This window comes from Malaclemys terrapin, chromosome 14, assembly GCF_027887155.1.
Source record: "Malaclemys terrapin pileata isolate rMalTer1 chromosome 14, rMalTer1.hap1, whole genome shotgun sequence".
Lineage (NCBI taxonomy): Eukaryota > Metazoa > Chordata > Testudines > Emydidae > Malaclemys > Malaclemys terrapin.
The window spans coordinates 31,961,462-32,022,409 of NC_071518.1; the positions used below are offsets into that span (position 1 = coordinate 31,961,462).

Genomic DNA, 60,948 nt, shown 5'->3' on the forward strand with positions numbered 1-60,948 from the left:
ATTCTTTGGACCAGAAAAACTGGTGTGATCCAGATCTCCCACAGGCTTAAAATCAGAAAACAATTCAGTTTGGATCAGTGGAGTTAAGCCAATGTAAAACTGGTGCACGGGAGACTAGACTCAGGCCCACTAACTGGAAAACATGCAAGTACTGTAAGGCTGATCAAGTTCCCTTTGGAAGCAGTTTAGCCATTTATTTGCCCTGTATTAATAATAGTCAAGTATGAAAGAAATTAACAGCTCATAAAAATCACAGGAAGGACAATAAAAATGTTGAAAGACAAAACACTGGAATTTAATCTTTTTATAGACACATTCTCATCGGACATTTAAATGCTGCCTTTATTCAACTGTTCCTGTTAACAACTAACACAAGGCATTTGAAGAAATGCAGGCGGTGCCACTAGTTCACATTTTCCTTCTAATGGATGTTTTTTTTTAACTCAATACCACTGAAGGCTGTTAGGCTTTAACCAGCTACTCCCCTTTGGGATTCCCATAGCTTCCCCCTCTACTGGCTTTCAAAGGTCATAGTTCTATCACAAAGTCTGCCTCATAGAACTAAGACCTATAATGATGCAGGTCTTGCTCAGGCTGCCTTATTGGTCTAGTTAAAAGAAAACATGCTGACTGTTACCGCTAATTATGCAGAAAAGAAAGTCACTAAATTAAGAGACCAATTTTTCAATTTCATTCACAAATTGGGTAATTGCATAGAATCATAGAAATGATAACCTATTCCAGTCTCTTCTAGTCCTACTAGTTCAGTCCCCTGCACTGAGGCAGGACTACATATGTTCAAACAGGGAGTCTCCTGTTCGTATACAGTTGCTTGCACAATATTTGTACTTCTGCACACAAATTGGACATGCAATTGCACATGCCTAATTTTAAAAGTCACTCACATTGCATGAAATGTAAGGACTCAGAATAACTGATAATCAGATAGGAAGACCCCATAGAAATTTATTTTATTTAAGTTTAATTTTTAAAAAAATCCATGCAGATCTCTAAATGCCCTGATAATAGCTAGCTTTGCCATAACCAGGAGCGTTAATACAAATACATTAAGTCTGTCAGGCAAGCAGCCTTAAATAATCAAACTGATATAACAATTTACTTAAACCAGCTGATAAAAAAAAATAAAAAAAAGTGGAAAAAACTCCAGAAAAGCCTCTCACCCCAAGATAATGCCCAGGAACCCTGTTAAAACTAAACATTGAGAAGTGTCTTAATAGCTGGTTGAATTACTATGTGAAAAGTTGGGAATATAAAGCAGGAACACTTTGTAACTCTCTCCAAGATTTATTGCTATCTTGAATACCTACTCTTGCTAATTTCTTTTTTCCAGGGAAGTTATTTTTTATACTGTATGAAATAAGCTAGAATTTACTATCTGGATATAGGTAAAAATGGCAACTACAGGTGGTTGAATGTTGTTCAAAAATAGTTTAATAAATACACTTTCCATCAGCTACTGAATAAATGATTGGCAAATAAAATTTTCCCATTTCTGTGGCTAGTAAATAAGCTATTCCTGAATTTGCCAACATTCAGTAATTTCCCCCCACTATTCAATCACTTGTAAAAGCTGGCCTTCACTGTTAAAGACCACGTCTGCCTTATTTTGACTTATTATCCAATTTTCCTTAGCTCTGTTAAATTGTAAAGTGTTTAACTTGCTAGCTTTTGTAAGTTTACGGGTTTGAGTATGTTTGTTTGTTTGAGGGAGAAATATGAAATAGGTTTCTCTGTGTAGTGCGGAGAATTTATCAACAATAAATGACTGTACATTAAGTGAGACACAACCAGCCAATTAATAAAAACCACCCATACCAAAACACCCTTAAAATAATCTGAAATTTTTAAAATCAAAATCGCAAATCCTAGCCCAAGCAGAGTTTTTGCCCCATCAAAGGGAAGTGCCAGAGACTCTGTGTCGCCCACTGGGTCTTCACCATTGCTATTGATTTTATGTGGAAGGTGCTCAGAGACTGTAGTAATTGAGCAGCAGTATAAATAGATAAGAAGTTTTTTAAATTAAGAATTTCTGGTTAAACGGGAGTTTTATTTTGAGTTAAATTATATTCAAAGAAGAAAATGAGTGGGAACAAATTAAATGGCCTTCAAACAAACACGTTCCCCAGCACAAACAGAGCAATGGAACCTTAATGCTACAATATTTGCTTAAGCTTGGTTATACCATAGCTATAAATAAATATCATTGATTAGCAAGTCAGATTGCAGTCTTTAAGTTACTCACCAACTTCCACTCCATCTTCTGGATGAGAGTGGTAGCAGTTGAAGCATTCTCAGCTTTGACGAAACAGAACATTGCTGCAAACATTTGAGTCTCAGTCAGAGCAAGGGCACATATTGTCATTTGTCCTGAGAAGGGCTGAACTGTTGCAGGTGTGACGTGTTTAGAACTTTTGTTAACATTCATTCCTGAACGACTGTGGTGGCGTTCAAAATCTGTTGCTATTTAAGGATCCAGCATGTAAAGTAAGTTTGTGCTCATGAGAGAAGAGGCAAAGACTCCTGCTGATTTAATTCGCTATGGATTGGAGTTCTAAGTAATCTTGGCTTCATTGTCTTTAGCAAGTGACCTCATTGTTGTATGCCTCAGTTTCACCATCTGTAAAAGGAGGATTGTATTGCTGATATCTTGCACAGGATTCTTGAGATGATTATTTAGTGTGCTTTCATAGCATTTGCCACCCAAATATTAAAATATAAGCGCTAAGCAAACATGTGCAAATTTCTTTTAGAACAAGCAGACTTTTCACCTGTATGTGAACTCTGTAAAGAAAAGAGTAGAATCTAATGACTACAGGCTTCCAGTCTTTCCCCTTTCACAAAGAGCATGACAACAGGGACCTCTTTGCTTTAAGAAAAGCACATTCTCATCTCTGAATCTAGCCTAATTAAAAGTCATTTGCATTCAGCCTATATGCTAGTGGTCAGAGGGAATCACTTTCCCCATCAAAGATTGTTCACTTTAAATCCTTTGCTATTTCAACCACTATGCATTTGATTTTAATTAACGTTCTGTCATGAATTATAAAAGACCAGATCTCCACAGTCATTAATTAAAGCCCCTTGGTGTCTGCATACTAACATTATAATGACGAGTGAGATGGACAGTGCCTATCAGCAAGCGGCTCTGCAGCGACAGCAAAGCAAGCAGAACTATTATTCTGACATGCTCGGGACTGCGCTTTCCAATTGTTACCGAAAAGACATCTCCCAAGAATACAAACACACCCACAATGGGGAATAGTGACACTCTGGAATGGCACATGGCGGGAAGTACCAGGCACATCTTCAGACTAAATAAATAGGTCACTCAGTGATCTACTCCTCAGGGTGAACCTAAGAAATTAGAAAAAGCAAAGTAACAAAGGCCCACATTATGTGATTGCGTATCTGATCCTCAGAGCACTTATTGCTAAGTCTAATGCTTACTCCTGTGAGTAGCCATCATCTTAATAGAAGTACAATTGCAATGTGGCTTGCTGGCTAAGGGCTAGATTCTTCCATGCTTACTCACATTTAGGCTTGGCAGAATTAGATTTATTTTTAATCATTTCAACAGGCAATAGCAATGTTTATTTCTAAGCATTTTTTTCTATTTTTATCAATTTAAATGCTCACACTTATGCAAAATTATGGGTCTTACGCATTTTTAAATTTTCTTTATTTAAATTTTCACAGTTGTGGGATATTTTGGAAGGGGTCCAACAATGGGGAGGTCAGACAATACTCGTTTCACAATGCTAGACATTGAGATTCAAAAAGTTAAACTTTATAACCATTAACACACACATTGTAACATCCCATGTCAAAATGCACAAAGTAAATATCTTTAAACCAAATGCCAATAAGTTCTCAAGCAGCATTTTTCTTACTTTGCCTATCTGTAGCTTTCATCAGGACTTTTTCATCAGTTTGTGTGTGTATGGTGAAATCAACATTTACTGATAAAAAACAACAACTAATATTTCCAAGCCTACTCCATTGAGTAGTACCTTACTCTGTAAGTAGCCCCATTAACATCAAGGGGATTACTCACAAAAAAAGACACATCTCAACATCAATAAAGATGGTAGAATCTTCCCCTAATACTATTTATGACCATGCTGTGTTACCCAGGCTTAGGAAAATCTAGTAACATCAGGACTACATTCTTCTGTCAGGCCATATGAGGTGCTGTATTTCTTTTCAAGGCAATTGAATTTGTCTTAACATAGAATTTGATTTTAAAGACAGCTGCGATCAGCCAGTAGCTTCTTTCTTTGCCTAGGTTAAGAACCAGGACTACTTCACCAAGTGTTGCTTAACATGAGTAAAGGACACAGAATCTGGACTTCAGGTTTCTAGACATTGTTTTCTTATGTTGAAGCCAAGGAGGCGTTGTGCACTAGTCAGCAGTAATCTCAATGGTAAGGGTTTGTCTGATCAGATCTTTAAAAGTAATAGAGCTAGATCACAGAGGAAAATGGTAGTATAAATTGCAGGTGCTAATTCCCATGATAAACTTATCTGAATATAAACAGTACAAATTATTCACATTTTCTTTTTATTTGGGTTCCCATTGAACACCAGTTCAGGGCTCGATCAGTAATCCAGGGACACAGCAAATCCAGAACACAAAAGAATAAAAAAATAAGCTTGTCCCATTTACTAGACAAGGTTTGCCCCCACCCTGTATTAACTGAGTGCTCCGAATTAAATACTTTATCCTGCCACTTTTTCTGGGAGAAGTCTGAGAGATTCCTGACCACTTTCAGGGAATGGAAGTGTTTCCCTCTGTGGGTTATATTGTAAGTGCAGGGTAGCTGTGTGAAAGCTGGCTCCATATTTTTACCTTCGTTCAGGGGTGGCCAACCTGTGGCTCTGGAGCCACATGCGGCTCTTCAGAAGTTAATGTGCGACTCCTTGTATAGGCACCAACTCCGGGACTTTCCAACGTGCCGGGGGAGGGGGGGCTCACTGCTCAACCCCTGGCTCTGCCACCAGCCCTGCCCCCACTCCACCCCTTCCCACCCCCTCCTCTGAGTCTGCCATGCCCTCGCTCCTCCCCCTTCACCCCCAGAGCCTCCTGCACACCACAAAACAGCTGATTGGGAGGAAGGCGCTGGGAGCGGGAGGGGGTCGGGGGAGGGGCTGCTGACATATTACTGTGGCTCTTTGGCAATGTACATTGGTAAATTCTGCCTCCTTCTCAGGCTCAGGTTGCCCACCCCTGCAACTGGAGGTGTGACTGCAGTTCAGGTAGGTATACCTATAAGCTACCTAGCACAGCTAAAAAACCAGTGAAGACAGGGCAGTATGGACCCAGGTATGGGCTAGCAATGAGAATACGTACCCAGGGTGAGCTTGTAAAGCCCATGTTGAAGCCTGTGCTGTCATGTCTTTACTTTCACTGCTATTTTTAGCTCTGCATGCTAGATTTAAGCTCACCTACCTGAACTACATCCACACTTTCCATTGTAGTGTAAACATACCCTTTGTTTCACATAGCAGCTTATCTAGCAACAAAGTCGGGCTGATTTTCTTTAAATACCAGTGCACCTGTATGGTAATAAGGATTCAGTTGCAACCCTGGCTGGATTCTGAGATGATGATGATGATGTACGTATCAATATTCAATCTCACAGTGCTCCACAGTATCTGTTCGATTTATTATTTCTATAATTAATTGTTCTTATAGAAAAATGATTCTTCTGGGTAATTTTCATAGGCTCACCCTTGGGTTGTGTCCCCTTCATTGGGATTTTGGAAAGTTTCCACCTCAAAGACCCCATCATTGAAGAGGCGTTTGCATTTACTGGACTTCTGGGCCATTTGTAAGTAGGGCCTGTCATCTTATGCTAAGTCATCATCGTAGAGACACGATTGCTGTTGCTTCTGTTAATAAATAAATGACCTACTGTGCATAACATCTCAATTATCAACAAAAGCTCCACCCACGCTTTGAGCTCCCCATTGCTTTATCACACTTGTCCATATGATGGCACAGGAACCACATAACCTGTGAAACAGAGACTTAAAGATAACTCCACCCATCAAAAAAATCCCTATGGAAGAGGCATGCCTATGCCACGTAATTGGGTTTTGACCTGATTTTCTACCCATTATGGATTTCTACCTCCTTCCCTGGATTTTACAAACCCTAGCTCAAGACTCTTTTCCATGAGGGATTAACCCTATTTCTATAGCTCTACCTCATGCCACCGTCAGACCTTCCTCCAAGCCCTTTCCCAGTGAGAGGAAGCTCTCTGCTGCCAAAGTGATCTCTTTCAGGTACTTATATCTCCTTAGGCCAGGAGGCAATCAGTTAATCACCTCCCAGCGTGGAGCATCCCTAAGTAGGTTCTCTCTGGCCTGCAGGTGATGGGGATTAAGCCCTGTCACATACCTCCCCTTCCTCTAAACCTTACAGGGCCAAGTTACCATCCATATTTCAGACCATTCTGCATTCTCACAAGCTCCTTCTTTATCTGGTCCACTTCCACAAGCAACTGCTCCTTTTCCTCCTGGGCTCTTCATTTGGTCTCTTTCATAGCATCAAGTTCTCTTCACAACTCCTCTGTGGGGAAGGAGAGGAGGCTTCTCATGTCCTCTCCTCTCAAGGCTGCATTTGTGCCCCACCCACAGCTTCATTCTCCCAAGTTTCACAAAAGGCCTCCACCACAAACTGCTGTTCACTTAGGATTGCCAATAGAGTCTGCCTCACATCACCTGGTTCCCCTTGTGGGCTCTTCACTGTCAGCTCTAGGCATGCCTGGGGCATTTCCATGGGCACTGACACCTCAGGGAGATTTGCATCAGTGACCACAATTATTTTGTTTCACTCTCCTATACCCTTGCCTAGCTGGGTTTGCTGAGCACTTGTAACATTCATTGTCTCCAGTAACAGCTGTGGTGCAACTTGCTTCCTAGGCATTCGTGCCCGTTGCTTCCCTTACATTTCTTCTTTCAGCATGTCCACCTCTTCAAAGGGCAAAACAAATTTATGGGGCCCACCTCGCCACAACAAGCGCAATTAAGCCTTATCTATCTCTCAGCCACTGGCAGAGTTTCTGTGGCTCTTTGCCTGATTCACCCCAGAAACTCAGTCTTTTCCCCCTAGTTCACCCAAAGGAAGCTCTTCTTAGATATTACATCTGTCCATTCCATAACATCTCCTTGGCTGAACCTCCAGTCCTTTGGCTCCCTCCTGTCTACTCGGTGTGATAGCCATTGCTGTCTCTTTCTCAGAGAATCTGTGAGCTTCACTGAGCTGCTTTACAGACACAATCCTCCCCAGAAATGGGTGTATGAAATTCAGTGTCCATATCTATCCTTCTATACACTAAGGAAGAAGGGCAGCCTCACCAAAAAAGTCCTCCTTGTATGCTGATTCTCTGTCTCTTTTCTTCCTTCAGGGTCCATCCCTTCTTTCCCTTTATTCCAGGAGCCATTCAGACAACATTTCTGGTACCACATGTAAATGTATTTCCTGGGGCACCTGCTCTGGTAGCCACTTACCCAGTCTCGAGGCTAAGACCCAGTCAGTCCCTTCTCTGGACTCCCTTGCTCGGTCTACTGAGGCTCAGTCCTCTGGCCAAGTCAGACACCGTTAAGCCCCCTTCTGGGGTTTGGTCCTAAACCAAACCGTCCTTTGCCCCTCCCGGGCTTGGCTTCATACACACATGGTCATTCTCCCCTCCTGGGCTCACCTCCAAACCCAAACAATAAATCTTTTGCCCCTCCTTGGCTGGGCCCCCTTTTTCAGCTTTCTGGCCACCCAAGCTTTAGTCTATCTATTTAGTGATTTCTTATGTGTTCATTGCTGTAATATCTTGGTGAGCAATCTAGACAGAATGCAAATGGATAATAAATCAAATCAGAGGGTGACACCTTGTCATTGCTGAAGTCAAGAGCAAAAATCCCATTGACTTTGATGGGGCCAGGATTTCAGTCAGAATAGAAAAGGCCTTAACCTTTGATTAATTGAATTGCCAAAAATTCATTTCTAATTCAATGACAAGCTGACAAACTGATTCCATGTGTTAACGTCGCTTCTTGTCCTTTGGACCTAAATTCCAGAAACTAAAGGAAAAAAAAAAAAAAAAAACTGCCGTTGCTACCTTAAATGCTGTAAGCCACATCAGGTGACAACCATTGTCTTTTCCCTCTGCTTTCCAATAGTTTAAAAAAGACTGCCTTGTGCGGTAGTCAGAAGCTGTACATTTGGCTATTGGCATATTCGGTACAAAAGCAATGGCCTGAGCCAGTAACAGTGCAGGGAGAAAAGAGTTGCAAATAAGAGGGAAAATGAAGGGACTGAGACGTTAAGGCTTATTATGTGCTGGAAAGGATCAACTCCTTATCTATCACACAGCAAGCAATTCACATACTGTATTTAGATGAGCTCACTTGGCTTCAGTATATACTGGTTTTGCTCCAGTTATTTTTTTAAAACTCACATTAGAGCTGCTGTTGCTAATCATTGTCTCCTGGAGACAGCTCTCCCCGAACAGAAAAACTGTTAGTATTAAGTTTTCCTCTGTTGAATATTCCTGTGTCAGCACTTGTCAGCCGCAATGAACTCGCATTGTTCCTGTTACACTCAGAATAAAGCGGACTTCAGACATATATTAGGCCTCATAGAGATAGCAGCAGTGGGTAGGTAGATGGATCATTTGCAGCTTGGACAGGGGCTGGCAATTCTCTAGTGGCCCTGTCAGTGCTAGATTCTGGCTGCCCTTTCACTGGTGTGCTAGGCAGTGGAAAAAGAGGTGGTGTACAGAGTGTCAACTTCTCTTCTCTGCCTCAGTCAGCATCCATGCCTGGCCTTCTCCTCTGGCTCCTGGACTACCCTGGTCCTTCTGAGCTCCTTCTACCTGGTCAGGGGAAGGAGGAAGAACTGGGGAGCAGGAGCAGAAGAAGTTATAGAACATGATCAACATGCAGCAAAAGGAGCCATGTAGCAGCCCCAGGGAAAGAGCCCAGGAGCAGGGCATTAGAGAATACAGTTGAGCAATGTAAGCATGCCAGGAGCTAGCTAGCAAGGCAGGAGGCAGTTCACTTGTGTCGCTGGACAGGGCTGCTACAGGTTCCTCTGCTGCCAAAGAATTGCTAGTGCTGCTTTTCTAGCCTTCCCGCAATTGTTTGCCTAGCTGTACGAGAGCCTCTGTCCTACTAACCAGCTTACCCTGTGTTCCAGGGCATTCCCTTCTCTTTCCCCTAATGCCTGGCCCACTCTCTGCCTAGGAACATAAACAGCCCTCATCTCTGTTATAAATGAGCATCTCTCAGCTAAACACAATGTAACAATTACAAATAAAGTCTCAAATGTTCCTCCTCTCCCTACAGCTTCTCCTCCTAGCCTCAGTCCAATGTAGGCAGCTTTCCCACTCCAGCCCCTAAAAGAAGAGGGCCTGCCACTGTAGCAGAAGCCTCCAGCACACATATCTACCCAGTTTCCAGCACTGCCTGCCTCGTTGTGGCTTATATTTTACTCCACTCTGAGCTATTTCTTCTGGGAGGAATAGGATCTGCCCCAGGGCCCTGGATCTGAGAAGTGGAGCCACCTGGTGTGGGGGGAGAGGAGCAAAAGAGAAATACAGGATTTACTCTCCCCACTAGCCTAAATATATAATTTACTTAAAAGGATATTACCACTAGTGTTTTATTACTTTGCTTCCCAGGAGCCTCCCATATTTTAAAAATATGGTGAGAGGATAAGAACCACAGAAGGGGGTGGAGGGGAACCCTACTTGCGATTTATAATGAGGCACAATGGGATGAGCTGAGACTGGAGCATCCACCTAAACATCATGTTTCCTTGTTCTTCTCAACATGTTTCACCATATTCGATCATCTCTGGCGTTACCCCACTGATTCCAGTGGTTTTAAGAAGGGGATGGGTTTGGCCCTCTCTACAGAAGAGAAGGGTGATGCCATAAATAACTATTTACTATAAACGCAACCATTTTAATGTTCTGGTTTTTAAAATGTGTGGGCCCATAGAACACCAACTTTTAAATACCACAACACATTCATAGGTTCCAAGGCCAGAAGGGACAATTGTGATCATCGAGTCTGAGCACTTGCTAAGGAAGTTAGATAGGGATTTAAGGAGGCCAGAAAAAAGCAAACAAGTTGGAATTTGGCAAACACTTGTACTGTTGAAAAGCATTGCGATAGGATTTTTAACAACAAAAGTGGCTTTTGTCTTATGGCCCTTCTTACAACATAGAGAGTGCCCTTTCACACCGTTCTGGATCACTACTGATTTCATACTGACTTAGAAGGAAGAATGTCATTCACTGAAACATTAGCATCATCTCCAAATACCCAGTATTCTTCTGTTTATTAAGGTTCCTAATTTAACATAAGTTGCTGAACAGCTCACCAGCTGAAGTGGTGGAATGTATCTGTTCAACTAATGTCAAAGGTCAGAAGCAACATTTCAGAACAAAGTCTGTGACATCTCTCTTGCCATGTTAATTCAAAGAGGGATTATATAAGAGAATTCATTTCAGTGGGAACCTTCAGCAACACCTGTTGTCAGTGCAGTTGGGAAACAATAGGGATTTTTCAAACTGCAGGGATCTCGCATTGCACTCATGAGTTTCTTCATTCCTTTCTGATGCTGTATTAATCAAAATGCAATGAGAATGCCTGAGCACTCACTGTGCTTCAATGAGGGTTATGAAGGCAACTAAAATGTACCAGGAAATATTCCGTTTTAAATGGCTGGCATTACAATACCCTTAGAAAATGAAATACACTAAGCTATATTAAATTACTGTTAAGGATTGCATGAAAGTCAGAAAATCCTTATGCAATAAAGTCTACCATAACACCCGACCTATTGCAAAATGTACCAGTAGATGAAGGCTCTCAGAATCCCGAATCACAGACCCTAAAATTGCCACCTACTTAATTAGGGACAAATTAGCAAATGTATCTTGGAATTTCTTAGTTGTTGTTCTTTTATAACTGCATGAGGCCAGATATAAATAGGACCTGCCATTACAAACAGAAGACAAAAGCTGCTCTCCTCAATTTAGCATAGGGCTGTGGAAAATAGGTCCATATTTTTTGTATTGGTATTTGTGCAGAGTTTAGTGACATGTCCTTGGAGAATGTGGGCATTTCGTTCAAGGAAAAGTTAAACTGGGAGGTGTAGTTCCAAACTGGACCAGTGGAGGGAACTGTTCATTGTAACTCCTGTGTGGCAGACCAACTGCAAGGCACATGGCAATGAAATGAAGAGGGTGTGGAGCAGGGGTTCTCAAACTGGGGGTCAGGACCCCTAAGGGGCTCACAAGTTATTACATGGGGGGGCCGAGAGCTGCCGACCTCCATCCCAAATCCTGCTTTGCCTCCAGCATTTATAATATTGTTAAATATATAAAAAAGTGTTTTTAATTTATAAGGGGGGGGTCACACTCAGAGGCTTGCTATGTGAAAGGGGTCACCAGTAAAAAAGTTTGAGAGCCACTGGTGTGGAGCATGTGGCGAGGAAAGTGGGCCTCTCAGCATGGCTGGGGGACATCTCCTGAATTCGGTAAATTGTTGGACAGTCAGAGAAGCCCTGTTCAAAGCGGAATTAGGGCAAATCAAGATTCAGAAGAGCTCTTTATAGAAAGGGGAGCTCCAGTACCCTCTCTCAGAAATTAGCAGGCTATTCAGGGATCTCCTCCCCTCAGTCCTGCTCCACAAAGACCTCATGGCAACAGCTTCTGGACTGCTCTTCCCCTGGTGATGGTTCAGCACTTCTTCCTATGCTTATGCCTCCAATGGCGGCTCACTCCTGAAGTTTGTTTTTTCCTGAAGAAACTACGCTTCTCATTTCATGACAGTAGCGCTCACTGAGACAGAAACTGCTTCTACTGATTTCACATAGAACCCCATGACCACAGTGCGACACACATGGCAATTTCCTGTGTATCCTTGGGAGACCTTACTGAATTAAGTTTAAGTATCTTTGGGGTCCAGTGTATTAAACGCAAAAGTTATGTATTATTGTGGGCCAGGATTGCACATAACATTTCTAGGGGGGAGCTGTGATGTGAGGCCTGTGAGTTCAAAGGACTATACTGAAGATATGCCAGAGCAGAATGGACTTTGGAGACAATAAGTGTGAAGTGGATTACCTGGGGAATACCCAGGGAGATATTAATGAAAATTCCCCACCCCTGGTTATACAAAAACGTACCTTTTGAAGCTACACACCGAAGAATGGGTCATTGTCTGCTGATCACCTGTTACCAACAGCCAAGATCAAAGGTGTGAGCTGTATAAAGAAACAGCTGCTTTGTCCAGCCTTTGTTCTGGCTCTGAATCTAAGGCCATTATGAACTTGTAACTATGGGGAAACCACGTGGGTTTTAAGGACTGGCATCTTCCAGAGCCTGAGGTTGGAGGTGAGATGACCTCTGCCAAGCTTATTATTGTGTGTGCGGGTTCTTTTATTGTTTTAATATGTTCTCTCTATAATGCTTTCACCTTAAGAATAAATGTGCTTGCTTAGGAAGTGCTATGTGGTGACCTGTATCTGCAGACAATACACTGGGCATAACCTCTGGAGAGAAAACAAAGTGCACAGCTGGAAATATCACAGTGTAAAGCAGGGAACTATGCAGCTGGAAAGCCCCTGTATAGTAAGGAGAGAGAGACGCAAGTCTTGGCCCAAGAGAGGTGGCAGCTGGCCATAGGAAGCCTGAGAGTGGGTGCCATTAGTGGACCACAGAGGGCAAATATAGGTGCAGTTGCCCTGAAACTGTGGCCCCATTATAAGAAGGTTGAGTTCATAGACATGGTAAAAGCCCCTTATTCTTTCTGTTGGCATGCAGTTAGCACAATGGCTTGGCAGTAGAGCAGATACAAAATGTCCAGTATAAAAACTTTTTGTGAACAAATTCCTGTTTTTTCAAACAGCTGCACTTGGCAAAAGCACAAGTTCCAGGACATCCTGCAAAATGGCATTCAGTTGTAATTAGTATGATGCCAATGCAATCTCTGTGGTGCCATTTGGATCACAAGAACACGGGTGAACACTTTGAGGGCTGTTTCACATTTAACAGAACATATTTTGTGGTTTCATGTTGATTAGAGTGCACACGGTATGCATGCAGTATTACCAAACCCAGGCATTCTGCATCATGAGTCAGGCCCCAGAAGTCATGAGATTAAAAAAAAAACCTTGTGATTTTTAAACCAAATTATGGGTTCTTTTAGGTTTTTTTTTATTTCGAGCCTTTAGGGTGTACTTGGGTCACATTTTCAAGTTTTACTCTGCAAACATAAGGCCTAGAAAATTATTTTTATTTTAAATAAAAGCTGAGATTCACACCTAAGCCTATCACTCCAGGAGCTGGGTCTTTAAGAAAATCATTGAATGTCATGAGACTTGTGATAAAACCATGAAAGTTGGCCCCACCGTGCATGAGATAAACATGAAAAGTACCCATGAGTGTGCCCAAGTGAGGTGGCACTGGTACAATTGCACTGATGGATAAAATCCCTAGCATAGATAAGGTCTGGATCTCATAATATCCACATGAGATTGCCACTCGTATCTGCAAAATCAACCGGACTGTAACTGTACTGAGAGAAGGAGAGAATGTACATTGCATACTGAGGGTAAAGCCACATATAGGTTATACAGGTCATCCCAAATGAGTGTGGATAAAAAATTTATATCACATACTATGTGTTCTGTACATGCCAGGGAGGGTGTCCCAATGAGTCTTGTGTGCATAGCTCCATGGTGCATGTCACCTGAGTGTAACAAGACTTCTCTCTCCTGTGTTGGTTCACAGTCTAACTCCAAATGTCACCCCAAATGTTTACTAAAATGCACCGTAATGTATTGAGACACATAGGACTAAAGCATGTTTGGAGCAAGAAAATAGTTTGAACAAAATGATGCAAATACCAAACCTTAAAAAAAAATCCTTAGGCTTTTATTTTTAAAATTTACTAAGCATGTATACGATACCTCATCACCAATTAATCTTGGGTCAGATTTTGCTCCCAGCTGCACTTGGGCAAACCTGGGGCTTGAATGTAATTAAATGAGGGTAGAATTTGGCCTTTTGTCTCTTTCAGTGTAAATCACTATATCTGCCTGTGGCTACCTTAAAATCACAGCAAATCACATCTGGTAACTGCCCTTTTTCTCATGTTTCCACTGGTTTTCAGACTTCCTCTTGTGGTAGCTCGAGACTGCGCATCTGGATGTTTTAAACATACAAAGGAATTGCTAGAGCAAGCAAAAGGGAAAACGGTGCAGAGAGTTAAAGATGTTCCGATAAGCAACTGGTGGGTGGACTGTGCAGCTAAAGTGACCGACAGTCCGTTAGGAGAAATCTCTTTGCAAAGAGGGTAACTCGAGTTCAGGCAAAATGAAGACTCACATTGTTTTTAGCTTTTTTGCCTTCATTTTTAAAGTACTCTTGCTCCAGCTATATTTTTTTCACCAAACTTTAGCTGCACCGTCACCAATCATTAAGTTTCCTGGAGACAACTCTCCCAAAACAGACAAAGAACTAGCAGTGGTAAGTTTTGGTTTTTTGCTTCAGAATTATATTGTTGTTCTCCATAGCAGATGTTTCTTTCTTGTTTCAGCTGAGACTAGGAAATGACTGTAGCCTTTTCTCTCTAGAGTCTCTGGAAGGGAGAGCTTGCTAACAAGGATATCAGCTTTCAGATGTAAAAGCTAGAGCCAAATAATGTTTCCTCTCTTAACATTTTTAAAGCCAGCACTGAGTGTCTTCCCCCCCCCCCCCCTGAAGTCTGAATACATAGGAGAAAAATACTTTCATTAAATTTCTGTGACTTTCACTAAAGTGGTAAAGGGGGGGAGGGGGGAAATAGATAAATTTAAATTCAAAGTAAATAAAATGGAATAGAAAAATATAGGAAAACACTTACATAAACCTGAACTTATTGTTAGCAGTTCACACAGCTTTTCAAAATGTTGTTTTCCATGTTGTTTACTATGCATTGCATAAGCACAGCTTTAAGGGACAATTATAGCTTAAAGCTGGTTTGAGCTTCAAAGAAGATAATGACTAGTTCTAACTTTGCAGTATACTTTTCCTAAGCCAAATTCAATCTGGAACAAAGGAAAGAGTTTGGGATTTCTGAATGTGACATTAGCAACTTATGGATAGGTAGCATTTTATCCTAACCTTATTGTAACCCTGTGGACTTTCTTAAAATGATATAATGGGGAAATCCATTTTAGGGGAGATTGAGATAGATTATCCTTATTTTAGCATATAAATTATAGACATTTCTCTTCTTCAACAGTAAATCCATTTTAAGGAAGATTGAGATAGATTATCCTTATTTTAGCATGTAAATGATAGAAAGTTGGTCCCTCTTTCTTTAGAGTTGATGTGCATCTCAGGGAAACTTGCCAGGCAGAAGGGAGGTGTGGGGACAAGGGGTGGAGAATTTCCAAAAGGGGGTGGAGATGTTAGCAAAAGCAAGCAAACTGACCCAAAATAGCAATTTCCAGTCTTGGCTCTCAGAGGACAAATCACCAAAGGTTTTACTGACCTTGGCAGTATGACAATGGGTCATATATTTCTAACGGTACATCAACTGTTCTTAAATACTCTCTCCATTTTGTTAGACACAATCAGGCTTTTATTGAACAAAGGTAATCATCTCATCTGCATTTCATTCAGCAAACTGATTTATTGTATATATTCCAAGGAAAATCACAGGGTGCTTTAATGTGTAAGTTCTTCTTGGTTTCTCTTGTAGTATTCCTAGATAATACTACATGACTAGGTTTTCCTTGAGCCCTGGATCTGAAACCTTATGGCTCAGAATCAGAACCTAGATCAAAATTTTGCAGCTGGACTCTGTTTCTATGATGGCCTGAATCAAAACCCCAGAGTACCACACTTCCCTCTTGACTTTGAGAGAGGTGAATTTTGCAGCTCAGGCCAAGACATAATTTACATTACTAAATCCCCTTTCAAAAGCCTGTTCTCATAGAAAAGCTGGCTGTGTTCATTTCTCTTCAGCCCTAACTCCATTGTAGGGAAGATTGATATGGGTTATCCTGATTTATATTTTACCTTTATTGTGCCTCTGTTCTTATTGCTCAGCTACCTCCCAAACTATAGTATATGGGAACAGACGCACCCTGCCCCTTCAGACTCCCTATAAACATTTGCCCCGTACACCCTAGTTTTGAGACCGTGGCACATAGTTGAGAGTTAAGGACAGAGGCATGATCAGGATATTTACACGCCAATATGAAAATCCGGATAACCCATCCCAAGTGCTGATATGGGTAGAATGTGGTGTTGAACTATTTCACATGAAGCTAATAGGCCCCATTAACTATGCTCTGGCAGAAGGAACCTCATGGTGGCAGAACGGCATGAAGAATTTGCATAAGATTTGTTTGTTAATTTATATGCTGATACAATGATCTCCAGAACAAAAATGCCACCTCTGACTGGGGTCTCATCAAATCTTATAGCTAAGCAGGGTCAAGCCTGGTCAGTACTTGAATGAAGCACCTTCAGAGGAACCCAAGCTGTTGCACAGTTAGTATATTGCAACCTTCCTTCTGAGTCAACAGTGAACTATTTCCTTGGCACGGTGACACAGGGTGCTGGGTTGGTGGACGTGCCAGCTTTCAGATGAGGTCCAGGCCCTAACCACTTTTAGTCATTAAAAATCCCTTGCTACTTTTTACTGTTGTGGGGATGTTTGCCCTGGTATCTTTTCTAAAAACTCAACTACAATAACTGTATTCTACCTGCCATGTTTTCTGTTGGTTTAGGATGTTCTTCGCTTTTTGAATACAGCACATACCCTGCTTTCCATTCTACAATGTGTGTCAGGGATGGCTGAAATAATCCTTTTATACACACGCTCAGAACGAGCAAAGGGATTTGCAGACAACAGACTTCAACATGGAGTTCCACTGAAGTCAAGGAGTCTGTCTCTGCACAAAAGTGAAGGTTCCCCAAGGATCACTTTGTGAGATCAGGGCCATTAGTTTGTAGCTAGTTTGTCAAGGCATTTGGGATCTTTGGATGAAAGTTATGGTCTAAATAACAATTAGTCATTATTATTATTGTTACAGATGTACCCAACCAATATCCTCAATATGTATCTGAACACCATCAAACTTTGGTAGGGATATCCATTCCCAAATTGGAACATAGTACCTAATCCAAATCCCATAGCTGGTCCAGTCTCTGTTATAAGCCAGACCAATCCCCCAGATCTGAACACCTTGAGCTAGGAAGATTAGGTAGGGCTTTTGAAATCCATCTCTGGATCCAAATTTTGAAGTTAAGGCCAGGCCTCTAATTATAATTTAAATTAACAGCTTTTTTTGTGTACCCACTTCTGTTTGCTTTGCATCCTATAATAGCATGCACTGTATGTTTTAGAAATAGTTTAAAATCTTCTAAAAGCTCCGGGGGGGGGGGGGGGGGGGAGAAGGAGCATACTTTGAAAGGGGAAATGAAAGATCAAGTATTGAAACTCAGAATAGGACCGCTACACAATGTTTTATGTATTATTATTTTATGGCAGCTTCCACAATATGCTATATGCTTTCCAGACATTCAAACAAGGATGGTCTCTGCCCCAAGAAGCTCACAGTGAGACAGACAATTAAATTATGGGTTAGGGTAAGGGAAGCATAAAATAGGGATTTGTGTTTTTGGTTGGTTGGTTAGTTAATTCTATGCATATGCACATTTTGGGGAGGAAAACACATACCTTAAAAGGATAATCATAACAACAATTGCATGCCTAATACTTATGTTAAACAGAGGTATCCAGTTAATCAGCATACAGATGAATGGTAGGACCTCTTAACTGGGATGATTGCTAGGAAACAGACTGAGTATAATGCACATCAGTGATTAGACACAACAGACCACAAAAGGCATACCTCATCCATTTTAAATGGAACACCTAGTGTCTGAACATTATTTCCCGTTGTTAAAAGGAGCAAACCAGTACCTTATATGCCCTTTTGTTCTCTTCATGTTTTTTAACCGTACTAGGGTTGATGAATGCATCAAATTTATAAAAATAGAGTTGTTTCTATAGAACAATGTAAAGGAACACAGTGCGGAGGAAAAATGGGTTAGTGCTGCCCTTTGTGTTTCTTTATAATTCATCACAAAGCCTGAATGTTGTTTCTTAAAGAAAGACTACTTTGTGGCCTGTTTGTTACCATGGACATATCAGGAAGGTCAAGATTAGTCTTTCCTTGTTCTGATAGAGGACTCAGAGGAGGTTTCAGAGATGTAGATTGTGTGCTCCTCATATTTAATTGTATGGGGGGGGAACAGTAAGTGAAGCTTTAGCAGAGACATCTTTTCTTCCAACTGTTTCTCAAGTAAATTTGAGTTAAACAGATTAACAAAAAACAAACCTAAAACCCCAGTCAGTTCTAACAGTCTGAATAAAAAGCACTTTCCCTCTTAATTAATATGGTTCCATTGGTTTCTTCAATCATCCATAGACTCTTCCAGGAAAAAAAAAAAGGATAGACACAACCTGAAACTCTAAAGCATAAAACAAGCAGATGATAAAGATGATAAAGAAACCAATACAAGATGGACCCATCATTTCCTTTGTAGTTCATTTTTAATGCTTTGTGCTCTGCTTTTTATAAAGCAATTCATGAAAAAAAGACGACAATGTATTCCGAAATATTTCTAATAACTGGCACGATTGCTTAATTTAGCAGCATTTTGTGTCCCTGGAGGTCTGTGTCAACTAAGAAGATTATCTGAATGTTGGTTGTTAACATAGTAATTTTAAAAAATCCTTACAAGGTATAGACATAAAAGTTAACGTTCAGTGTCAATAATTGTAGGGATGTCTCTCCTGTTTCAGAGTTTTGAAACCTCTGTTCTCTGTGCATTTTTCCCCCCTTTTTTAAAGCAATACCTGAATACATACTATGGGTGCCCAAAAGACAACTGCAATTTATTCGTGCTGAAAGATACTTTGAAGAAAATGCAGAAATTCTTTGGGCTGCCTGAAACAGGAGATCTGGATCAAAATACTATTGAGACGATGAAGAAGCCCCGCTGTGGTAATCCAGATGTGGCCAATTATAACTTCTTTCCAAGAAAGCCAAAATGGGAAAAAAATCAGATAACATACAGGTAATGCCTTAGCAATATTGTTTTTTTCACAAACCTAGGATGCTTTGAGAATTGAAGTGCTTCAATGTGGCATTTAGAAATGGAGGAATTTTCTAGTGGCCTGAGCTCCAGACTTTGAACCAGGGATCCCCAAATTATAATCCATTTGTGTTTGGACAACCACTGGAAAATGTCTGTGAAGCCCCAAAATTTAAAGTTTAATGAACATTCATCCAAAAGTTGTGCCATAAATTCAAGGAGAGAATTGTTGTTAAAGTGCAGGAGATCTGAGTTTTATTTTGTTCTGCTGCAAACTTCCTCTGTAATTTTGGGCAAATCATTTAATCTCACCTCTGTCTGTACAATAGGGATAATAGTATTCCTGACTGCATCGGATAATTATGGGGATAAACCCAACAGTGTTCAGAAACTATGGCAATGAAGACCATAGAAGCTACTAAAACTATTCACTATTTACTATTCTTTAGTGTCTAATCTTAAAATTTTTCATCCAGTCAGTGACTAATGAGTACTAAAACAGACTAAAAGGATTAAGGAATAATGAGTAGCCAATAGTGGAAGTGAACAGTTTTCAAACAATCTGTAGGCTGAACATTTTTCACCCAAGTGTGAATATTTATGAATGACAACATGCCCTTACATATCCAGACTGGTTCATGAATAACTTGCAAAGGTAGGGGAAAGAGGGAGAAAGGATTAATATTCCTCACAAACAATTTGACCAGCTTTATTTATGACTATGAGGCATTCTGTCTAAGAAGCAGCAAATGTATTTCATAGATTGTGGTTTTAGCAACTAAGGAAAATGTGCCAAAGAATGAAGGTCCAAACCAGCTCCTGTTTAAATCAATGGCCAAACTCCCACTGACTTCAGTTGTACAAGATGATGCTCTTAATGACTGGTGAGGGGATCAGAAATTCTCGCAGATTCCTCCTAGCTGTTTTTCTATTTGTGTTCATCCTTCTTTGGTCAGGGGGTCAGAGCATCCTTCATAGTCTGAGTAGCCCAGAGAACTCTGGAGAACATTGTGGTAGATTTTTAGGCCTTCTTTTGCTGATGTGCTCCAGATGATATCATCCCACTGCAGTAATCCCAGACACAAAGCCGATCCAGTAACCACAAGAAGCCACACAGTGTTGGAAGCTTTTCTTTAGCAGGAAGATCATTGTCTGAAATGAGATCCATGAATAAGTCCCAGTCAGCATAAATCAAGATGAAGAAAGAGGTGCTCTTGTGAACTATCCCTCTATTTTATGTGCTTGTGTCTCCCCTTCTCATTCTTCTCAGTCTGTACCACGTCCCTGATGGCAGGGTTGCTGGGCATACTGGCAAGGAATTAACTATCATTTATTTGACACAAAACCAAAACATGACTAAGAACAAAAAGGTGATTTTTAAGCTTAAGGGGCAAAGTACCCATTTTTGGAACTCCAAATTGCTTCTGGTCGTTAGGAGGCTCCCAAAATTCTGATGACTCAGTGGGTGCTTGTGTAAACATATGTCTAACAGGATGATATGACTGAAAGGATCTTTAATTTCAGTGAAGCAAAATATTGTTAGGTGTGTCTCTTCCTGTATGCCAACTCTGACATACAATACATATACTTAGTTCAGAGTGCATTAAAATATAAGTAATACAGACTCTGGTCAAATTACCACTTATGTAGTATGCTGCTTCCTGCAGTGTCCTCATTCTTCAAGGAAATATCAGTAACTCTCTGGCAGATAATTACACTTCAATTAGAGAATGGCCCCAACAAAGTCTCAATATCCCTGAGTCTTGGGAATGTCCTGATCTTTTTTGCACAGTGGGCACCTCCCTTTACCAAAGGAGTTACTTTCACTGGCACTTTCAACACTTTAAACAGCAAGCTGTAACAATCAGCACATGTATGTGGTGTTTAACTTTTGAAACTGATTTTTTTCCCCTTTTACCATTAAGGATTTTAGGGTATACACCGGATTTGGACTCCGAAACAGTAGACGATGCCTTTGCCCGAGCCTTTAAAGTCTGGAGTGATGTCACACCACTGACATTTTCCCGAATTAATGATGGAGAAGCGGACATTATGATTAATTTTGGACGATGGGGTATAGTTTCTATTTTTACATATGCTCTTGGTTTTCTTCCTTCCATTAATCCTCAGTATTGGAGTGACCTACCCTCAAGCAAGCACTCCAATGAGCCTTTCTGGCAAACGATGCCCTAGTTTTCACTTGGTTTGTACAGGCTATGTCAGATTTCACAAAGGTGTGTGTGTGTGCATACACATACACCCTTAATTTATCTGTTACAAGAGAATTGCTAGGGGACAAAAAATTATTTCTGAATTTAAACTATCAGTAGTAGAACCAGGAAATATTGGGTCAGATCCTTAGCGGATGTGAATTGGCACAGGTCCACTGAAGTGAATGGAATGATATTATACTGTTAATTTATAAATCTCTGCTAGGTTTTCGAATGTCTTCAAAGGTTATTTGCAGAGGGTGGACTATTCTAATACTCCTAGACACTACAGATGAATTGGGACATGCCATCTGAACTTCACACTTAGTCTCTATTTACTTTTATGGGTTGAACTGAGGCCCTTAATCCAAACATCCTTAGCTTTTGGGAGTTCCAAAATCTAGATCTGAACAGCCAGACTTGATTCGGTTTGATTTCTTAATTTTACTTCACACAGAAAGAGCCTGGGTTTCATAAGGAACCTCTGGCATTTTAACCAACAAGCTGTAGAGGGCTATATAATTTTGAATAAATATAGTCACATGTTCAATCTTTTGGGAGATGGCATTTGGAATCAAAGGGAACAGTTCATGGAATAGCTGAGCTCTCTGAGGAGAGCTTGTTTTCTTCGCTTAAGTTAATGATGGGTCAACCTCAGAAGGATGAGAGATTCTGTGCAGTATGGATGAGCACTCAAAATTTCAGATTCTTACCAGCCCTGTTTGGTCCACAAAACTGAAGTCTCACAAAATCCAGAGCGTTCATGCTGATTTTAGTACCACTTGATTACAGTAGCCCAGAAATAGCACAAGAATTGCTTCCCCTATAGTATTTTATATTTAAGTATACAATAGAGACATGTTTCAGTTCTTTGCAATCACTGTTCACATTCCTGTGTGTCAGAGTCAAACTGATGGGGGCCCTATGCGGCATTTTTTTTTGTTCACAAGTTTTCTCAAACTGAGTCTTTACTGATGAAGAAAGACTAATGCCTGATACATGGGAATATTGGGGAGAGGAAACTTCATTAATGTCAGTGGAGTGAGGCCAGCACAAAATAGGTGCAATGGAATAGAGACTCCGGCCTATGTATTTAGGGCTTCTGTCAAATGGCAACACATCAGACCAAAAGGCTTTTAGTGATGTAATTGGAGACACTGGCAGCTTCGGTGGTCAGGTCAGTGTGGTGAGAGAGCTGTGAATAACAGGGTTATGCCCTTGCCAGCTTGCGTTACCCAAGTGTGGTGAGCTTCCAAGAAAAGCCTTCAGTGAAGTAACAGGAGAACGACTGAAAAGGCGGTTGCCCAGCAAGCGGGCTGAGACGAGGCCTGGTTGATGTGGAAGTAGGATGGGCTGAACCACAGACATCGGGATACTGAATAGGAGTCAGCTTTTCAGGGATTCACTACTGAGAAAAATGAAGCGAATTTGCTTTCCTGTGAGCAGCACTGGTAGCTTGTGCAAAGAGAAGGGGACATACAGGAAAAGATCACGAAGTACGTTGTAAATGAATAGCTTGCTGTGTAACTGATTAAAGGAGGCTGCAAAGACTGGTATGGACAGTTATATTCCTCTGAAACGATCACTTAACTACAATGTATATTTTACTGTTCCCACCAGTCAAAATCAAGAATATATCATGGATATGTAAAGCAATGTAAAGTGTGAGTTATCTCACAGAGCTTCACGAACACCAGAATCCCTTCCAAATATCCTTAGTACATATAAAGAAACATGCTGCAATACACACACTAATCCTGTGTGCTTTCGTTTTTCATGTGAAATGGTTTCCTCTCCTAGGGTCCAATCCTGAAAACCTTCCACAAGTGATGTATTCCCAGTGATGTGTTCATTTGGGAATATCCATGTGACTATCTTTACTCATGACTGTGTTTGCAGGGCTGGGCCCATTATAACTTGTAAGTGCTCCTCTTCTGTGTTCTTTCTTGTGCAGAGCATGGTGATGGATATCCATTTGATGGCAAGGATGGCCTCCTGGCTCATGCTTTTGCACCTGGGCCAGGTGTTGGAGGTGACTCCCATTTTGATGATGATGAACAGTGGACTCTGGGAGAGGGACAAGGTACCCAGACATTTTAATGTTTCAAAACATTTGAACGATAGACTGCTGTGTCTGAAATGGTGGCCAGAGATTGCACTTCTGTTACTGAAATGACTTAAATAGTAAATGCTAGAACAGAACTATGACTCTGGAAGCTGATGGTTATGCATTTTAATCATTTAAAATTCTGCTTTTATCAAAATTTTATATATTTTTTTAGAAAAAGTTACATATTTCTCCCCGGAAATTAGAATTAATTATGGACCTGATCCTGCAAACCTTTACTCATGTGAACAGAGAGAAGTGAGTAAAGGGCCCTCATGACAGAAGTGCCAGGCCATGATTTTCAAGAGTGATTAGGGATTTTGAGTGCTTCCATTTTTCGGTCCCAACCACTGAGACCTTTAAAGGGGCATCCTTTTTAGAAGGAGAGGGCTCAGTGCTTTCTGAAAACTGGACCTTTCTAAGCTGGATACCCCAAGTGATCACTTTTGAAAATGTTGCCCCATTATCTTCAGTGGGACCATTCAGATGAGTAAGGATTTGCTGGTTCATGTCATCTGTCAAAAGCTTCTGAGTTCGGAGCTCCGCGGGTTTGTGACTTGAATTGAAATATAGATCTATACCAGGGCTGAGAAAAAATGGGACTTAGAGATGTCTGCAAGTTTGTCTTTTGGAAAATTAGGGGATGTTTTCTTTATGCAAACTATTGACCAAATACTGTTTGCCTTACACCTAATGAACCAAATTCTGATCTCAATAAAATACTCATCTGAGGCAGGCCAGCATGATTTGGCCATTATTTCACCTTTTAGAAGTAAATAATACTGATGTGTATTGTCATTTTTTCTCTTTAATTTGACAAAAATAATAGTCTACTTATTATAATTCTTCGTGGCGGAAATTTAACAGGAATGGAGGCTCACAAAAGCAGAATTTAAAATTCATACTCATTTCTGTATTTCACTTCAAATTCAAAATTTCTGAAGTCATTTGTTCGTTGGAAAAATAATTGAATCCTTATATCCTGGTAGTCAAGTTCCATCTCTTTTGGCTTTTTTCAAACTTTAGCAGAAGCAATAGATTTGTGGCTGTCATTATTGGACTGAATGTTTCCCTAAAAGTAACAATGAACAGGAAACTTTTGTGTATTTGGATTTATTCTACAAATGGTCAATTTGTGATTGAGGTCTATAAAATCATGACTGGTCCCCTGTGGAACTCCTTGCCAGAGGATGTTGTGAGGGCCAAGACCATAACAGGGTTCAAAAAAGAACTAGATAAATTCATGAAGGATAGGTCCATCAGTGGCTATTACCCAGGATGGGCAGGAATGGTGTCCCTCACCTCTGTTTGCCAGAAGCTGGGAATGAGCGACAGGGCATGGATCACTTGATAATTACCTGTTCTGTTCATTCCCTCTGGGGCACCTGGCACTGGCCACTGTCAGAAGACAGTACACTGGGCTAGATGGACCCTTAGTCTGACCCAGTAGGGCTATTCTTATGTTCTTAATTAGTTCCTCATATTGAGAAATCATTAAGGGAAACTAGGTAGAATGCACTTTAAGATAAGTTACAATGCCAGTGTTGTATTCTTAAGGAAAGTTTCTATATATTACAATCGCCTGAAATAAAAACCAGGTTTGGGGATGTATGCATTAACGTATCCGCTAGCACAGCAGTAGATCTGATTCAATTCTGACTGAAAATGCCAAAATGGATTAAGAGGCATGTTAAGATTATGCTGAAACGACTTCCTGGAACCTTCGGAATTATAGTGCACATTTTAGATTATGCTATTAAAGGATCTAAATTACTAAACAAATTAACAGCTTGGGTATAAGTTTGCGTTGCTATAGCAACTACTATAATTATCTTTCTGGGCACTTCAACATGAGTAATATCCATGCTTTTCCCCCCAAAATTACTTATTATAGTTTCAGCTACAGTCATCATGCCAATTGGGAAACCAACAGAATATATTCGTTCAAAGTGTAAATGCACCTGAAATTTCTACACTAGTGTCCCTTATAACTAAAGTTTCAATCCAGAAAAGAAACAAACCTGTATGCAGACACCATAATGGACGAAAACAATTGGTGACAGGATGCACTGTTGTGTTTTCTCCCTTTACAGTTGTTAAGGTGAAGTATGGGAATGCAGATGGCGAATACTGTAAATTTCCCTTCCTATTCAATGATAAGGAATATAACAGCTGTACTGATGCAGGGCGCAATGATGGATTCCTTTGGTGCTCAACCACATACAACTTTGATTCCGATGGCAAATACGGATTCTGTCCCCATGAATGTAAGTTGAACACTTGGGTTGGAGGCTTGTCTCATGGCTGATTTTAGCCAAGAGGAGTCAACTGTAGTTATTCTGGATGTCAGGCTATCATTGTACCTTTCCACTATGAACGCTCTAAAGTATGTTGAAACTGATATAGAAACTTCAGTCCCAGGATCAAGTAGCGGTGTCAGCTCCTTTGTGTCCCTTCCCTTCCCCCTTTCAGTGCACCCAACAGAGAATCTGGGCCACTATCTTCAGCTCCTGGAATCTAATTATAGCATTGACTTCAGTGGGAGCACAGTCGGTCCTTATTAACTACATGAAAAAAATTAAAAAAGGAAATATGAGGAGGACATCAACAGAAAACACTAGCTAAACAACTGCCCACCATCTCCTTCTTGGCATCACAGAGGAAATTTGTGCTCGGGTCAGGTGAATTAAATAAAGTAGATGATCTCCTTGCTTAGTAAGAAATCCTCCTCTTTTTTCAGTCCTGCCAGTTGGCCCTCTCCAAAGAGAGGTCCACATAACAGGGGAGCAATGGAAAGGACTAGCATTTGGTTTTTGACTTCAGTGGGACCAAGATTTGGCCCAAACTGGGCATGTGGCCATTGCAAGGGCAAGCATTTGCATTTTCACGAGCAGATTAGCATTTTCCCCACACAGCACAGGTGAGCCTTGCAAGGAACTAATCTTGATTTATATAGACCAAATGTCATATGGCACATCGAGGTCAGTTGAGGAAGTCACAGGCTTTTCCACTGGATAACAGTCCCACTAAGGGGATGGTGTGATTGCAAAGAGAATGAGAACAGATAAAAGAAAGATGTTTTCATTTTGATTCCCCATGCCTAGATTTTGACTTGCTTGATATTAAATATCACCAGTATAGGACCAGCTTGAACTTGCTGCTCAGCAGGAGAAGATAGCACAAGAAGCCTCCTGCGCTTGTCCCTTGACACCCAGCAGCCAAGTACAAGCACCCTCCCCATGTTCCCTGAATCATAGCGTCAGCTTCTCCTAGAAAGACGGGGCCAGATTCAGAGAGGGGAGCGTGCTGCACTTATCTACACATTGGGGCAGCAAATCTTTTCCCCCTGAACACCATGCCGCTCCAGCAGGAATTGTAGCTCCCCCAAAAGCAACAACTGAGACCATTGTTTGTGAAACTTCACAAGGTGAAGGCAGAAAGAGTCAGTGGGCCAGAACCTCTGTACCTCCCTTGACGTCACTGAAGCTCTCTCAACTCAGAGAGCTGAGGATCAAGCCCATTGTCTTCTGTTAGAATCCAGGCCCCCTTCTCTGCAATGGAATACATTGTTCCATCCCATCACGTTACACTGAAATGCTCTGACTCCTTTACAGAATTCTGATGATGGGAAATAAATGTTATTTATGTTTTATACAATAAATGTTATATAGTTAATGGTATAATTGCAAAACGCTCGTCAGATAAGTGAGCATGCTTTTAGAATTAGGTTTTTATTGTTAACAAATACCGAATGACTCTTTTACTGAAAAAGTACTTTCAATTGCCCAGTGCAGACAGAGGAATGGCACTGAGTATTTCAGAAACCATATATTAGAACCATATTAATGGAAAAATTCTAGTGGGTTTTGAAAAGCTGAGATCATATGTAGGGTTTTTTAGTAAGCTTTTTGAATTGTGAACAGAGTGCTAGGACTTACAGATAACTTGTCTCATAATTTGGAACTTTTTTTTTGAAAGATCATATACAGATGAAATAATTTGTATAACAATTTCATTAACTCAGCAATTTTTGTACATATATGTAATGTGGTGATTGTTTTTAAAGTAACACTAATATGGTGAACATTTTTCTCTTCGCACATTTTTAATATGTGCATTGTTTAAAATCTTGAGGGTGAGTCTGCAGAGTAGAAGATTACAGAAAACTTTTATGTTATGTGACCTTTAATTTGATGTAATGGATCTCAAACTACAGGAAATATTCTGGAGAGGAAGTGTGGTCCTGTGGGTAGGGCTGGGGCTACAGTTCAAGATAACTGGGTTCTATTTCCAACTCTTCAACTGACCTACTGTGTGACCTTGGGCAAGTCACTTCACCTCTACATCCCCCTTCCATTCTTTGTCTACTTAGATTGTAAGCTCTTGGGGTCAGGAACTGAGGTGTTTCCGTGTTTCTCACAGCTTTACGCATGTTGTGTACCATTGGCAGGGGTGCCAATTGGGGGACAGGGCTGCCCAGAACAGGGGGGAAAAAGGGGCCTCATTTGGGAGGGCCCCCAAACTGATTGGCATTGCAACCTGGCACACAGGTTCACTCAGATTTCACCCGGCAGCCCCTTGACAGAGGGTCCGCTGGGATAACGAGTTGTGCTGAGACCCCATGCTCCAGGTCGCAAGCACCGCTCACTGAAATTTGGCCTGTCAGCCCCTCTGTCGTGATCTTTTATGTTAAAGTGAGAGTGGTTCAGCTGTGCATCCCATGTGAAAAGTGTCTAGGGGTGTCCCTGGTGTGTTTTACACAGTGCCAAGCACAATGGGCTCACAATCCCATTTGAAGCCTCCAGGCTCTCCTGTAACACAATAGTTAATAACAATAATAAGTCAGAAAGGAATGATTGAAGGAAATAATACTGGAGATTTTGTTTGAAACCAAAGTTGTTGGAATCATCCTGTTCCTCCTTGGAACACTTGCAGTGCACCTATTTGCAAGGTTACGGCTGGATTATATCTAGATTGTATTGGGAAAGGGAGTGCAGGTTAATAAACATCTTATCCAGTGCTTAAAAACAAAGCTAATAAAACCAGATGTGCTCAATATCTTGCAGGTTCAAGCCCACGGTAGCCCAGTCTAACAAACCCTAACTACCATGTGACGTACTGCAGAGCTCAGCAGTGGCTCACATAAAATAACTGCCCAGATGGGTATTTCTATGTATATATTTGTCAGTCCAGCAGCCATAATTTTTGGAGAGACCATAATAGCTGTTGTGTAGAAAAAGGCATTCTCATACCCTCCTTTTCAATGCTTTCCTGCTCGCCTTCTTATCCTAAGAGTGATCAGAGGCAGACATTATCATCTTAGGTATTTCTCAGGCTCACTTTTCAGAACAGGAGGTTTTCAGTATTAGCAAAATGAACCAGGGTTTTTCAGAGTCAGCGGTACTTTTCAGGTATAGTGCCACATACTTCAGTATTCCAGCCCTGAGGTGACAGAAGGGGGTCCTTCATTTCTGAGGGCATGTCAATACTGTAAAGCACTCTGATGTGCTGTCTTCTAATTGCCCCAAGTAAACCCTGCTGGTGCACTCTAAGAAGTACCTAGTTCACATCATCTTAGTGCGCACTAGGTACCTCTTAGAGTATAAAGAACAGGAGTACCTGTGGCACCTTAGAGACTAACAAATTTATTAGAGCATAAGCTTTCGTGGACTACAGCCCACTTCTTCGGTATGCATCCGAAGTACTCCTGTTCTTTTTGCGGATACAGACTAACACGGCTGCTACTCTGAAACCTCTTAGAGTATGTCAGCACTTACATTGGGCAATTAGAGCTCAGCACGTTAGAGCATTCTACCAATCATCCCCCTCTGGGGCACTATGCTTCACTCTGTCAACAAGCCCTCAATCTTTCCACCAACTTCCCCACCTCCCCAAAATCATTCCTTATAAACTCATCAAGTTACTTTTCCTTCAATCTGGAAAGGAGCAGGAGAGAGGCTTTATGTTGTTACTTCTTTAAAATACTAGCGATACCACAGGGATGATGGTTAGGTAGGTAGGTGGACAGATAGACATTCATGCACTGTGGGCTATTTCTGTGCCTAAAATTACATGGGTTAGAGAATTTAAACAGTCTCTTCCAATGTCAAGGGGAGTTATGATTCTGCATGGCCAAAATGCTGGTGTCAATATTTTGAAATTGAATTGGTGGTTTTGAGCTGTTTGTGATGTAATTGTTTTGCAAGATCCTTGTACAGCTATGCACAGATGTTTCTTGTTAAACACATTGTGGTATTGTTCACTTATTATTCCAGGACACCATTTTCTAAAACCTAGGAATAAATTCAAATAGGGCAGGATTAGGGATTTACATCATGGAGTCCGTTGGGTCAGGAAAAATTTCTAATTGGCAGTAGGTTGATCTTTCATTTCTAAAGTCAGGGTCTTTAGCTTTCCTATAACATTATATAACCAGAGAATACATGTGAAATGGTTAAAAGAAATGGTTTAAACCCTGAATCTGCACTGAAGGCTTTTTAAAAGCTATTCTGCCCAGAAAAAGTATAGGTATTTTAAACACTATACATGCACCTTTCAGAACACCAACCCAGCTATCAACTAACATATATAGTCATTTGTTCTGCTGAGAACATATGGCCTCAGTTCTCATTTACACTGAAATCCTTCAACAACATTCTGGTAGTGTAAAAGGGCATGGGGTATAACCATTTGAAGGCCCCTTTACACTGCCTAAGTGCTGTAAAAGGCCCTTTGAGTAAATGAGAATCAAACCCAAAGGGTTTGATTTGTGCACTGGGCAGGATAGGAGTAGAGAACCTTTATCCCATTTTGTGGGGCCCACGTGAAGGCCAAACTGCATCACACACCTGGTGCTTTGGGGAGTGAAGGGACCGTGTGAAAGTCATGCCTGAGTCCCTTTGCGTTGGCATTACTCCTGATTTACCCTGCTTTAACATCAGAATCAGGCCCTGGATGAAGCCTTGCTGATAAGTAACTGCACCTTTATTTCAGTTCTCTGAGCAAGTGATACAGTGTCTTTATTTTTCATTTACAATAAAACTCAAAGAGGTTTAAGTTTAAAAAAAACCTGTAAGAACTTTGTTGGAATGAAGGACTTTTAGCATCACGTGTCATTACCCAGGGGCAATTTGAAGAACCTTATTTTGACTGTGTCTTAATATTGTATTGAGTTTCCATATGATTTTGCAACTTATCCCTGTTCAAACCAATCAAAAATTCTGCTCATAGCCCGAGACTGCCAGATCTGCAGCTGGAAGCCGAATGTGCGGCAAATGAGTCATCCAAACAACTCAATTTCGTTTTGCTTTCCAAGTGTCATTTCTCTTAAAAATCTTTCACCAATCAAAATAAAGACTGCACTGTTTAATGTATGTGTCCTGACTAACTCACCACCAGAATCTGAGACATAAATATTGAATCAGACACTTGGCTCCGGCTCTGTCACTTTTGCCCAGCTCCCCCAGCATAGGGGCCATAGGGGACATGTTAGGGCATTGCCAGAGTCTTGAGATCGCGAGGTCCCTGAAGGATGTAGTGCCCCCTAGAGATAAGTTCCTAATGTGGCTGATTGCAAGATCAGGGAAGCATAAATATGGCATTAAGCCCCCCTCTCCTGGATCCTATGCAGAGGATAGCTTGGCCAGACCAGAGGACCATGCTTGCTACATTTAACAATAACTTGTTCTTTCATGATAACTTCTGGCCCAGTCCTGGAAGGTACCGAACACCCTCCCCTCAATGGGACCAAAGCATGCTAACTGGAAAGATCGGATCCTTAATGCCATAGTCAGTCATGCTTTAACTTGGAAAGGGAGTCATCTGTGTCACAATCAAGTATCAGAGGGGTAGCCGTGTTAGTCTGAATCTGTAAAAAGAAACAGAGGGTCCTGTGGCACCTTTAAGACTAACAGAAGTATTGGGAGCATAAGCTTTCATGGGTAAGAACCTCACTTCTTCAGATGTGTCACAATATTTCCCTGTTCAGCAGTGATGCCACTCAGTTTAGTTAGCCTACAGAGCTAGAAGGGTTTTTCCCCCCTTAAAAAGCAAATCAAGCCAAGAAACAATGGATATGTAAATATGGCCATCTTGCCGCTTACATAACAGACTAAGCCCAGGGAAAAACTAATCCCACAAATACGAAGTGTCTGTGATAATTTTTCAGTAGTCTGAAAAATAGAGCTAAAAGTAACATACACCGTAAAGGAAAGATACTGTGTCCTAGGTGCAACTCTCTTACCCCCTAGATTTTGATGCTCCCTGGAGATGGATACCAGGTCATTAGCACACACATACATTACTCATTTTCACATCTATTTTTGAAAACCAGGCCAAGACCATTTAATTGCCCTTCCCTGGGCCACACAGGATGTCTGGAGATAACCCAGATCTCCAGCCATAGAGTTAGTTCTGTGCCTTAACTACAAGACCCTTCTTCCTCATGTATGTGGTACAAGGAATCATGATTCTCAGGGACTATAGAAAGCTTGGGAATGTTCGTGAGTCATGGGGCTTGTTTATGTGTGGGTGGGTGAGAGGGTGGATGCAAACCTGAACTTCTTGAAGAGGAGCATCTCATGTCTAAAATTATTAACTGGGAGGGAACACAGGAAGCATGCCCATCTCTCCCTCTTTGTCAGAGGAGTGAAGTGCAGTCTATCTAGCTTGGATATTTATAGAGTGCCAATCACTGCAGCATCAAGTGACTGTTGTGTGGACACTCAGAAAAGTAAAGCAGAGCTATTGAGAAGCTAAAGGAAAGAAAAGTGGGATAGGAAAAATACCAGGGTATGGTCTCCCCTACTTGTATCTTCTATTGAAGTCTGCAGACTAAACAAACAGAGGAATGTCACATAACATGCTCATTAGGAAAATTGTCATCTAAAGTGATAACGGCAGGCTACAAACCTGTCTACATGTTTAAGATGCTATTTTAGTCACCTCTATAGCACAGTGTAAATTAGTTAGCAAAACACTAAGGAAAATAGATGGCTTCCTGGAACACTCCCTCAAAGCCTTGTTTGAAGCAAAAGTATTAGCTACAGATAGGCAGTAATATATTATGAGGCAGGGCATAAAGGACATATTGCCAGAAACTTGAACAACCCCGTGGACTTCACTTGAGCCATATTAATAATTATTGTCTCTCTCTGTGCCTCAGTTCCCCCATCTGTGAAATGGGGATATTACTTACTTTCTCCCACCCTTGTCTGTTTAGCTCATGAACTCTCTGGTCTCTTACCATGTGTATGTACAGCACCGAGCACAATGGGCCCCTCATGTTATTTGGGGCCTCTACATGCTACCATACTACACATAATTAACCAATAGTGTTTTTTCTTACCAATTTCTAGTTATAATTTATATAATTACTCATTAAAAATATTCTATTTTTTCTTCTGTTTCACTTTCACTGCAGCTCTTTTCACGATGGGTGGAAATAGTGAAGGGCAGCCATGCAAGTTCCCCTTCAAATTTCAAGGCACATCCTACGACAGCTGTACAACAGAGGGAAGGACAGATGGGTACCGGTGGTGTGGAACTACAGAAGACTACGACAGAGATAAGAAATACGGCTTCTGCCCAGAGACTGGTAAATAGACATTGATATGCTGGTCTAGTTTGTCATTGATCTGTATATCACACATGTAATTTTCCATCCTTTAATTTAATAGGTAAAAGTAGTTGAGTTAGGGGCATATGTGCCTCTGGATGTGTTGATATTTCCACTTTATTGAAAATGTGTTGATTGTGGCTTCTAGGCACGTGCACAATATAACTTATAGATGAGCCCATACATAAACCTATGTGTGTTTATATATATTAATATAATATTAAACCAAGGCAACATCAGTTAACAAGAATAAAGAATTACTGAATTCCCATCCAACCCTCCAACCCCCAGGAAAAAACAAAAATCCTCAAGTCCTTTCTGCATCTCAGGAAAAGTCAGAGAAAATAAAATAACTATTCAATATGCCTGGTAGGTAGGAAGCGGTGGTCTGTCAGACCAAAAGGGAAGTGGATTCCAGAATTCTGTCCCCTTTACCGAGTATGCTCTTCCAGCAGGCCCCAGATAAATAAATCTCTGGACTATCAGCTCAAGTGCTGGAAAATTGCTAGGGAGAGCTGTGCAGTACAGATCAGAACTAACCCCTTGAATTACACCCAAAAATGAATTGAGGCCATGGTATGTCTTTTTCCTTCACCACTCTAGTCACCTGACTAGCAGTGAATATAGCCATTCAGATGTAATCAGAACCACACTTGGAACGTTGGACCAAAGCTCAGAGCTGAAGCTTTCCTGAGGTTTGAAAGAGTTTGCTTGCGTTTTTCTAACGTAAGCAAGTCGCAAATAGCAACTTTCCCAGATTCCTTGGCTCTTTCAGCTTCCAGATGGAAATGGAATTACCCACAACAATAGACATATATCTGAGGTATACTGTATAGGCCAACCAAAGTATGGCCCAAATCTGTAAAAACATATGCATCTAAAGTTGCATACAATTTTGCATATACCCAGTTCAGATGAAAAAATCTTGGATTCATGCACACAATCCTAGATAGCTTGCCCACGGACATCAGGAATTTGCACAGCTAAATCAAAAATGAGCATAAGCACACATGTATGTAGGAACATGCCTTTAAATTGTAGGTATAAAATGTCTACCACTACGTCGTAAATGTGGGTAGATTATTACTTTTTAATATCCCTGAAACATGAGTCGCACATGAAAAAAGCAGTACAAAGGAAATGTGAAACTTAAACAGCCAATGACTAATGATTAACATTTATTTTTTTTTCTTTTTTTAAAAGAGTGTTTAGCACATCAAATTTAACTTAATAAACATGCCTTTATGAATTTACAACATGCTAGGAAACAAATTGAAAATTATCTCTTCTCTCCAGAAGAATGATCTTTCTGCTTTCTTGACAATTTTAAATGCTTGTTAACTTCAGTCGTTACTGCATAGCGTGTCACAGGAACAAAATTAGTTTAGAGGATTGTATAACTTGGCAGGAATCATTTTTCCGAGATCCAGACTAAAGGCACGGTTACTCATTTAAACTGCCTATGATGGTTCAGCACTCTTGGCACTTAATGGAGCCAAGGTGAAGCCACCAAATGTAATGAAACCAAAACTAAATATAAGCCTAACTCTGGAGCAATGGCTGGCCCTGGATGAACAAACAGATTGAATCCATTTCCAAGCTTTTTAAAATGCCATCTCTGTTTAAAATAGGTACTTGGAGCATTTTGATGGGTTGCTAATTAGTTCTGACCCATCATTACTCTTAACAGCAAAAAAGGATCAAACTTAGCATAACTGGTAATGGGGACACAGAAAAATCTAAGCGATAGTTAAATGAGCAGGAGAACATTGGGATGAATATACTGAAATTCTTACACAAAATCTTAACAATAACTGGAAGTAGTTCATACACTTACCTGTAAGGACCCTCTTTTTGTTTTTTGGACAGTATCTAGCACAGTGGGGTCCTGCTCCAAGACTGGGGCTCCAATGTGCTCTGGTAATACAAATAATGAGTAACTTTTGAGCAGATGAAGGGTTTTTTTTGTTTGTTTTTTTAAAATGGAGATATCCCCTTCTCCTAGAACTGGAAGGGACCTTGAAAGGTCATTGAGTCCAGCCCCCTGCCTTCACAAGCAGGACCAAGTACCAATTTTGCCCCAGATCCCTAAGTGGCCCCCTAAGTGGCCCCCTCAAGGATTGAACTCTCAACCCTCGGTTTAGCAGGACAATGCTCAAACCACTGAGCTATCCCTCCCCCCAAAGTTACTACATAATAAGATTGTTGTGCTTTGGCATTTTGCATAAACCAGATGTAAACAATAAACAAATGCAATCTTCTAACTGGCCTGGTTAGTCTTGACTCCAACTTTCTATGCATTTACAGCAAATATAGGAGCTCTTTCCAAATTATGGCACAAAGCTCCCTGAGCCATTTAAGCCCAGTGATGCCTCGGTACAGTGGGTGTGGAAGTGGAATGACCATATGGCATTGGCGTAGATTCTGCAACTCCACAAAGCAAACCCCAAACCCTGCCACATTTAACACTCCTATTTTCACAGCGTGAAAGTCAGTACGCCCTATCTACATGCATGCTGGCTAAGCCACGGTCCTGCACTGCGGCTACTCAATATCCTTCATTCCAACCTTGAGCAACAAATAGGGGGCACAGTTCTTCAGCTTCCTTTCCATGAAGGTTCTGACCCATTGGCCATATTTAAAAGCAGATCCAGCTTCCTCTCTCCCAGTGGTCCCCCTGACCTGGTCCGAGCTGTACTGCAGTCCCTTTTCACAGTTCACAGAAGGACCTTGCCCAGCTACAACACAGGACCTTACCCTGCCTACCCAACTCCCAAGTCGGTTACTCGGGCTAGGTCTACACAACGGGGGGAGGGAGGGTCGAACTAGATACACAACTTCAGCTTCATGAATAGCGTAGCTGAAGTTGCGTATTTTAGGTCGACTTACCTGGCTGTGAGGACGGCGGCGAGTCGACCGCTGCCACGCCACCGTCGACTCCGCTTCCTCCTCTTGCCGTGGTGGATTTCCGGAGTTGACGGCAGAGCCATCGGGGATCGATTTTATCGCGTCTTCACTAGACGCGATAAGTCGATCCCCAATAGATCGATTGCTACCCGCCGATCCGGCGGGGAGTGAAGACGTGCCCTCAGGCTTCATGCAGGAGGTAGTGACTTTCCCACTGTGCAAAGAAGAGAGTTATGTAAGGCAGGTTTGGGGTTTGCTTGGTGCATTTGTTAGTTCCATGTAGGAATGACAAAATTAATAACAGACTAAGGCCCAAGTCTTGAAACCACAAGTGAAAAGGCTTTGCCCATTAAACACTGAAGAATAAGGGGAAGAAACAGCCGCCCTATAGGCCTATATAGTTGTGCTGCAGCACACTATAATCACAATCTAGAGCAGGGGTTCTCAAACTTCATTGCACCATGACTCCCTCTGGCAATAAAATGACTACATGACCCCAGGAGGAGGGATCAAAGCCTGAGCCTGCCTGAGTATCGCTGCCCCGGACAAGAGGGCAAAAGCCTGAACATCACTGCCCCGGGTGGGATGACCAGAGCCAAAGCCCAAGGGCTTCACCCCCAGTTTGGGGGCTGTAACCTGAGCCCCACCATCCAGGGCTGAAGCCCTCAGTCTTCAGCCCTGGACGCTGGGACTTGGGCTTCAGCTTTGGGCCTGGGAAGTGGAGCTCAGGCTTGGGCTTCATCCCTTGGCCCCAGCAACTGTAACACCAGCCCTGGCGACCCCATTAAAACTTTGGGGTCCCAACCCACAGCTTGAGAACTGCTGGTCTAGAGGCTGGAATAGCCATAACAGCCCACGGATAGCCACTAAGCAGTTTTATGGTCCAGTCGATCTATTCTAGTTTTGGATGCAGTGGCCATTTCCCTGGCCTTCCCCCAATGCAGAGAGTTGGAGAGATGGTCACTATGGCATGCAAGGGAATATGGAGTCTTTTTGTATTGGGTCTCTGTAGCCCCTGTAAACCTGTGTCACCCACTTCAGTGCTGTAGGTGGAGGATTTGAGCATTAGGACTTTACTTCATTTGCCTAAATGTCTTGTATATTTCCTTTATGTCCATATAAAACAAATTGTTGATATAAAATGAATGTTACTACTTGCATTAGCTTCCATTCAGGAATCACTACCACATAAACAACTGACTGTATGTGTCCCAATTAGCATTAAGCCTGGATTTGGAAATATTTGTTACTGTGCTGTGTGTATTATATGCCTTACTGAACACTACTAGCTGGAGTTTCATAACTGCAGGAGAACTACGTATATTCCTGCAATAAATAATAATGTATTTAAATTTCTAAGGCACTGTTAGGCTGCCAACTATCATTTGAATCCTGTACAAGAACAAGTGACTTTACAACAGCCAGCTAATACTGTACATGTGTTAAAATGGCAAATGATTTTTTTTAAATGGGGGGAGGTGTATTCTCTGTTTGTGATACCTACTTTAGAGTTTAATTTCTACTTTGGGTACACACAAGTACAACTGTGGTCTTCCTGATGCACTATGCTCAAATAGACATACATGTTTGCGCACACACACACATATATACGTGTACTATATGTAAGTGTGGGTGGATATAGTAGAGTAGGAAGAAAAAAGCAGTCTCCGTGAGTACCAAAAGGTAGAAATTTTACTCCACAGCACGTATCACATATAGCTTATATCCTTCTCATTAGAGTTAGTTTAAAAACCACTGATTTTAATTGATCCTTTCTGACAGTACACCTCAACCATCGCAGAGTGCAAGATCTGACTTTTTGACTCCTCTAAGATCTTTTTTTGTCCTCAGAAGCTAATTAAACCTCAGTGCGACACTTCATAATCTGCTGATATATAACAAAATTATAGTTTCTATCAATAAATCTACTCATGGAAGACAACTGAAAGCATTACCAGAAAAGATCTTATTAATTAGGCTAATACCAGTTAATACCACTTTGTTAATCAGTTCCCCCTCCAATTCCACATGCCATTGAGCTGCAATAGAGTAACTGCTTCTTTCAAGTAGTTGCCAGTTGCAGTTTTTGTCTTTAGCTTCCGTGGCTTCAGCGGGAACAATTAGACTTGCCCTCTCTTTTCCTCGGTTGCAGGCAATTTCCTTTTCAAACTGTAATTTTCAGTCACAGTTTCCATGTTTGTTACAACAGTTCAGATTTTCCAGTTTCTTTCTGGGCTTAGGTATGATTTAAGAGAAAGTGATGTCAGTTTTATGTCACAAAAGCTGGTTGATTCTCTACTTATTGTATTTAAATATTGTTTTCCCCATAGCAATGTCAACGGTTGGTGGAAATTCAGAAGGAGCTCCTTGCGTATTTCCTTTCACTTTCCTTGGCAATAAGTATGACTCCTGCACAAGTGCTGGACGTAGTGATGGCAAGATGTGGTGTGCTTCCACTAGTAACTATGATGATGACCGCAAATGGGGCTTTTGTCCAGATCAAGGTAACACAGTTTCTCAAACAATAACTTGAAACCCTTTAATAATGTGTATTATCCCGCCTCTGTCTCAGGCTAACCAATGATAGAAGAACATTGACCAAAATGCTATGAGTAATTGATGTAATTGGCATTACATCCAGGATAAGTTTGGGCCCATATTTATAATTCATGTACACTTGCATTACTTTCCCTAAAAATTTGGGAATGCATATTTTACTTTTGAAAATAAAAGAACACTCTCAGAGTACATCTGGCGCCCAAAGTTAGGTTTTGGAAAAAGCTTGTCAAAATAAATACATAAAAATGTTTGCATGATATTTTAAAAGACAGGAAAGGAAGCAGGTTTTTAATCATAAATGTTCCCCTAAAGTAGTGGTGGGCAACCTGTCAACCCATGGGCTGCAGGTTGCCCACCACTGCCAGAAAGGGTTAGCAGAAAAAAAACCCAAAGCCACCCCAAAACCACACAACTCTTGAAAAAGTGGGGGAAATATTTTTTTTAAATAAATTATTTTCATTTTAATAATCTTTGGTGTTATTTGTAAATAAATTAGAGATTTTTTTAAATGCAGTACTTGCAATATTTACCAACAATTGCTAAATTCAGGTATCTGATATACAGAAGCATTTTCCATTTTTTTAGAACAGGAAATAAGTGCTATATTCAGACACTGATTTGGTAACTGTTGATAAAATGCTGCCCTTTTGTAATATGGATGATTTTTCACCTATCACTTTAACCGTACTGAATCAATGCACTCCTGTACTAATAAGGAGTAAGGAGGTGACGACTTGGTGTTGACAAATATGTTCTAGAGTCTAAGATGGCAGCACAAAAGTACTAGTGACCTAAGTTAGGTTTTAAACTCAGAAATCCAGAGGTGAAAGGCTACTGCACTAATCCTAGGCCTCCTTCTGCCTCATCTTATCTTCAACTCAAGCAAGACAAATAATGAAAACAGCTATTTTGTTAAAATAAAATAAAAAAACCCTTGCCTGCCTCACTCTGTATATCCACTGGATGGTTTTTAATGATTGAAAGCAAGATTCAAGGTCCAGATTGTGGTTTAATTCTTCCATGCTAAATAACTCAAATGTTTCATTTGAACTACCGGTACTTCCTTCCTTCTCAGAAGTACTAAGGCAATGTTCACGGGCACTTTACATGGGAGACAATGAAAATATATGCACGAGTCAACTGTACAATAGGATTTAAAAGAAACCTTTCTGTCTAATGAAATTTCCTAAGACTTGGCAACATGCATAGCATGTTTATTATTATTATATGAAATTCCACATCAAGCAATATTTATGATGGGAATCTTTTGGTGGAGAGAGGAGGAGTGGCAATTTTATGGGACTGGGATAATAGACGCAATATATTTTTATTCGGATACAAGCAACCTCTGTGGACTCATTGTGTTGTTCAGGTTACAGTCTTTTCTTGGTTGCTGCTCATGAATTTGGCCATGCCATGGGACTAGAGCACTCTGAGGACCCAGGAGCTCTTATGGCTCCAATCTACACCTTTACCAAGAACTTCAGACTGTCTCAGGATGATATTAAAGGAATCCAGGAACTTTATGGTAAGGTATTCATCATTTATCAAAAGTACAGGCTGACCTATTATTTTCAGATGCTATTATAAATAATGTGCACTTCTGATTAATTAGAGATGTAAATTGCCATTTCCTTGCCTGCCTCACTCAAGATATTGTTAGTGTTCCTACTTCCTATTATGGCTCAATTCAGTAACAAGCAGCCACTCACGCTTCTGAGCTGTGAAAGCCCCAGAGCAGCATAGCTTAATCCCAAATCTTTAGGTGGAACTTTCAAAGGCCCTCTCTCTCTTTGGCTATGAAACGCCATGCTGGGAATTGTGGGATACCTGCTCTCTGACATGTAGTCCCTAATTCCGGGCTCATGACCAGGTGTCAGGGAACCATAATCACCTTGCCCTACATATTGCTAAAGGGGTGAGCTATCCGACCCTGACTAAATGGCAGAGGGCAGTGCAAGGTCCTGGTATGGACCCTCCCCACTCCAGCCCTGGGGGAGAGGCGCTCTCTCGTTCTCCCTGCCGCAGCTGCAGGGCAGGAGGAGTTCTGCATCCCCCACCAAGCCGCGCTCCCAGTGCAGGAGGAGCTCACTCTCTCCGCTGCAGCCCCGGGGTGGGAGGAGCTCTCTGCCCCCCCCCTTTTTTCTATTAAGATATTTCCTCCTAACATGCAGTGCGCAAACTCGGTGAGGTCATACACGTATCCCCATAACGTGAGGTTATGGATGCACATACACCTACTTGGTTTGCACCTATTCCCCCCATAAGGTTAAGGAGCCCATATTCAAAGTGGATTAAAGGCACAGTTCGTTTAAATGGTGGACACGTGGCTGTTTATTTCTTTGTATATGATGCATGTGCATGTGTAGATATGGTTTAACGTGTATAATGTATGTGTGTTTAATGTGCTCCCTCACAAAGTGGTAACATTTAAATTCCTGCACACACCCCTGTTTCTATGGCAGATGTGCATGCATAGTTCTGGGCAGAACCTGGGCCTAACATGGGGGGCAGAGACTTTTCCCAAGGACAGTGTACTACCTACTATCAACCAGAGAAAACTTCATGCCAGATATTTAGGTCTTCATTTAGTCTCCTGGAAGCAATGGGGTGATAGAGGTTAATGGCTGGGTATACAATTTTCTTCTTCTGACACCAACTAGGGAGCTCACTCTTTTAGCCTGTAAAGGACATTTAAGTCTATATTCCAAAGACCATTTTTGTCTAAAAGCAATGCAAAGAGTGTAAAGCTGTTTCACAGATGGAGACATACATGCCATCTTCATCGTCGTACTATTGTTTTCAAATAGGGATGCTTCAGATGAACAATTCTACTTTGTTCATTAAGGAGACACTCCCTAGACTTAGAAGCTGGTGATTGCTGGTGCTGGTTAAACTGAAAATAAATTGTGCTGGAGGGACAAGTTGCTTTTCATGAGTTTCTTGTCTCCACTCTGCTCAATTTAGTGATTATTCTCCACATGATAGATGTTTCTTTTTATTTCCTGATACATTTCAGAATGATATGTGAATAATAAACCTCCTCACCTGATTGATTTATTGATGATGGACCAGAATTTATGAGGATAATGTGTAGTGTGTTACCTCTATCACCATCCTATCAATCAGCCAACGATTTAGGCTGTACAACAGAAAAAACAATTGTAGATAATGTGTGGAAGGTGATAGCTGTATATACCAGATGTTTCTTGTGATTTCTGTGGGAAAGAAGAGGATATCAGATATTTGTATTCTGCGTTCATGTTTAATATTTATTTATTTTTCTCCAGAGATCATTTTAGCATATATTGCATGGTGGTGGTTTTATGACTTTGATCAGTTAAAATCCATTCAGTCTATAGACTTGCTAAACTACCATGTAGGGATGAAAATATCTCTGAATATAAGGCTGCTGATCAGTTTGAAAGGATCATATCATTTCTCTAGCCGGGCTTCTCAGTTTTCTAACTGCATCACTTCTTAATTACTGGTGCCTTGATTCTGTAGTTCTGGACATCTTAGGCATGCTAATAATAATACCAAATAATTACCAGATATAAGTTCTTTATTCAAAAACGTGACTTTGATATTCATTTTTTCCAATTCCTGGGGTCTTTAATTGAAATTATTTAATCATTTGTGTAAAGTCTGAAGAGACCAACCAAGATTGGACCTCATTGTGCAAGGTGCTGCACATAAACATGTAAAAAGTATCCCTGCTTGGAATATTTTACAATCTAAATAGACAAGACAAAGGGATGGAAGCAGAAAAGGATGCAGCATACTACCAAAAGATTGGGAAGTGAGACACAGTAAGGTTAAGTGATATTCACAAGTTCATAATTAGAAGACTCAGAATGTAACCCAAGTCTCTTAAGTCACAGGCCTAAGCCTTAACCAGAAGACCATCCTTCCTGCCTCTTTAACTAACTGAAGTAATACTTTAACTCAAAGAACTTTCCATTTTTGTAAACAGACTTGTATTTTGCTTTTGGGATTATTGTTCATTACACATTTTCTAGCATTATTCAGAGCTACATCAAATCAGCTGGAGTCACGTTTTGTTTAATGATGTAAAACCACCTGATTGCTAAGGAGCAGCCAGATGCTACACCAGGCCATGCAGCCACGGCCAAATAACAAAACAAAATAAAATCCAACAGATGGCAAAGTGCATGTTTTGAAGAGAACATTTTGATTCTTAATGAAGGGAGAAAGGCTACAAATGGCTCAAAATGGGTATTTATGACTTGCAAACTCTTAGCAGGCTGGAAAAATTGCAGTACAAAAAGCTGGTATGTCTAGTACTCGTTATTCAGAATTATCTGCACATCAGCTCAGATACCATGGCATACACGGTTTTAAGAAACTTTAGTTTGTTATATTTTAAACTACCCCATCACTGGGCCAAAAAATTCTCAAAGTTAATAATTGCAAATTGCTAACAAAAATTATCTGTCCTGAAAATCTTCCAGACTAAATAGACTAGATCAACTATGGGTAGGAGGGGAAATACAGGCACATAGAAATGACATGTCTTGAAAAGCTCACACAGCAGGCTAGTGGCAATGCTAGAAATAGACTCCTCCCACCCCAAGACCTTCTGAGTCCTAATCTAGTGCCCTGTCCACTGAACTACACAGCCTCTGAAACATTTTCTAATTTCCATCAAATATAACCTCCAAACAACTGAAGTGATTGTTTCCATTAAATGATTTATAGCAGTTTGGGGTCTTCACATTATTAAAACAACAATACACTCAAACATTAGAGTATAAATCTGTTCTTGGTTCTAGGAGGATCCACTGATTTTGGGCCAGATCCAGCTCCAACGCTTGGACCAGTCACCCCAATGTTATGCAAACAAGACATCATATTTGATGGTATATCCCAAATTAGAGGAGAAACCTTTTTCTTCAAAGACAGGTAAGTGAGAGACATTGCTTAGTGATAAGAGGCTGCCATAAAAAAAGATGGAGAAAAGTTGTTTTCTCTTGCCACAGAGGGCAGGACAAGAGGCAATGGGTTCAAACTACAACACAGCAGATTTAGATTAAATCTCAGGAAACAATGTAAGAACAGGAGGACAATGGAACAGATGCCTACGGTGGTTGTGGAAGCTCCTTCATTGGAGGTTTTCAAAAGGAGGATGGAGCCATCTGTGCATCTTGGCAGAGGGTTAGACTAGATGACTCTTGTGGTCCCATCTTACCCTATGATTCTATGATTACTTGGAGCAGAAGGAAAGTTTGTGCTATACTGTCAAAGCAATTCTGTAAATTTCTGGTTGAAAACCAGAAAACAAATGTTCTGTTTCAGAACAAAGTGGAAATGATGAAATTTCCCATGGAAGGGAAATCGGGGGTGGGGGTGGGGAAGGTTTAAGAAATAATCCTTTTTTTGTTTGTTTGTTTGTTTGTTTAAACAACAGGGAACCAGGAACCTACAAGTCCCAGAAGCCTCGGATTTTCCCAGGCTCTCTTCTGCAGGTTTGGGAGGTTTGTCTAAGAGCTGGAACTACCAAGGGCTTCCAGGCTCCCATTTCTGCAGTAGCTTGGGCTCTGCCACAGGGAGCCTGGAAGCTCTGGGGTCCCCGACTCAAAGACAGTCTGAATGGCAGGGGTGCTCCTAGAGCCACTGGCCTTGGAAGCCTGGACTTCCCAGCAGCCCGCCAGGCAAGGTGGCAGGAAACCAGGCAGGGCTCCATTGGAACCACTTATGTTTTGCCAGAAGATCATTGAAACAAATATGTTTCTGCAAAATAGTTCAGTTTTGATGACTCCGTAATGAAAAAATGTTTAGCCAGCAAACTCCCAACCAGCTCTAGTTGGGGGAGTATAAACAGCACTCTTGTGCTCCCCCCACCTCCCCATTGCTTGGTTACACCAAGCGTTCTCTGGCTATAGCTAAGATTCTGAACATGTGCATATAGTGTGAGTGTGAGAATGAGAGAGAGAAACTTAAACACAACAGATTTAGGACCAGAAAGTGAACCTGGCCAAACTATCAAATGGAACTGACCCATCCAATTTCAGTGTCTGCGAGTTGCAAAAAGTAACACAGAATAAAAGAGTGAAAAGTACACTCATTGCTCCAATAATCCAATGTTTTAGTATTGCCACAAAAACAGAGAACTGTATTACACAGGAGAGTAGACTAAATAATCATAATGGCTCTTTCTGGCTGTAAAATCTATGAACTCAGCATATGTGTTTATGTACATGATGTGTGTGGGGGAGTATATATGTGTGCACATTCACACTCATTTGTGCTTGAGTAAATTCATTTTAGAAATTATGCTTTTTAATAATCGCTAAAAATGTAAAAACGAATCTCACTTGTTTAAAAGAAGCAGACTTCCTTGTTTAAAACTGCTCATGCAGTGCTGTAAAATATGAAATTGGCATGAATCAGAATGTCAATGGTTATATTATAAACCAGATAAACAGGCATAAAGGCCATTTTTCCAGCAGTACTGGAAACCACAACAGCTATGTGCTCTGCTGAAACACAAGAGACTTGGATGCACTGAACAGAACTAAATAACCAAACTGGGCATGCTCACAAAATATCTGCCGTGGAGCTTCCAATCTCAGGCCATTTAATAATCATTTGTGCCTGCTGGTGTTGTATGCCCAGAAATGTCCTCCACGTTTAATTTTCAGCTGGAACACTTATGATTTTCTGCGAAATAATATTGCCTAAGCCATGTTCTTTGATCATCCTTTCACAGAAAAGAGCAGAAGGGAGAGGCAAGCTCTCGGGGCCTGATTCATCACTATGTAACTCCACTGGTATAACTCCAATAATTCAATGGATTTACTCCCAATTTACATGCATGTGAGATCAGAATCAAGGGCCAAGATTTGGGAGGTTAACTTTTGCTCTGTTACTGGGTTTCTGGTCAAGTAACAGAGACTGGGGTGACAGATGGAGGAGAGAGGAACACAGTAAAGAGACTATGGGCAAGTCTTCACTACCCGCCGGATCGGCAGGTAGTGATCAATATATCTGGAGGTCAATTTATCGCGTCTATACTAGATGCGATAAAATCGATCCCCGATTGTGCTCCCCGTCAACTCCAGAACTCCAGCTTGCGAGAGGCGGAAGCGGAGTCGACGGGGGAGCGGTAGCAAGCGACTCACCGCCGTCCTCACGGCCAGGCAAGTCGACCTAAGATACGCCGACTTCAGTTACGCTATTCGCGTAGCTGAAGTCGTGTATCTTAGGTTGACCCCCCCACTAGTGTAGACCTGGGCTATGAAGAAAACTGCCGCTAAAGCTGCTTTGTGGTGCTATTGGTATAAGGGGCCGCAGGAGATTTCCCTTGGGAAGGAATCTCTGCTGGCATTGGGACACTTAGAAGCTCTTGTGCTATTCCTATCAGGCCCCCAAAAAGTAGGTGTGGCCAGGGCTTCCCTACAATCTGGTGATGTGCAGCTGCCAGAAAAGTCCCTTGTGGGCTGTGAGCAGTTGCACAAGCAGTGCATGGAGGGCAAACATTGCAGAAAGCCATCTTTGGACCGTTCCATGCCTGAGCTGCAAAGGGCTGGACCCCAGGACCCGAACCACTTCCTGTTTACCATACACAGGGCACACACTTCTGCTAGCTTCGATATTTGAGGGCAATCCTTAGCTCAGGCTTCCTTTTAGCTAAACACATGGCCTTTCAATAAAGTCAATCACCTTTAAACAAAACAAACAACAACAAAGTTTAAATGCAGGGAGAAAAAATCTGTGGAGTCAAATTTGTTGCATTGCACAAAAGTAACTTGATGCGTTTGCAAAACCTGCCTGACTAGGGGCTAGCTCATACCATTTCTGAATTGTGGTATTAAAATTGATACTCCAATGCCATATGTATCATTTTTAGGACCCAATTTTCAGCCAGGCCCCAAGCCAGCTTCCATTTTTGCCAATGGAATATTGCTGGTGTAATCAGGTAGTCATTTAGACCCAGGTTTTTAAAGGTATTCATGTGTTCAGCATTGCGACACTTAACTGACTTAGCAGTCTAAGTACCATTTTCAAAAGAGATTTAGGCACTTAGATTCTAAGTCCCTTTGACTTTCAGGTCCTGATTCAGGAAAGCACCTTAGTACTGCACTGGATATTAATATTCCACAAAAATATAGCCATAATTATTTTCTGGCACAAATGGAATTCGCAAATAGAGGTCATCTCTGAAAACAGATCCTACTAAAAACAGTTTCCCAGCCTTTAAATCCAAGATTCCTGAAGAAATTTCCATTCAATGTCCTGGGAAAGAGAGAGGAGGTTGTCAGGTGTATAAATACACCATACTTCAGTTTCCTTATGTAGGGCACCTCTGCTGAGCCCAGCAACAGCCTCTTGCAGTTCCTCTCCACCTGTCTCCCCTCCTTTCTTTGTTTGGCAGCTGCTAGTGGTAGTGCAAGTCATAGCATTAGTGTAATCAACAATTGCCTGGCTTTAATCAACTATATTATTCACATAGGTCTCTTGCACTTGAAACTCACGTGCAAGTATTATGAATGTGTATATACAAGGCATCAGCTGTGTCAGGGGTCAACATTTTATAATATACAAAATCATAGGGAAATATGAAATTCAACATGCAGTCAGAATAATTTAATTGTTCCAAGAACAATATAAAGACTAAAACAAATTGTTCAAACTGATTCATACTTTATCTAACATTCAGCAAAGAAAGGGTGTGACTATTTGTTTGGTTTACTTTGGAATTCATTCGCCTATCAGTCTCCTGGATTTCCCAATATTAAGGGAGAAGGCAGAAAACAACCTTGTGATCCATTTCTGGAATTAAGAAATAACCCTGAATCATGGGGCCTGTGACTTTTATGACTCACCCACCTTAATAATAAAAATGACCAAAGAATCTAATTTTTATATCACATAGATATAAGACTGAGAGAGGACTAAGGAGAAAGACTAGATGAACTCTTCAAAGCAAAGGGTTTTGTTTTTGTTTTTCCTCTCCATACAGATGTATGTAGAATCAAGAAATGAGGGAAGGGAAATACTGTGCGTATGTGCTACACCACATAAGCAAGAGGTCCCGTATTAAAATACCTGCTAGTCTTTCCAATGATGATATATGAAGCAAACTTATTAATTAGTAGAGCCGGGAGAAAATTGGAATTTGTGTTCAGTGGGAAATTCCAGCATTTAGAAATTTGTTTTCATTCAATTGGAACAAAAAAAAATTGAAATTTCCTGCAAAATGAAAAGTCCAAATAATTTAAATTCAAATCCACTGAATCATTTTGTTTCACAAATGTTAAAACCATAATATATTGGATGCATTATATGTATATGTAATATACAATATTAAATTAATATTTAATGTAAAAGTCTAAATAAAATGTTTCAACATTATTGAAATGAAACAAGAAAGTTCATTTCTGCTCTTTTGCCATTGAATTTTTTGCTGGAATCAACACGTAACCATAAAACATATCACTTTTGACTAAACTGCATTTTTCAACAGAAAACTGTTGTGTCAAAAATATTTTGATGGGCTCCATTCAGTACAGATGGGCTTGAACCACATCCCTGCTTTCGAACCCTTCTGGGCTCTGGGAGGTTTAGAATCCAAATGTGGATATGGATCACTGGCCCTTTTCTCTGATTAGAGCCTAAATTTGATCCAAACTTTGCAAAGGGTAGCAGAGCCACTAATATGGATCAGAATTTTGCAGCTTAGGCCCTTCTCTAAGGATAATCATTTATTAAAAGCTAAATATGTAGTGGCAGATATGTGTTACATGGAGTTCCTTATGTCACATGTGATCTGCTTTTCTGTGAAAGAAAAGAAACATATAATAGGCAATAGGAAAAGGACCTTTTTCATATAGTGTATCAGTAAATTTCCTTTTTTGTGTGTGTCTCCTGCTATAGCTACTCTGACGATTTCTTCATTAAAAATAAATATGAAACTGATGTTTATATCAGTGAAAAATAGAACACATTAAGACATCATTATCCCAGTTATTAAGACCATATCTCAAGTTATATCTAACAAAAGTTTTGTAAAAAAAAAAAAGAGGAAAAGTAACATACGTTTAGCCATTTGCTGTCTTGCTCATATCAGCTACTACACCCTATTATCATAATTGTTTAATTTTAGAAATGAGACAAAAAACTATCGTACTTCCAAATACATATTAAAATGCTCTAAATTTGTGTCCTTGCTAGCTCCATTTGTTGATGGTCAGATTTCAACTGACGGTAGTACAGCATTCTATAAAGGCAATTTAGGGCCTGATCCTGCAATTTTTAGGCAACACTGAAATACAATTTCAGTCTCAGAGTTTCATGAGAAAAGGATTACAGTTAGGGGAGAGAAAAACTGGCACTTTTTTCAGCTTTTACTTTTCAGAATGATAAAAGTTGGATTTGACCCGATAATTAGTTTACTAGCTACCAGCTAAAGTATGTTGCAACAGGGCTTCAGCTAGCTTGTTGATTTTTCATCTTAAAAATTTGGCAAACTGCTATAAGCTTTTGTTCTGTTGCGGCGGGGGGGGGGGGGGAGGGAGGGAGAAAAAGGCTGTTCCTTCAACAGGGGAGAAAAACAGTAGTGCCTTTGTTAATATCAAGTGCCATCTACACAATGCACAGCCATTGAAAGATAATTAGTTTTTAAAATCTTAAATCAAATGAGGATACTACTTGTACATAAAATAAGCATTTCTCTAATGAACATTTTTAATGTTTAAGGTTTCTCTTACAGCCAGGCTCACTTCCCAGCTGCTTGACATATAGTTATTCGATTTGAACTTTTAGTCTCTACAATAATAATTGCAAGAGCAATTCATGGAATGCAAATGTCTGCATTTGTCAAATGCTTGTCCATCTGCTCCATACACAACAGCAGGATAACTGTAATCATGTAACTGCCTTGTAAATGGTTTTATTTGTATAATTGAAGCACAGAATACATTTTACTCTGGCTCAAGAAGCAACATGAACCCTTCAGCCATCAATCTACTTCATTTCAGTGGGGTTCCGGCGGGCGGCAGATTATGCAACCATTTCATCAGCATTCTGCAGGAGGATTCATTTAACCTCTCAGGCACAGTTTTGAATGTATAGCCAAGCAGTTATAAGTTTGTGCTGCTGTTGCTAGACCATGTGAGAGCATGTGCGTGTTCAGGCACATACGCCTTTGCCAGATATGATGAGAAACAGATGTGCCGATGAATCAGTTCATTGTAAAGCCTGTGCCATTTTCTGTTCTGTTCAGATTCATGTGGAGGACTGTAAACCCCCGAAATAAACCCACAGGTCCCTTGCTTGTTGCTACATTCTGGCCGGAGGTGCCAGAAAAAATTGATGCTGTCTATGAGGCCCCTCAGGAAGAGAAGACCGTGTTTTTTTCAGGTATTGGTTTGAAGTTGTAAACATAGCTTGCATAAGCGCTGCATTCAAATTCAGTCTTCTAAATGCTAAGCTGGATGAGGGAAATGTACCTCTGAGGGCAGCCATATCAGATCTGTTATGAATGTCAGAGTTCAGCTATTCCTTTCCTAGAACTAAAGGTCCAGAACCTGCAAGGTGCTGAGTACCCTCCACTTCCATTAACCCACTGGGAGCTGAAAGGCTGTTAGCGTCTTGAAAGAAAAGTTCAGCAATATGCAGAATTGATTCACTCTATGTGAATGCTGGCATTTCACTCACACTGAATATCACACTTCACTTTGTCCAGGTCACCCTCATTGTCAGCTACAGGATCAGTACAGATCACTTCTCTTTGAGAATCTTAGACTTAATTCCATTCCAGGAGTCTAATTTGGATTACTCATCAGGCAGAGAGGATGCATGCGGGCATGCTAGCTAGCTTGATGGGAGAGGATAATAATAGATACAAATCAGTATTCTATCCATTTTAAGTCAGTCATATATATGCTCCAGCTAGCCTAGCCAAAGTACTGCAGCTGGGAGGTTGTTTTCAATGTTTGGAAAACCGAGCCAGCCAAAACTATCCTCCAGAATCCATTGCAACATGACTAAACATCTCCAACCATGTAAAAAACACATGGTTGATGCTGCTGTACGTTTTCTGCTAGGGGGGGAAAGTATTGTTAATTTATTCCCCATGTTTGATTGGCTATTGGAGTTAAGCTACATGGTAAAAAAAACAACAACTCAGCACAGTCAAAATGCATTGATATGCCATCTCCAGTAAATATTATTGTTAGTTTTTGTGGGGGATTTTGGAGATTTTATTTTGTTTGGTTTGGTGCTGTTTTTTGCAGGGAAATGCAATTGCTTTAGAAAAATTCTAAACAGGAAAGACTAGCAAAGGCTAAAAGATCAGTAGAAAACTGCCTCTAGCCCAAGTACCCTAAAATCCTTTGTACAGGAGCATCCACATTTTGCTTCTGAAAGGCCATGCTGGTAACTTACAGGATGGAGAAAATTATCCTGGGAAGCAGTGACTATGAAAAGATTTGGGGGTTGTGGTGGATAATCAACTGAACACGAGCTCCTAGTATACTCTGTGGCCAAGATAGCTAATGCAATTCTGAGATGCATCACTGACCATTTTTAAATCAAGATTGGATGTTGTTCTAAAAGCTCTGCTCTAGGAATTATTTTGAGTTAGTTCTATGGCCTGTGTTATACAGGAGATCAGACTAGATTATCACAATGATCCCGTGTGGCCCTGGAATCTGTGAATCTGAGTTTGCCAGGAAGTTCAATGTTGCACCTTACCTTTCTCATGTTATATAACTTAGTTCTGGATCCAACTCCCAGTGAAGTCAATGGAAAGCTTTCTAATGTTCACAATTATTGTAATATAATTATGGCCAATAGATATATTCTCTCCTGGCGAAAGCTTCCGTGGTCACCGGTGGGTAATTTCACTGGAGTCAATGGAAATATTCACTGAGTAGGATACCAAACAATGTAAAGGTTGCAGAATTTGGCCCTTTGATTTGTATGTATTTTGGGTTATATTAGAAATCAAGGACCACAGAATCAGGGCCTTTTAAAATGGAGATATAGACGACCACTTAATATGTGATATTCTTGTATCTAACTTGATGGATGAATAGAAATTTCTGAAATAAACAAACCACAGATACATGGAGAGGGTGGGTGTGGGCAGGATATAGGCTGCATTTGGCCTGCTTTAAGACTTCATCATCCAACCAGATTATCATTGTTAATTATTTGTATTACAGTAAACCCAACTGACAGCCAGGCCTATGCATGCTCATAGTCAGAGGCACCCACTGTCCCAGAAAGTTTACAATCTAAATAGACAAGCCAGATGTAGGAGGGGAAACAGAGGCACAGACTGGGGAAGCTATATGTCCAAAGCCAAGCATCAGGTCAATGCCAGAACCAGGAACAGAACCATAATTCCTGAGCCTCAGTCCAGTGCTCTGCCTACTGGAACACACTGTTTACTAGTAATATAAGCAGGATGATCAAAGATCCTATAAAGTGTCACAAAACAGAAATAGCTTTTTCAGTTAATCCACTTTGTAACAGAGTTAATTACCATGTAACTAAGTGTTTTTCCCACTTAGGAAATGAGTACTGGGTTTATTCAGCCAGTACTTTGGAGAGAGGATATCCAAAGAAACTCACCAGTCTGGGGTTACCTCCCGAGGTACAACATGTCAATGCAGCTTTTAACTGGAGCAAAAACAAGAAGACATACATTTTTGCAGGAGACAAGTTTTGGAGGTGAGACACATTACAGTTAAGGTGGTGAGCCCTTAACTAAGCTCACAGCTGTTGTGGTGGATACTTGTTCTCATTTAGGCTCAGGTGTTTGCTGCAAAATGTTTTGCCAGACAAGAGCCTAAAAAGATTATATCCCTTGGCAGCACAGAAACAAGGTGGTCAGGTGAGAAGCCTGGAATAAATCTCTGAAATTTTCAAAGGCACACATAGCAGGTAGGAGAAAGTTACTGGCAGTTAAGCAGCTAATTGCCATCTGTGCCTTTGAAAAATCTCCCCTTAAACCACTATTCCTGAAGGGCATTGGCCAGAAAAATGGGGAAACAAGGGACAATATAAGGCTAGCAAACTTTGGGATAACTGCTTTTCTTGTAGCAACAGAAATAACAAAGGGCTAACATATTTGCTTTACTTATCTAGCTGGTGTTGAGGGGAGCTGGGCACATCCTGCTGAATGAATATCTGTTAATCTTTTGTCAAATCTAAATTTGAAATTTATTTTGACTGCATCTGCAATCCTCTTCATATGTTTTCTATGCACAGCAAAGCAAGCATTCTTTGTAAGGATGTCCACAAATACCCAGAAATACTAGTGTGTATATTAATGTGCCCTAAGAATCATGTTGGAAATGTCTGTCAGAGAGCTAAAATAATATTATGCAACATAAGTAACCAAAGGCAGAATTCAAATATCATATTCTTATTGTTGTTATTTATCACATATTATTATAGTGCCTAGAGGTTCTAACAAAGATGGGATCCTTTTGTGCTAGGCATAGTAGTTACATATAGTAAATGACAGTTCCTGCACCAAAAAGCTTATACTTTAAATAGACAAGGCAGACAAAGGCTGGGAGAAATTAAGGATTATCCCCATTTTACAGAAAGGGAATTGAAGCACAGAGAGATTGAAAGACTTGACTAAAGTCATATAGGAAGTCTGTGGCAGATCTGGGGACTGAAACCAGTTTCCTGAAAATTATTCTTCCTTCCCAAATAATCAAAGTAATACTCAAAGAGTTGCACAGCAGAAAATTTTGGCTAACTTTGTGCTAGAAGGAAAGGACAGCTCCTTCACACCTGTCCCTGTCTAGAAAGTCTGAGTCCTGTGCTAGAAGGAAATGTTTTTAACCCTGGGTCTATGAGTGTGATTGAAAGGTTAGTATCAAATAGCTTATGTTGTAGCTGAAGAAAAAATGTACTTATATTATTTTATTTCATGGAGTTGCATGAGTATAACTGTCAGCAGGTTTTGGCACAAAAATAGGTTCTTAAAATTAGTCACCTGTCTGAGTGCTTCGCTGAACTGCGGTGACTTACCTAAGCAATACACATCAAGAAAGTAGTAGAGCTGGGAGCAGAATCCTGGCTCCTGCTTTAATCACCAGACAGACCTTCTTCGCACATGGAATTAGGGCGGGGTTTGGTTTTAAGAACACACACTTTAAATTCCAGGTAGAAATAAGAGCCATTCATTAATTAACAATATAGAAACAAGGAAAAACCAGGAAACTCCTATTACAGATGTAATATGTTCCCAAAAAGAAGAACAGGAGTACTTGTGGCACCTTAGAGACTAACAAATTTATTAGAGCATAAGCTTTCGTGGACTACAGCCCACTTCTTCGGATGTAGTCCACGAAAGCTTATGCTCTAATAAATTTGTTAGTCTCTAAGGTGCCACAAGTACTCCTGTTCTTCTTTTTGCGGATACAGACTAACACGGCTGCTACTCTGAAACCTGTCAATATGTTCCCAAAGTTTCAAGTATTCTTTCAGTGAAATGTAAGCTATATCACATATCAAAGATACATCTAGGGTGCATGAATCCTTTTTATATGGACAATAATTTCCTGTTGTGAACAGAGTAGACGAATTTGGGCTGTAGTCCACAAAAGCTTATGCTCTAATAAATTTGTTAGTCTCTAAGGTGCCACAAGTACTCCTGTTCTTCTTTTAGAGTAGACGAAGTGTCTTTTTTATATCCTAGTGGCTATGAATTCCTATAAGTACATAAAATATCCTTTCACAAAGGTTACCATTTTGAAAGACAAGTATGATTAATTACCTTTGCGAACAGCGCTCTTCTTTTCCCCATTATCTGAAAATACAGGCATTGATCTTAAAAAGATTGCTTATCACTCACTTTGAAAATATGAACTATGCAGCTGATCATGTTGAATGTTTTCAAGTATTTATAATAGAGCCATTTGTAATACTTCAAATTACAGACCACGAGTTAGCAAAGCTGCTAGTTCTTCCTTAACACTCACTCTTTTGGTTAACTGTACCTTTGGGTCTCCAAGAAATTTATCACTCTGATCTCAGACACTATTTCTATCAAAGCCCCTTATCAGTTGCAGTCACAGTAGAATGTATAATTTATTGTTAAGCAACTAAACAGCTTAACTGATTTATATCTGCGTAAAGAAGATAGCAAGCAAGCAAAAAACATTTGGGAAAAGGCAACTGTGTTTAACACAGACATTATAACCATTAAATATGCAGCTGTTTTATTTTATACAAGTACTCTGCCAGACAGAATCAAAATAACTACTTTGCAAAGTCCTTTTCATGTCATTATCAAAAGCTTTAAACAGAGGTATAAGAATGAAGCCCACTGCCTCCCTGTCAGTGTCTTCATAACAGGATTGGTAAGCCAGGGAGCTTTATTGGGCTCATGGTGAGGGGAGTTGGTTCATAAATTCCACAGCTAAACTTTTAAAACTTCACTGCAGGATGGTTTAGCCCCCCAAAGCAGGTTTTGCTTAACTAGTCATAGAAAAAAAAGTCATGATTTTAAATCTCTCTCTGAATGTATGGGCTTAATTTTGATTTAAATTACATCAGTATAAATCAGGAGTAACTCAGTCGAAATCAAGAGAGTTTTATGTGTGTAAAACTAGTAAGGGAGAGGAGAATCAGGCTCTGTATAGAACAGGAATATAAACACATCTGTACGGTATGTGTGTGTAGGAAGTGAAGATGATCATAAAGAGATCAGTCCACTATCACAGTTTAAACTGAGGCTCATTGATGCAGTCCTGTACTGGGGGCATAGGCACATCCATTGCTACCATCCCTTGGTAAATCCTGCATACTCTCCTCTCCCCTTCTTCTGGGAATCAGTCTCAGGCCCTAGGTCCATGTGAGGTAGAGAGCCAGGCCATAGCGTCCCTGCCCCCTTGGGGATATCCTGCATCCCGAGGGTCCCAGACTGGGATTAGTCCCTGTGCTCCTATGTGCATAGGGACAGTCACTGGTGGATTAACTGTATGTGGGCTATGAAAATGGGGGAAAGACTTCTTACATCTTTCCTCTCCCTGTGCACAGGCTAGTCTAGAGCGAAGGGCCCAAAGTGAACAGAGCATCAGATCCTCAACTGGTAGAAATCGGCAAAGCTCCAGTCACTTCAAAAGGATGTTGGAAAGTAGATATAAATTGAGTGGAGCTAGCTGAGGATTTGGCCCCAAAAGTATAACAAATGAAAGTAATTGGGTTGGTTTCAGTTCTCTGTTTTTCCAAGCTAAGGTATTACTAGTAGTAACACATTGTAAAGAAGTTTAGCTCTTGTAACCTTTTTATCATCACTGGTAGGGCTGTGTGAAAACAGTGGAGATTCAGGATGAACATTCATGCACAACTATTTATAATTTCATTCTGGGTAATTTTTATGGCTCAAAAATGTAGCTTTGAACGGAATCTTCACAAACTGGCCATTATACATCAAAATGTGCCATTTTGAAAAGTTGCTGGTTGCAGAGCAAAAGTTGATCTTTATTGGAATTACGTTTTGAAGTTTAAAATATGAATTTTGGGAAATTGATGGTGTTGCTCAGAAAAGACTATCTGGGTGAAAGTGAGGTCCATTTTCAGTTCAGAACTGATTGCATTTTCAAACAGAAAAGCTGCAAAAATTCACAGGATTTTCACAAAATTGGACCAGTTTAATCAAACAAACAGTTTGAAAACATGGTTATTGAATTTCACATGTGAATGTTTTGTACAGCCAAAATTACTGGTGACTTCCTGAAAGGTAGTGTCAAATGTTACAATTAAATAAAGACATGTGATTATGGGGTGTTATTTTCTGCAGGTACAATGAAGTAAAGAAGAAAATGGACCCTGGGTTCCCTAAATTAATTGCTGATGCTTGGAATGGAGTTCCAGATAACCTAGATGCTGTGTTGGATCTCAGCGGAAGTGGTGAGCAGTCTGGCATAAGTCATTATAGAGCTTCCTTTCAAGTGTGTATTGCCCTTGTCTACTTCTGGACTTCCTGGAGACATTCATTTCTAGTGGTTAATGAACATGCAGCCACTCAATCATTCTGCTTGGCATGCTGCCAGCTGAAATAAGTTTTTCAGTTAAATATCCCATTGCTCTCAATTTATTCTTAAAGAAAAATATTTAGGAATTATTATGTTTCCTGAACGTTTCTGGTTCCTGTAAAAAAAAAAAACATCCTTTCAAATCAGTACCACTTTCATGCAGTACTTGTATTTAAAAAATCTGCTACCATTGATATTGAAAGTATTTAAGCTCCCCTGACACCTGTCCCTGGGAAAGGAAGTCTCTTAGAAATAGAGATTTAGTAGCAAAGGAACCCTTTGATTTTTAGTTCTCATTTTCCCTTTTTAGAAATGAGCAAACCAAATTAGATAACACAGTTCCTCCCCATTCCAAAACCATGTTTAAAATGGCCCATTAGAGAACTGGTTGGAGTAGAGATGGGTTTGAGCCATATTGTGGAATATGGAACCCTGGGGGGAGTAAGAATCCAAATATGGAACCCTGAGGGGAGTCAGAAGCCAAGTTTTGCCAACTGGAACATCTCTACTTTGGAGGAGTTTTCTCCACTTTGTTTCATCGTGGATTGGAAGTGGAAGTAATAATATACCTCAGGAAAGGGTCTTTTTCCAGAATACTTGACCAGAACCAGAATGCCAAAAACCTCATGGGGAAAGAGACTTCTCATGAGAAAGTCAGTGCAATGTTAGATTTTGTCTAAACAACTGAACTTTTGAATTGAATACAAATTCTGAACTGTTGGGCACCTACCCAACACTTACCTCATTGTCAATATAATTTGTATACTGGGTCTTTATTTTGTCTTTATGTTTTATATGCCATGTCTTGCGCATGGGTAGCTTAAAGGCCTTCGTTTTTTCTGTCACTATCCTCTAGGACAGTGTTTCCCAAACTTGGGATGCCGCTTGTGTAGGGAAAGCCCCTGGTGGGCCGGGCCAGTTTGTCTACCTGCCACGTCCGCAGGTCCGGCCGATCGCGGCTCCCACTGGCCATGGTTCGCTGCTCCGGGCCAATGGGAGCTGCTGGAAGCGGCGCAGGCTGAGGGACTTACTGGTCACCACTTCCAGTAGCTCCCATTCACCCGGAGCGGTGAACTGCGGCCAGTGGGAGCCACGATCGGCCAGACCTGCAGACACGGCAGGTAAACAAACCGGCCCAGCCCACCAGGGGCTTTCCCTACACAAGCGGCATCCCAAGTTTGGGAAACACTGTCCTAGGAGGTTACAAACCTGTTCTATATGTGGAGGAATGTAAGAGAAGAATCAGTCACACACGGAAGATAAATGTGTATGACTCAGTCCTTAAGGCTTGGACTGGATGTCTGGGTCCAATCCCTCTGCTTTGCACCATTCTCGTGGTGTGAAGCCTGAAAACCAGATTAGCTGCCTTCCTGTGGCTTCTCCTTCTAGTCCCGGATAGGGTCAGCACAAGATCCTCTGACATAAGAAGTGTTCCAAGAGGAAAGGGCGTGACCAGGGAATCCTTGTGCCCATGAGATTTCCCCACATGGCTTCTTGGAATCATGGGTGGCCAGTTAGAGCATATTCCAGCACTGTTCTAATTCCCCCAGGGTCTGAATCAGACCATGGTAAACTTCAGGACTGGTAGCTTGGAGCCAACTTTGCTTCTTCCATCTCTGAATGTATCTCAGCTGCAGCTAAGGACCTAGTCCATTGTTTTCAGAAGTGGCCTACATTTTTGCACTTACAACTTCCCAAGCACAAGTGTTTGTGAGATGTCATGGAGGTGCCTACCTGATCGCACCTTCATACCATGGAGCAAAATTTTTAAATGACATTAATTGTGCCAGCAAATATTTGTGTGCATAAAACTTAAGCTCACAAAATGGGCTTCATTCAAAATCAGTCCTCCCTTGATATCCACTCTGGATTTCATATACACCTCTACCCCTATATAATGCTGTCCTCGGGAGCCAAAAAATCTTACCGCGTTATAGGTGAAACTGCGTTATATTGAACTTGCTTTGCTCCGCCGGAGCATGCAGCCCCACCCCCCTGGAGTGCTGCTTTACTGCGTTATATCCAAATTCGTGTTATATCGGGGTAGTGGCGTGTGTATATATATACACACACACACACACACACACACACACACACACACACATATTACATTTGTATTAATAACTTTAATATATTAAATATATATATAAAGTTATTAATACAAATGTAATTTTAAAAACCCTGTTAAAAACAAAACACAATTTCTTCTAAATATCATTAGATAAATTTCATCTATTCCTATAGATTTAGCTAAAATAATAAACAAACAAACAAAAACTATCATCAAGAATTGTGTTTTCCATAATATATATCTTTTTTTTTTCCTTCACAGGGTACAGCTACTTTTTCAAGGACTGGTATTATCTAAAACTGGAAGCCACTAGCTTGAAGATCGTTAAAGTTGGCAATGTAAAATCCGATTGGCTGGGTTGCTGAACTGTATAAAATATTAATAACCAAATACTTACTCTTTTTGTTATATGCCTTTTCTGTAATTAGAGATAGGTCTGAATGCTAATTAATGGACCAGTCTGGTACTGGTACCAAAACACTAAGTACCAGTACTCTACACTTTCTTTCATCAGATAATTTAAGAGTGTGCACCTCCTAAATATACAAAAGATGTTTACTTACATATCCCAAAAATATGGTACAACTTTCCAATTTTCATGCTAGTCATAGTGATGCTAATAGCAGAATATCCAACACCTTTTATTCCCCTGGTGCCTGAATCAAAATCCAGTGAAGTCAATGGAAACTGACTTCTTTGGACTTTGGTTATGTCCCCTGTGGGGTACCAGTCCCAAATAGGCCCAAATGAGATGTACCAGCAGTGCACTTTGATTTTTTTTTTAAATACAACTCTGAATATAGATGGACTTTTGTCTCAACGCTTGTCACCTTCTTGCAGGTTTTGGTCATCGTTTCCATTTATTTACATAGTCATACAGAAAGACTGTCAAAGGCACAGGTTGCCTCAGGATTTGATTTGTGTTGATGCATGATGGAATCATGGCAAGAAACTGTATTAAAAGTATTGTTTTAAAGTACTTTTTATTTTAATATCTTAGTTAAAATTTAGCAATTTGCTTCATGCACTTTGTTACTACTATCACTTGTTTATATGGACAGAATGACTCAGATTTTTGAGGTCGATGCATTATACATAAAAAGCCAAGTACTAATGTTTAACTTGTTTTATTTTATTTTATTTTGTTTGTTCTCTATAACATTGGGGGCTTGTTTGTTTATTTGTTGACCTGCTTACTTATACATTGGGCGATGGAAAATTTTCAATCTACTACCTGATGGAATGTTTTTATTCATAAAAAAAAAAAAAAAAAAAAAAAAGAAAAAGAAAATCCCACACAAGAAATGCCAATGATACAAATAAAACCAAATGATGCTGTCAGTGATTCTCATAGACATGCTTCCTTGAATTGTTTGAATTTACAAAGCATTTTGGTAGCATGTTAAATTGAGTGTCTGTCAAAGGAAAGACAATATTAACCCACAACAGAAATGCATATTGGAAGTGTTTAGGAACTCAGGTTCAAACTCGCAGTTGGGGACTTCAACAGAGCTGCACCAATTTACATCAATCGGAAATTTCATAGAATCAGGGTCAGAAGGGACTGCAAGGGTCATCTAGTCTAACCCCCTGCCAAAATGCAGGATTTGTTGCATCTAAACTATCCAAGATAGATGGCTCTTCAGCCTCTTTTTAATAACCTCCAGTGAAGAAGCTTCTACAACCTCCGTAGGCAGTCTGTTCCATTTTCCTACTGTTTTTACAGTTAGGAAGTTTTTCCTGAGATTTGATCTAAACCTGCTATGCTGTAGTTTGAACCCTTTGCCTCTTGTCCTGTGGCAAAAGAGAACAACTTATTTCCATCTTTTTTGTGGCAGCCTTTCAAGTATCTGAAGACCTCTCTCATATCCCCCTTAATCTTCTCTTTTCCAAACTAAATATATCCAGTTCTCTAAGCCTTTGCTTATATGGTTTGAATTCCAGCCCCTTAATCATCTTTGTCTCTTGCCTCTGGATCCTTTCCAATTTTTCTACATCCTTTCTATACATTGGTGACCAGAACTGGACACAGTACTCCAGCTGAGGCCTAACCAGCACCAAGTAGAGCAGTTCTATCACCTCCTCTGACTTGTATGCTATGCCTCTGTTAATGCAACCTAAAATTGCATTTGCTTTTTTTGCAACAGCATTTCATTGCTGACTCATGTTGAGGTTGCCAAGCCAGTTTTCCCCTATTCTGTATGTGTGCATTTGGTTTTTCGTCCCTAAGTATAGCACCTTACATTTGGC

General features: G+C 40.6%; 1 protein-coding gene across 1 annotated transcript; it reads left to right on the top strand.

Annotated features, from left to right (window-relative positions):
* The first annotated feature begins 14,235 nt into the window (after nucleotides 1–14,235).
* On the top strand, nucleotides 14,236–59,819 carry MMP2 (matrix metallopeptidase 2). Its single transcript, XM_054048758.1, has 13 exons — nucleotides 14,236–14,564; nucleotides 18,952–19,178; nucleotides 21,122–21,270; nucleotides 23,361–23,489; nucleotides 25,607–25,780; nucleotides 32,935–33,108; nucleotides 38,367–38,540; nucleotides 39,968–40,123; nucleotides 43,392–43,521; nucleotides 49,844–49,980; nucleotides 52,140–52,299; nucleotides 56,393–56,502; nucleotides 58,960–59,819. The coding sequence occupies exons 1-13, from the start codon at nucleotides 14,412–14,414 to the stop codon at nucleotides 59,061–59,063; spliced, it is 1,977 nt and encodes a 658-aa protein (XP_053904733.1). The 5' UTR covers nucleotides 14,236–14,411; the 3' UTR covers nucleotides 59,064–59,819.
* The last annotated feature ends 1,129 nt before the right edge of the window (nucleotides 59,820–60,948 follow it).

Bases quoted from the DNA above. Each gene is read 5' to 3' on its own strand.
- MMP2 (XM_054048758.1), top strand. From the start codon at position 14,412: ATGAAGACTCACATTGTTTTTAGCTTTTTTGCCTTCATTTTTAAAGTA. The intron at 49,981-52,139 runs GTATTGGTTTGA...TTTCCCACTTAG, and splicing joins GAAGACCGTGTTTTTTTCAG to GAAATGAGTACTGGGTTTAT. The intron at 56,503-58,959 runs GTGAGCAGTCTG...TTTCCTTCACAG, and splicing joins GTTGGATCTCAGCGGAAGTG to GGTACAGCTACTTTTTCAAG.